At 42.3% G+C, this 72,089-nt stretch overlaps 2 long non-coding RNA genes across 3 annotated transcripts; one reads left to right on the forward strand and one right to left on the reverse strand.

The window, feature by feature from the left end:
* Positions 1-24,571: 24,571 nt before the first annotated feature.
* LOC310837054 lies at positions 24,572-36,268 on the reverse strand. Its single transcript, XR_014560384.1, has 3 exons — positions 36,038-36,268; positions 35,102-35,218; positions 24,572-24,881 (listed from the first exon to the last, which is right to left on the reverse strand). It is a non-coding gene; the product is annotated as an uncharacterized lncRNA (long non-coding RNA).
* A 12,401-nt stretch (positions 36,269-48,669) lies between these two features.
* Positions 48,670-51,508, forward strand: LOC310836142. Of its 2 annotated transcripts, none has more exons than XR_014559882.1 (3): positions 48,670-48,807; positions 49,587-49,699; positions 50,843-51,508. It is a non-coding gene; the product is annotated as an uncharacterized lncRNA (long non-coding RNA). The 2 variants fall into 2 exon arrangements; XR_014559883.1 differs by having other exon boundaries at positions 48,670-48,744.
* The last annotated feature ends 20,581 nt before the right edge of the window (positions 51,509-72,089 follow it).

A 72,089-nucleotide genomic window follows, 5' to 3' on the forward strand; every position in this document is an offset into this window, starting at 1 on the left:
TCTCTCTCTCTCTCTCTCCAGAAATTCAGAGTTAAAACTAAAAACTAGTGTACTGACTGTTCCTTGAGGTGTCTGATTTGGCCACAGTGGCACACGCCTTAGTTGCATCCTGTTTGGATTACTTTGAAAGGTGTTTAGAAACTCCAACTGGCTCAAAGAGCTGCAGCCAGATTTTTGCCAGGGGCTGGTTATAGGGAGCAGACGACCCCCTTGCTACAACTGCTTCACTGGCTGCCAGACTGTTTCCAGGCACAATTCAAACTGCTGCTTATGAGCTATGAAGCTCTAAATGACTTAGGTCCAAGCTATCTGAAAGCCCATATTCCCTCATATGGACCTGCCTTTGTTTTGGGATGTTTGGGAGAGGTCCTTCTCTTGGTCCTGCCACCCTCATAGCCATGCTTGGTGGGGTAAAGAGAGAGGGCCTTCTCAGTGGCTGCTCCCAAACTCTGGAACTCCCTCCCTAGAGAAGCTGGACTGGCTCTCTCTTCATTGTCCTTCTGCCCGCAGGTGAAGACTTCTTTGTTCCAACAAGCTTTTGTGAAATCTGCCCACCTTTCTCAGTGGGCAGTGTTGCGGCCAAGCATCCCGGCCCCCACTGTGATCCAGCTTGGGGGCAGGGGAGTTGATGCCCCCTCATGCTGACCCCAGCCACTGGCCCAGCATGGCCCCATTGGCCAATCAGTGCCAGCAGAGGGCGCGACTGTGGAAAATTTAACAGTGGTGCAGCTGGGACACTCTCCTCTTGCCCTTTTCATCAGACCTGAGTGCTTTTAATGAAGGGGCTGGTGCCATGCTGTTTTTACTGTAATTATTTGTAATATTTTAATAAACATTATATATGTACAATCATACCTTGGGTAACAGATGCTTCAGGTTGTGCACCACGCCGAACCCAGAAGTACCTGAACAGGTTACTTCAGGAACAAGTTACTTTGGCGCTTGCGCATGTGCAGAAGCACTAAATCGCACTTTGCAGAAGCGCCAAATCACTTTGCAGAAGCACTGAATCACGACCTGCGCGTGCACAAATGTGGTGCTGCAGGTTGCGAACGCTGTGGGTTGCGAACGTGCTTCCCGCATGGATCATGTTCGCAACCCAAGTGTCCACTTTTACTTCTGTCAATGTTTAATTGTTGTTGTTTTTAAAAATTGCTCTTTTTTCTATTTTCTTAGCAGTTCTCATTTTTTAATGTAAGCCACCTTGGGTCCCTTCGGGGGGAAAGGTGTGGATAAATAAACATATGATAATAATAATAATGATGATGATGATGATGATGATTTATACAGCACTAACCCATCAGTCCAGCTGTCTACTTCCACTGGTATCAGCTTCAAGCAATTCAGGCAGGAATCTTTTCTAGCCCTCCCACTTGCATCCTTCTGAGTAGAGGTGGTAGGAATCAAGACTGGGACCTTCAGCATGAAAACAGGGGTGTCAACAGGATGCTATGAGCCTTATACACTATATGCAGATTGGGCCCTCCAACCCACTCACAAAAAGAGGATATGTTTGCTTTGTGCCACATTCAAATTTGTATCCTCTTCTGCAGATTGGACTGAAGGGACCAAAAATAAAAGGTTAAGTACCTGCACATTTTGCTTCATAACGTTCTAGATGGACTAGACTTGAAAAAGAAAAAAACCAAGAAAGAAAGTTCAGAGACTAGTACCTTTGCTGGTTGTAGGCAGTGGCGTAGCGTGGGGGGTGCAAGGGGTGCCAGCCGCACCGGGCGCAACATTTTTGGGGGCGCACTCGGAGCTCTCTGCCCCTACCTGGTCCTGGCTCACTCTCTCTCTCACAGTGCTGGCTGTGCGAATCTGATCCGAGCTGCCGGGTCGCCGCCCACTGTGGAGGGGGAGGGTGCCAGGCGTGCGTTGCGGAGCGGAGAGAGAGCGAGGGAGGGACTATCTGGGGGAGGGAAAATGCAGCGGCCGCCCAGCGCAGAGCTGAGCGCGGGAGAGAACTACATCCGACCAGCCCAGTTTTGGAAGGAAGGTGTTAGTTGCGGCGGAGCCCTGGCGCCCCGGGAGGCTGGCCGGGCCGGTAATGGGGCTGGCCGGTGGCGCCGCTGCCATCCTGCGGACAAAAGGGCTGCCGCCCCCGGCCGAGCCCCCCCCGCCGCGAAACCAGGAGCAGCTCTCTGGTGCTCGAGGGCTTCGCCCTTCATCTCCCCTCCATTGGCGCCTCAGCCCCCAGCCCTGCCTGCGCGGCTCCTGCGTCTGGGGGCGCGCTCGCGCGGATGGGGTGCCGCTCCCCGCTTGCAAATGGTGCCCGTAAGGCCACATCAGAGACGCCCCCGGGACCCAGTTGCTGCCTTCTTCCCCGCCATGTGATTAAGCCTCGCACTACTTTGTGGCAGTGGTGTAGCGTGGGGGGTGCAGGGGGGGCCGGCCGCACCGGCCACAACATCTGGGGGTTAGGGTTAGGGGGCGCAAATCCACGGGTTAGGGGGCTCAAATTACTTGCCTTGCCCCGGGTGCTGACAACCCACGCTACGCCACTGGTTGTAGGTCCAATGCAACAGCAGCCCCTGAACCCACATCTTGGTCACTCTACATACAAAGCATGTATCCTACCTTTGAGCAATAGTCCCCATTCCATCAGTTTGCACTCTTCAGGCTCTTGCTTCTGAGAAAGGGTGTAGGCCTCTGGGATCCATGGGTAAAGCCTTCCTTCAAGTGTTTAGCCTGAACATGCAAGGGCATAAGGTGTGGAGAGTGCTGAAGGGTGCCTTGCTTCCTGGCTAGAAGCCCCCTTCAGACATTCCTCTTCAAAACAGGAAAGTCAGGGATGGAGCTAGCACACTCAGTTTGCATGAGGATGTTGGGTATGGGGCCAGTATGCATACTTCCGGGGACACAGGTGGCGCTGTGGTCTAAACCACTGATTGCTGATTGGAAGGTCGGCAGTTCGAATCCCCGCGATGGGGTGAGCTCCTGTTGCTCGGTCCCTGCTCCTGCCAACTTAGCAGTTCGAAAGTACATCAAAGTGCAAGTAGATAAATAGGTACTGCTCCAGCGGAAATGTAAACGGCATTTCCGTGCGTTGCTCTGGTTCACCAGAAGTGGCTTAGTCATGCTGGCCACATGACCTGGAAAAACTGTCTGTGGACAAACGTCGGCTCCCTCGACCAGGAAAGCGAGATGAGCGCCGCTACCCGAGAGTCATTCACGACTGGACTTAACTGTCAGGGATCCTTTACCTTTAATACATACTTCCAGTCCTTTGCCCACTTTGTCCCCCTCCTGTGGGATGCAGAATTAGAATAATAGCATCATGTGAACCATAAGAGATTCCTTGTGTTGCTTTGGAAGGAGATATCCCCAGCATTCTGACCCAAGTACAATATAGAGTATAGGAATCATCTCGTACCTCCAGTATCTAAACTCTGTAGCTCAGTGCTTTGCTGATGACAAGACTGTCCCTTCTATGGGATGATACACCCACACATGTATGCTGTATGTACATGACTGCATCTGTGAATAGAAACCAGAAGGAGCATCATGTGTAAATAAGTCATCACAGTCCCTGTCTATGTTTCTGTCACCACAAAGAAGAATTTAGTATCTTTAATGGGGTTAGTTCTCACATTCCACTGCTAATCTTAAATGACACATAGGTAATGAAGTGTAGGGAAATAAAATGAGAGACTTGCATATGTTAATCAGCCCTTGGTATTTAATACCTGCATGCCACCTGCAAAACTCAGATATAAATTAACAATATAGATTTGCACAAGTTTAATATGATTATTATTATTATTAAAAAAAACATTTTCCAGGGCACCCACTATAAAGCCCTCCTTTTAGAAAGACTAACAACTGCCCTCATTTGCTCTCAGTGGCATCATAATCATGTAGTCAAATCTCATTGGATGTTCAGAATGTGGCCACTTATCTCCCTGTGCAATCATTGAGTGGGTGAGTTCACCTGTGCAACTAATTTAAGAAAGGTGAAGATGAAGTATTATATATATGAGATACACACACACACACACATATATATAGACGTGATATATAGATAGATAGATAGATAGATAGATAGATAGATAGATAGATAGATAGATATATGACACACACACATACACAAAAATCACACACACATACACAAAAATAAGTCTCAAGAAGTGGCCACAGTATATAGTAGTATGGAACAAGGATGGGAAATATTCCACACCATTCCGATTTCTGGGTTCCATAAAAACACGGTGCAATGTATTATATAAAGGACAGCACAATTCTGCAAATTCATCGAGAGTGCTAGAGTAAAGCCTGACAGGTGTGCAGCCAAAATAGAAGTTAAGCCTCAACACTCCTGCTGTCTAAATGCAATATTTCTGTTTCATGTCCTGTTTGTTTGACTAGACCCTTCCTTTGATAAATTATTTTAATTCAGAGCATATGCTGCTTGAGCATTGGGTCGTTGCACAGGTGCGTGTCACCTGCTGATGAGATGCCAAACCTCTGTAGTATGAAGATATTTCATGATAGCTTTGAGGGTGGGGGTGGGATGATGTTTTGACAGTTTTGTTTCTTGTCCCTTGCACTCACTTTGTCAAGTAGCACATAGTTAATGACGTCAACTGGCTAATCACAACCATTTTGTTTAAAGGTGAAAATACATTAAAGCACAAGAGCAACAATCGCAACGGATGTGGGCAATACTTCATCTTTAGCACACCATCAGTGTCTAAACTAGAGACAGTACTGAACTTTGGAACTTGGGAGTTTGGAAACAAACAGCCCCACTTTTAATGAGCATTTTAATGATGAGCAATTGTGAACAAGCCCTCCTCCCTCTCCTGATTTTTGGCTCAACTAGAAGCTCACACTTTTAGCAGCCTTTCACAATACCTGCCCACCTCTTTTCCAACCAAATCTTATCCTAAGAGAGGAGAGGGAAGGCACTGGCAAGGATGGGTGGCAGGCTTGTAGAAGCACCCAGGCTCATTTATAGTCCCTAGATGCTATTGTTTTATTCTGACAAGAAGGCTGATGTTCCTGATCCCCAGGACAGCGTTGGGGCTCAGACACAGTGGCAGTGAGTTCACCTTGCAACACCACTGCTCTGTAGGGCCACCCCAAGACATTTTGACACTTGAAGAAAACCACAAAGCCTTCCAGCCAGGAAACATGTGTGAGTGAAGATCACAGGAACAAGGGGTGGGGATAAAGATCTACATTGAGAACAAAGGTGGAGGGAGACCAGCAGTGCCTCCTGTTCTCCAAGAAGTTGCTGTAGAAGGAGCATGGGGGGGGGGGTTTGCTGCTGCCAAGAATACAGTAGACTAAGCTTCCCAGGAATGTGCCATAGCTGTCACTGCCACCTTGGCAGCAGCAGTGGTTGATGCATTCTTTGGAAGCTGGATCTGCTGGCTCTGCAGATTCTGCCGCCTGAGGCATTCCCTCACCTTGCCTCATGGGTGGGCCAGCCCTGCTACTCTGCCCCATTCTGGTATGTAGTAGTGATCCTGGTGCTGGGAGGATGTGTCAACACTGTCCACTTCTGTGCCATTTCCTGCAAACCTGATGAAAATGTGGCTCTGTGTACAGACCCTTCCCCCAGCATTCCCTGTTCCCATAGGCACCAATGGCCTGCAAGGCAGTTCACTAAGTAGAATCAGTAGGTACTGCTGCTTTAGCAAAAGAAATGGAAGGACCTTCCTACACACCCTTCTGAAACAATGGAGGCAGCAGTAGAGATGAAGAAGGTTAGGCTTGTGTCTAGCCACTGGCGGAAGAATGTGGGGGCAGAGGAGCGGGCCGCACTGGGTACCATCCAGGGGGGTGCCATTGCGGTTGCCCTCACCCTAGGACGCTCTGCGCACCCCTGGGACACTCAGCGCTCATTGCACATGCCCTGAGATGTGCGCCATGTCTCCTGCAGGTGGCGCGCCATGCCCCCTGGGACACACATACGCCACACCCCCGGATGTGCGCCGCTCCCAGTGCCGGAGCACGTAGCTCCATCACTCTGTCCAGCTCAAATCCCACCTCATCAACTCAGTTCAGATTCATTAGGTTAACTTTAATCAAGCAACATTCTGTTAGCTCAGCCTCAGGCCCCTTTTGAAAATGACAGCATAAATAAGAAGGCTGGCCTACCTTACAGACAGAGTTGTAGAGAAAGACCATAGCTCTCTGACTTCTTTCAGAGCATGAAAAATGACATCATCTGCTGGAGCCCCAAGATAGCTTACAGACCCCCAGTGCTTTGGCAAGAGATTGATGTGATAAAAGGCTTTTATGATTGTGTCAGATTAGCACAGAGGAAGTAAAAGAATAGGAACAATGATCACACAGAGGCTGGATACCTGTTTCCTTTGATGGGGTTCCTACTTCATGTTAGTAGTTGAAGTGATAACATCTCTTTGCAATATATTTTGCATTTTAATTATAAGTGAAAATTCGCATTACAGGTGAGTAAATATCCTTTTCTTTTTTATGCTAAAGCTCAAACTGACTTCAAGTTGTTGTGGTTGCTGAATCTATGCTGTTCAGTTTTGCTTGTAATTGTTTTATTTGTTTTTCTAAGCACAAGTGTTTTAGATGTGGAGAGCAGGTAAGAAACTGACATGCCCAAAATGGATGCCTTCAGGGGCTAGGGTTCCAGTTACAGGAGATATAAGCCTTCATCAAAGTACAGATGCTCCAAGTGTCCCCATTTTCCAAGGACATGCCTGGAGTTACAGAAGCCATCTCAGTTTCTAATTTGATCCCAGAATGTCCCATTTTCCTTTTTCCTCCACGTCTTGGAGAACAATTAAAAGTGGTGTGTGTAGGTGTAAAAAGAGAGTTCTGTTTATCCTGAAAATAAAATACCTGCACCAGGTGAAAGAAACAGTGAAACTGGCATACAAAGCCCTTCGTATAATTTTGAAGGGAAAGGTCACCGATTCTTTTATTCCAATGTTTCAGCAGCCGAGCATTTCTTAGGAAACATGCGGAGCATTTATTCCTTTATTGTAAATGGAGGCCATCCCTGCTTGCTTCTCTTGTCAACACTGCCTACCCCCTTGCCCTTCCCCCATATCTGGCCAACGTCCTCCCTTTAAACCTCCACCATCCCCTCTATTCCTCTAAAGTTCATACTCTGTCATGCCTGTGCTTCAAAATCTACTGCTGCATCACTGCTTGCAGACATGATGTAATGATATCACTGACGTCAGCAGGATCTGAGACAGAGCAATGGGAGCTCACTCTGTTGCGCAGATTCGAACCGCAGACCTCCTAATCGACAAGCCCAAGAAACCCAGTGTTTTAGACCACAGCACCACCTGCATCCCTGTAGCAGTGGTCTAAACCACTGAGCCTCTTGGGCTTGTTGATTGTAAGGTTGGCAGTTCGAATCCCTATGATAGGCTGAGCTCCTGTTGCACTGTCCTAGCTCCTGCCAACCTAGCAGTTCGAAAGCACACCAGTACAAGTAGATAAATAGATACTCCTGTGGTGGGAAGGTAAATGGCATTTTTGTGCACTCTGGCACTCGTCATGGTCCTCTGTGTGCCACTAGCGATTTAGTCATACTGGCCACATGACCTGGAAAGCTGTCTGTGGACAAATGCCAGCTCCTTTGGCCTGAAGCAAGATGAGTGCTGCAACCCCACAGTCACCTTTGACTGGACTTAACCCTCTAGGGGGTCCTTTGCCTTTACCTTTATCACTGGTATAATGAAAACGATGCTCATAAATTATTACTTTATTATTATTTATTGCATTTATATCCCCCCTTTGTTTTCACCAAGGAGCACAGTGCCCCTGCTCATTTAGTCCACAACACAACACAACACAACACAACACAACACTGAGAGGTAGTGACTGGTCCAAGGTCACCCAGGTCCTAGTCCAACACTCTAACCACTACACTACACTACACTACACTACACTACACTACACTACACTACACTATACCAGCTGTCTAAATGCTGTGATTTATGTATAAATATATAGAAACATACTTGAAGAGTTGTTTCCATGCCTACCTCCCCATTTGCTGTATCTCTGACATCACTGCCACATGGGTTATAAATAATCAGGGAGGCTCAAGAGGGAAAGGGAAAGGAGGTGGAAGAGAAATTAGTCATGAATGCCAGATAGAATTTTCCATCTGAAATCTTGATTCATACAGCAGTTCTGGATAAATCTGACAATGCCGCCTCTGAAAAGGGCAAGGACTGAATCAGTGATGAGATAAAATGTCTATCACATGGAGCTCAGGTGGCTATTTAAGATTACAGGAGGCGATGCAGCTACATGACAGCAGGAGGAAGTCTCGTGTGGTGCGTTGTGCCTGTACAGCAATGATTGAAGCGACGGGGTGCCGAAAGCGATTCATGCACACATGCATTAAGACACATTGGCTCAATCGAAACCCGTATGCATTGGCACTGTGAAAACAAAGGCTGTCTGTTCTGGGCACGATTTTGCTAATCCTCCTTAACCATCAGCGCAACTGGCCTCCACAATTAAGACACGAGGAAAATCTTCCCTGTCATTTCGGCTAACCGCTGGGTTTCAAGTTCACCTCAGTTAATGACATAACTGAAACAAAATGGTTTCTTGCAAAATAAATAAATAAAATGAGTGTGGTGTGATTTGTCTGTAATGCTGCTGACCATTTTGCGGCTGGCCTGGGCTGTGACAATACTGAGAGGGAGGGAGAGAAAAACCTTTTCAATTTTGTTAAGCATTAAAGTTTCTTGATTATATAATTTGAATGAAGTAACTATCAACTTGCCAGTGTGTCAACTAATAGATTCCATGTAATGTATCTTAATGATCTGCTCTTCTTTGAAAAAAGACATAGGAAGACACTGTGATCTGGTGAGGAATGTGGAAGGAAATGCAGTACTGGGGCAGAGGTGCAGAATTATTTGGTCCAATCAACTGTCCCCAGGCTCCATTCCCTCTCTCTAGGTCACATTCCACATTGGCCATGCTTCACAGCTCAGGTGCTTTTGCCTGCCTTGATTGTGTTGCTTAATTGTGATTGGGTTTCTTTCCTGTCTGGATGGAGGCTAGAAACAGATTGCATGAATGTGGGACATAAAATGAAACTCAATACTCCCCAGAAGACACTTTGCAAACCACAGTTCTTGTTTGGGATGTAAGGTCAAGCATGGTTTGCTGCACAGCCCTCTTATCCAGGAGATTCTTCAATCTATGCCAGTCCACACAGTTGACACATATATTTTTCAATAAGTTGCTTTAAACGGTGGTTCTGATGACACAGGGAAAAATTAAATTCTGACTATAAAACAAATGCAGAAAGACTTTTAAAAGGCAGGGAAAAAGAAAGAAAGTTACTTCCCAAATGCTGGTTTTTCCTATCTCTTCTAGCAATTTTATTAGCTTGCAGCACATTGCTGCTGCAGTAGCACCAGATGGGTCTGAAGAAATGATAGCTTTTTAACAATATTATGTCATCTCTGACTGCTCCTCTAAGTGTTCTTCCCTTCATTCAAAAGTTAAATGGACTCTCAAAGCATGAACAAGAATAAATATGTAACATTTGTTACAAGGACATTAACAAGAAAGAACATGATAACAGTCAAATATATTCCAATATATAGAAACTGTATGAAATGTCTCCTTAAGTCCTCTCAGGTGGGAGCTGGGATGCTGAAAATATACCCACCTTTCTTGATGCATTAGAGAGACATTAGACATTTTCTTCTTGCAAATGACAGGTCTTTTTCCCCGGTATGTTTCTGTCACTCATAATATGTTAACTGGTATGGGGTGAGAAAATGTATAATCACAGTAGCAGTTTAAGTTTGCCTTCAAACCAGACCAGAGAGACACCAAACTGAACAAAGCCCACAAGCCATACATGAGATTCTTTGCAAGATTTCATATTTTGAGAATGAATGAAAAAGAAACAGCCCCTGGTGGGCTGTGATGCATAGCTGGTGGGACTGGGTTTTGATAAGTGAGTCACAAATTGCATACAGTAGGTCTACATCAGAAAATCACAGGAACATAGGAAACAGCCTTGCTGGATCAGACCAAAGGCCCCACTAGTCTCAAATCCTGATTTAACAATGGTTAATTGGATGGTCATTGGAAGTCCATTAGCAGGACTCGAGTCCTTTGTGATTCCGAACAATTATTACTCAGAGGCATGTTGCCTCTGGCAGTTGAGATAGAACATAGCCATTGAAAGCCTTATGTCCAGAGATCTGTCACAACTTCTTAAAGCTATCCAAGCTGGTATCCATCACTACCCTGTGGGACCGAATTCCATAGTTTTAACTTTGCATTATACAAAGCAGTACTGTAGCAAATGTGGTGTAGTGGTTCAAATTCTGCTGGGCCACAATGCCTTTGAGCCAGATGCTTTCTCTTAGGCTAATTACCCAACAGAGCAGTTGTGATGACAACATGTAGATTCTGAAACTCATATTGATGTTTGAAACCATAATATGTGTTATGTGGGGCAGATGAGGGGATGCAGGAACAGGTAATGAGAGGATCAGATGGAGGGGCTTGGGGTGGTCTATGGGATGTGGTAGGTGAGGAATTATTCTTCAGCTTGGAGTAACATCTGGGTCAGGGATATATTTTCATGTATGGAAATCTTGGGTTCAGTTATAAAGGTAAAGGAATTCCTGACCATTAGGTCCAGTCACGGATGACTCTGGGGTTGCGGCGCTCATCTCGCTTTACTGGCCGAGGGAGCTGGCGTTTGTCCACAGACAGCTTCCAGGTCATGTGGCCAGCATGACTAAGCCACTTCTGGCGAACCAAAGCAGCACATGGAAACACCGTTTACCTTCCTGCCAGAGCGGTACCTATTTATCTACTTTGCACTCGAACTGCTAGGTGGGCAGAAGCTGGGACCGAACAACGGGAGCTCACCCCGTCGCGGGGATTTGAACCGCCAACCTTCTGATTGGCAAGCCCTAGGCTCAGTGGTTTAGACCACAGCGCCATCCACTTCCATAGTTTCAGCTATATCACTAGCCAAAAATTATGTTTGTGTAGTGGTTAGGGACCAATGGAATGGCTCACGTTTGGTTTGTAATTGTACCAGAACCCAGCTGGTTCTTCTCTGCCAGTGTACTTGGCAGGTTTTTGCAGGTGTGATGTTTGTGTGTGATTTAAAAAAAATAAAAATAGTTAAATTGTGTAAAAACTAGTCTTTCTGTTGTTTGGCTCATCATTTTCACATCATTCTTTCCTGGGATGGGTGGGTGAGGCTTAGCTGATGATCTTAGCTTTTGGTGAAATCTGATATAAGGAGAATTTTGAAATAATGGCCTATTTTTATTTCCCACCATGTTTTGTTTTGTTTTTAATTGCAAGAAATTCTGACATTTCATAATTTTACTATTGCACCATGCAATAACAAGAATCCCAAACGCTCCTGCACAATCCAATGACAATCTGTCCCATCAAGTTACCACCCAAAAGCTATTCCAGAAGTCCAGGGCTGCAAAATTGCAAAAAAATATTGTTCTTATTTTGAATTGCACATTGGGAGTGGGCAGCAACATAATCTTTCCAATGCTTGGGTTCTCTAAAGCTCTTAATCCAGCCCGGCCCATAATCCTATCTTTAATGCACTTAAACACTACCTGTTCCTCTCTATGCACAAATGAGGATGTTTGCTTTCTCTTGCTAAATAGTGGTTGCTAACACAGTGCCATTCTTCTCCATTAGTCTTTAAATTCTTGCTGCTTTTGCTCAACCACAATGATTCGTCCCCTTTTATTTTCTCATTTTAAGGACATTTGCAGGGCTCTCTTTCAAATCTTCTCTTTCATCTGCCAAAGAACTTTGTTAAACCGATTTTGAAGCTTCTTGGCTGACACGGCCTGAGCTTGGCTACCAAACTGGTCTGTTATCACCGCAGGTGATACCTACATTGCTATTTTAATTATTTGTGCTTTTTCTTTATTGTACAGTTTCCTTTCATCTTCTCCTGGGCTGCTGCATTTGGAGATACGCCTCTTATGAATAAAGGCTTTGTCAGAGTGTCAATTGCATACCCTTTGCACAGCTGCAGTATAAAATAATTTGAAATCTTTCTGCTGAATACGCTGCCACTACACAATCCTGTGCATCTTGCCCTTTCCTCAAGGTTCAGGACAAGGTATAGATATAGTATAATATAGTGAATACCAAAGAACCTGCTTCTCATCTCCAAGGCCAGATCTCAAAATATATTTGGAATATATGTTCAAAGGCCACATTCCCACCTAGGCAACTTTTGGAAGACAGCATACCTGGCAGGCAGTGTTGTAGGTGATGCAGTAGATATGACTCCTACTTTTAGAGAGGAGACTACATTCCAGGTGATTTCAAATTTATGTCATATGATTGGCAGGTGGGTAGAATTTGCTAGAAATGGCCTGGTGGTCCAAATTAGACTCACAAGGGCAGAGTTTTCAGGGCTATCACACTCTTTAGATTTGTCTGTTCTTATCTATCTGCTCTCTATATGTGTAAGTAGGAATTAGAATTCCTCATATTAATATATGGCTTTTCTCCAGCCGAATCAGCATATTAAAGTCGTTTCTTATAGCTCCCTGAGGGCCGATCTGACATTGAGTTTCATTTCCTGCATGGACAACTAGTGACAGCTTGATTGCTAAATGGGTATTTTGCTTGAAAATCAAATCTCTCAAACCCATTTATGCAATCAATGAAAACTGTGAAAAGTTGGTTCGGGGTCAACTTGTATTTGCTATTGTGTTTACCCTAATAAATTTGCCACTTTGACAGCTCTACAATAGCCATGTTTGGGTGGAACAACCAAGTTATAGAAACAGGTGTGCCCCTCCCCCCCACTGCCAAAAGCTTTCTTTCCCTCTTCTCTTTGAAATTCCATTTAGAATAAAACAATTCATCTCCTTGAGGTGATACTTTAAGAAAGAAGTCCCCTCACTGTGTAATAAAAACAAACTGAAGAAAGACTCCACCTTCAAAAAGTAATCATAAAATCTTCACATTCATCTTCTAGTTTTTACTTCATTACCAACAAAATAACCTGTGCTGCTTCCAGGGAATAACGGACATTTGGGGGGGGGGCTGTTTCATAGGTGCAACCTTTCCAATTCCTTAGCACAATATGTCTCTCAACTTTCCTATAGTGCCTCTTGTGCTCACCATTCCAAAGTAGATGAGGAGGAGAAGGTGAAAAGTTAAACATACAATCACAATCTATAGTAGTTTCTGGAATTCCATAGATAGTGGACTTCTTCATTATCAGTTTCCCTTTCATTCCCATTTTCATAAAACTCCATTATTGTCATCAATGTTCATGATTTCTGTCACCTCTTTTAATGTACAATGTCCTTGGCCATTATAACTTTTCATGTGATTGTGGTTTTTTCCAGAAGAAAGAGAACTCAGAAGTGGCATATAAATGAAAACAGCAACACAGAAACTTTATTTTAATAAGCCTGCCAAGGAGATGTGAAACTGGCTAGGGATGAGGGAGACATTTGTGTGGTTCATATTTTAATGGGGACTTCTTACAGATTTGCACTAAGCAAATTAACTGGCAAACCGAAGCATAGCCTCTTTCACAATTCACATCTCTCTGAATTCTGCAATGCAGTCTCCAATTAAAGAATGCACATCAAAATGTGTATATTAATGAAAAGTGTGTGCAGAAACTTGTAGATTAGTTACACAACTCATGCTACAATCCAATGTATTCATGGAAATTTCTTGCAAATATTAATTTTCTAAGCAAAATTGCATAAATTTTCATAACTCCATTGTATCACCACTATTTCAATCGCTTTATAAGACAATCACATAGCCAAAATGATCATATCCTTCGTACATCCCTCACCAAGACTGCAGGGGATTTCTTCACTGCTATTTTTAAAAATAAACTTCAAGTCTCAAGGGATTTCTGCACAACCAAATCTTGAATGAACTTCAGCATGGTGTACAGCCTGTATCCAATTCCTCATCCTATCATAGACAGTATCCCACTTCAGAGAAATGTAGTAGTAGTAGTAGCTCTGTATCTCATGCTAGTAGAAGCTTTGTATCTCATGGCACCTGAACCCTCAGTAGCTGACCCTCATGAGCAGTGTAAGTAGGTCAGCTCTTAAAGGGAGAGGACTCAAGGTTGACCAAAGAAGTGTACAGAAAAAAGATCAGCCAAATCCTGTCCTGAGCACACCCAGCCCAATGAGGACAGGCCTTTGGAAGTTTAGTTCTTTATTGGCAAAGCATTTGGTTATATCAGCTCCTAAGGTGCAAGGTTTATACGTACCACCCCTGCTGACTAAATGCATAGGCGATCTGCGTCTACAGCTCTGTGCTCCAACCCAGACAGTTGGAGGAGCAGCAGCATGAACACTCCCTTTTCAGCTTTCTCAAACTGCCTCTTCTGACACAGTATGCACAAGCAACCAGCAACTTCTCCTGTGCAGCAGCTCCCGTTGCTCCCATCTGTTTAAGTCCCTCCTTGTGCATGGAGACTGGAGAGGGGTGGGGAGGGGATATTCCCTGCATTTCTTATCGCATCTTCTCCCCGCCCGAATCTCTGACTGCCTGGTCTCTTCCTTGTGACTCCCTTGTATCACCAGCTTCAGCACCTGCCTCACAGGTGGCACAGAAACCCACAAATCTCTGGCCCCTTCCCTTGGACCATCCTCCTGCCCACACATCCCCCTCTTCCTCAGACTCCTGCCTGTCCCTGACATCTCAGCTGGGAAGGCTCTCAATTGCAATCATCTGGAGCAGGTCACATGGTTTTCTCTGGGCCTCGCAGATTGCTCCAGATGAGGCTTCCTCAATGGACTGAGCAACTGGAAGACCTGCTCCTGCTGTGCTATTCACAGCTCACTCTATCTTTGTCCCATTCTGCGAGTTGGCTCTCACAATGCCTAAATTATGGGCAAGGGACCCCTTTTTCACTCTAGGAAGGGTCATTGACCTTTGGAGGGAAATCTATTGGGAAACCAGTTGAACAGGGATCCAAAAGTAAGTAGACTAGAGCCATATTTGAAATTGGTTGAGCACTACAGTGCCCAAGCAAGGAACATGTTGAAAACTAGGACATGGTAGGAGGCCAGGATTCGGCTCACCCCTCAGCCATGAAGTTCACTGGGTGACTTCTAACCTAGGCTACGTACGCTTGTGGTGAACGCTCAGATGAGAAGGGAGACAACAAGGTATATCACATTGAGCTCCCTGGAGGGAAGATGGGCTGTAAATGAAATAACAATAGCCCTGACCAACAATGGGCAAATCTGTCAATTTCAGTTTTTCTCAGTTTCTCATTTTTCCAGTTCCCCACATTTCCATATCAATGTGCATCTAAAAGAATAAATAAATGTCATCATGAAAATTCATCAATATTTTCTGCAAATTTCTCCCATTGTACAAATTCTTATAGAAAAATTTCCTCAATGTGTACACGTTTGCAAAATCATTACCACAACATAATGCATTTATGTACATTATTTTCACTAATATATGCATTTATATGTGCACTTTACGCTTGTATGTGCATTTTTACACATTACTCAACTGGAAAACTGCATTGCAAAATTCAGAGAACTTCATATTTTGAAGGATGGCTGTGTTTTGGTTTGCATTTCATTTAGGAAATGGGTAAATTAAATATATCAATATTTAAATGCAAACTGAAGCAAATTTCTTCCCCATCCAAATTCCTGACCCACATAATTTTGCACTGCCCCACTACCATATATGTGCCTACTAAAGTTTTGCCATGGAGTCAGTTGCCACAGCTCATCAATATACGGGTGTCCTCTGCTAAACTCAAAACTGGCAGTCAATCAACCTGAAGATTCCACAAATTAATCCCACAGACTCAATCCATCTCAGCAGTTGTTTACATCATCAGGTTTCTTTCTTTTTCCCTCCTCCACCTCCCGTAGTCAATAAATTATCTCAACTGCACCCGTGGTATTTCCTCTGTGCCGCCTTCAGGTATTTGGCCATATATTTCCTTCTGCTTTATTGTTTTCGTGTCTTGACATTGATCAAAGCTACCTATGGCTGGCACGTAAACAAGAACTTGAAGAGTAAAAGGGATTTGGCAAAGCCCACTGGACTTTGCTGCAAGTTTGTTGATTATTGTACAGCGTCCACAATTCAGCAACGGGAAGTCCCCATCAAATGAAAACAAATTCTCATTCCTGCCTGTTGTCATTTTTCACTGACGGGCTTTAAAAGGGGTGTGCGCACAAGGGGGTGGAAAGAGCTTTCCTGTCAGGAAAAGAAAAAAAAAATCAGATAGCTGCTATGAAGGAGCCAAGTTTGCTGCTTATTACAGTAACATTTTTTAAGTGTGCTTTAAAAAAAAGCATGAAGAAAGGGAGAATTCTTCCCCCACCCCCTTCATATTATGCGATGTCAGCCTGAACTAAAAATTAATCGGTATGAGATAATGCTGATAATTGAATCCTAGTATAATGAGGAGCTTAGTCATAGTTAATACTGGAAGAGGAAACAGAGAAAATCCTAGGCAATGAGACACAGACAACTTTTGTGCAGTCATCTCCTCCATATGGACAAGGGACAAGACAGTTTGAGCATATTACACCTATCCTGGTCCCTACTACACTGGCTAATAGCTAGTTTCCAGGCCCAACTCAAAGTGCAGGTTTTTACCTATAGAGCCATAAAACAGCTCAGGACCACAATATTTCATGGACCACCTCTTTCCATAGGAAGCTACCCACACCCTGAGATCATTTTTTCTAATGCACTTTATCATGTGCTTCTTCCATGAGAGGTCTGGAGTGTGGCAACACAAGAACAGGCCTTTTTTGCAGTGGCTCCCTGTTTGCAGAATGCTTTCCCCTTCATTGTACACCTTTAGGCACCAGGCAAATACATTCCTCTTTAACTAGGCCTTTGTCTGATTGACATCCAATCCCCTTTTACAATGTGTTGGTGGGGATTATTGTGTTGTTTTTGTTTATATTTTTATTATGTATTTTTATGTTGTGAACAACCTTGAGACATGTGGGTATAGGGTGGTATACAAATTCAATAATAATAATAATAATAATAATAATAATAATAATAATAATAATAATAATAGTGACATTAGAAGAGCTCTGCTGGATTGGATTGGTCACTTGATTTACCAAGCCAGCAGAACATCAATGAAAATATTGTATACCTCAATTTCCCCCAATTACTCATGAATAGTGAGAATCATTTTATTTTATATTTTAATTCTCTTTTAACATTTGTTTGATTGTTTACTGGTATTTTAAATGAATATGCTATATTTTTATATATGCTGGAAGCCACCCAGAGTGGCTGGGACAACCGAGTCAGATGGGCAGGATACAAATAATAAATTATTATTATAATTAGACAATATTTCAAATCACTTGGAGGTCTTTTGTTCTAGTAAACAGCATGTAAATTCTGATCATGTATTTAAAAGCATTTGTAAAAAACTTAATATTTTTATTCTAAGAAGTATATGGCATAAAAACAAACACTATCATAAAAATAAAAAATACTACTTTTGCTGCGAGGATTGGGGTTACAGAAGCAGTTTCAGGAGTAATAATATGGTGCAGTTTTCTCCCAAACTTAGCTCTCCAGATGTTGTTGGATTACTACTTCCATCATCCCTGTCACAAGTCATGCAAACTGTGTAAATCTGGTTCATTTTGAAATGATACATTTCCTATGAATAAATGAGGACAAATCTGCCCTGTTTAGGGTTGCCATACATCTGGGACCTCCTGGATATTACAAAAAATTGTGGGGTTTCTTGTGAAAAATAAAAATAGAATAAAGTTCAACAACTTTGTGGTCTTCCTAAAAAAAGCTTTTTGAAATATGGAAATCCTAATTGTGACCTATCAACGATCAATAGGGATAGTGGAGAATTTCATAATAATCAAATACAGATGCCAGGTCTGAAGCAATTCTCTTATTCGCCTATCAGCTGCTTGGTTTCCATACAAGTGCTAGAGATCTTAAAAAATATGGAATTAAAAGGGGAAGGTATCTGACAAAATCAATTGCACTGTTTTCAAACCCAGGACATATTTAACTATTACTTCTTATACAAATATTACCTTGTTGGTTGTCATTGTTTTAGAGTTACCTTCAGATCAGTTGTGCTGAAATGTGTATTCCACTGAACTCTAGTTACAGATAGGTAGCCGTGTTGGTCTGCCATAGTCAAAACAAAAAAAAATTTCCTTCCAGTAGCACCTTAAAGACCAACTAAGTAAAAAAAATCCTGTGCAAGTTTCTTGGTGAGGTTGATGGACTTCCATTTCATGCGGCTCAATGTGGTGCCTTCCATAGTTCCAGTTACAGATAGGTAGCCGTGTTGGTCTGCCATACTCAAAACAAAACAAAATCCTTCCAGTAGCACCTTAAAGACCAACTAAGAGTTGGTCTTTAGTTGGTCTTTAAGGTGCTACTGGAAGGAATTTTTTTTGTTTCCACTGAACTCTGTTTTCCTGAGGTGATTGTGGTAACTCTTAACATTCATTGCTATGCTTCTTATCCTCCCTCTCTTTGTACATAGCTCTTCATTACATGATTTGTGCTTGATGGATGTTAAAGTAGCAATGTTTAATGCCAGCGGTTAATATATACATAGGCAAGTAATTTTTAAACAAAAGAACAATTCTCTGAGGTTCTCAGAGTCGCAATCTCATACATCGTTGTACAAAAGCTTTGTCAGCTTCACTTTTGCAAAATACTAAGGAGAAATACAGCCAGATCTGTTCACCAAGCCTCTACATCATTTCATTGTTTGGACAGCTGAAATATAATCACAACCATGTACTTCATGTATTTCCTTTTGTCATCATCGGCGAGCATCATCTTGTTCCAGACTCACACACATGCTATAATCCAAAAATATTGGTCAATTTTTAAAAAATAATAATTCTGATGTTCTCTCTGTATTTTGCAGCAATTGACTTTGCCAACTGTTCTTCTGCAGCTTTGCAAGAAGAAGGGGAAGGGAGGGTGAGTAAGATGACTGAATTTTTTGTTGTGTTGCAATGGGATTTTTTTTCCCCCATTGGGAATGTCTTGTTGATTATCAGTGTCACACACAGGCAATGATTTTACTTTGTTTGTTTGTTTGTTTCCTACCCCAAGTAAATAAGGCTTTGGGGTGAAACTGCCTGGGGGCAATGGCTACTTGATGGTAGATAATCAATAACAGCAGCCATATTATAAATGGTGAAATACACACAGGCACACGAAAAGCCATTATGTAGGAAGTGATCACTCCACCATCAGCAGAATTGAAAACAACAATGTTGTTTTCGCAAACTGCCATAGTGGGCGAGATCATGCAAATTTAACAACAGTGGTCTGAGTTTGAGCACACAATCTAAAGATGAACAGGTACGGAATGGTGAACTAAATACCTAGCAATCACTACCCAACTGGAATGTTCACAAATGAAAACCATGGAAGGGGATAGCTAATAAAGACTTCTGATGTGTTTATTGTGCTCAGTCGTCAATGTTTCACAAAGACACCAACTTTCCTCCCCTCTTCCAGCCAATATACTTGGCCTCATTCGTGCGTGTTCTCAGAAAACCTGTCTTCCAATTAAGCTATTTAATGACCCAGCAGACTATCTGGAAGTCCTAAATATTAGCTGTGCCCTTGAGTTAACTTAATTACCAAAAAAAAAAAAAAAAAGGACTCAAGGAAATTACTTTTGCTCAAAATCTCTTCCCTTGTTTTGAAGTTTGACTTTAAATGCAACTTTTTAAAGGTGGTTCAGGGGGAAGGGGAGAAGAAGAATGCAAAAAAGTAAGATCTGGTACATCTGGCTGCCTTCCAACTCTGGAGTTCAGAACTAAATATTACTAATCAGTGGCATATTTTGGGGGGGGGCAGTTTAAAAGGCATTTTAAGCACATGAACTTGGCTTAACTATAGCTAGATTGGATTGTGAGTAGGCATTGGTGTTGAAAAAGCACAAATATTAGAATTAAAAATGGCTGTGTTTGCAGAGGCGGCATAATATATATTTATAAAATTTTGCATGGCATGGAGAAAATAGAGAAAAAGCATTTCTTCCTCTCTCATAACACTGTAACTTGTGGCCATTCAATGAAGATGACTGCTGGAAGATTCAGTACAGTCAAAAGAAAGTACTTCTTTGCACAGTGCATAGTTAAAGTATGGAACCATTGGAGAACTATGGGAGTCCACAGGAGGCAGCAATAGTCATCAACTTGGATGGTTTTATAAGAGGATTAGACAAATTCATGGAGGAGAAGGCTATCAATAGCTACTGGCAATGTATTACTGGCTCAAAAATGGAAACAAGAAGAATTACCTATGATTGAAGAATGGAGAATGAAATTAATGGACTATGCAGAACTTGACAAATTAACAGGAAGGATCCGAAACCGGCAGGACCAGAGGTTTACCGAGGACTGGAGCAAATTTACAGATTATTTGAAAAGTATATGCGATAATCAAACAACGTTTGTAGGTTTACAAGAAGCTCTGTGAAGAATGAATTGTAGAAATATTGTAAAAATGAAAAATGAGATAAGATAGGTTATTAATGCAAGGCAATATTAATTAAGAAATGCATAAGAAGTGATTAAGATGGAGGATTATCAGAGGTGCTGATGGAAGTCCAACAAGAATGTATTTGGGATAAACAGTGTGGTATGTTTAATAATTTTGTATTTTAAAACAATAAAAATATTTATTAAAAAAATAAATAGCTACTGGCAATGATGGCCTCTGAATACCAGTTTCTTGAAACTGCAATGTTCTTGTGCTTGGGTCCTGCTTGTGGGCTTCCCACAGACATCTGGTTGGTCACTGTGAGAACAGGATGCTGGATGAGTCTTGTCTTTCGTTCTTAGTTATACTGTGTGCTTGCCATGTCCATAGGACAATGCACAGCTCTCTGTGTTTCTGGAGAAGCTGTGGTGCCTCAGTGTCAGATTGCAATTTCTCCATATATTAGGGATGCAAAAACTTTTTCATTCCAAGGGCCGCATTCCCTCCTGGACAGCCTTCTTCTGAGGGCCACATGGCAGCAGTAGGTGGGACAAGGGTGGGTAACAATGGGTGCAAATTTTACCTTTGAGAAGTAGGCTAGTTTGAACACAAACACACACTCTCAGATGCCAAGGGCACATTGCAACTAGAAAAAAAACAAAAACATTTGGAATTTAAATCAGGGCCAATGAAGGGTGGGGGAAGGGAGTGTGGCTTGGATAGAGTACTGAAGGCCAGATAGAGGGGTCTGGAAGGCACTGTTTAAGTCTGAAGTTCCCAACACCTGCCATAGTGCACCGCATATGAAACTTAATAAGAACATACCACTGAACAAGTTGCTGTACTTATATGTTGTTCTTGTATTTACATGAAAACCAAAACAACAACAAAAAGGGGGAGGAAAGAAGAAAAGTTCCAAAGATTAGCTTTCTGGAATTTTGACACATAAACCCCTTCATTCTATTACAATATTTGTTCTTATTTATAATATCACGGAGATAGATCTCGGACCATCAGTAAGAAAATGAAAGTAAATGGTTTTGTGACTAGGCCAATTAAGTGCAATTTGCATAGCGAAACATGCTTCGCAATTTGTGACGATAATTAGACCTCCCGGTGTTCTCAGGTTCCCTCCAGATGTGCCCCATCTGTACTAAATGAGGAAAAGAAAGGGGGGAAGTGCAGAACTTCTTCAGCTTGTTTTGAAGTTTCAAATAGCTAATGCTTTCCCAGCAAATTTATAGCAGCACCACTGCTATGTAATTTGGATAGTGTCATTAGAAACTTTATTAGTCGCAAGTCATTATTGCTACTTGGGACTATAAGAAGGGCTATTAAGAATGAATGACCACCCAGGATAGGAAGCAATCTAATAAGTGTAACATTTCTGATTACGTTATTCCCCACTGACAAAAAATGGTATTTTCTCAATGGCTCACAACAGGTTTAATAGATACAGAGGAAAGACAGTTAGTGGGCAATAAAGTGTGAAGCAAAACATTAGCTTCAAATAAATAGCAGAATTTCTCATTCAGTTGTAATCGTCTTGGGTTTTTAAACAGCCAAGGATCCCCAGTCTATATTGTCATAACAGAGAAAGGTGTGATCAAGCCCTAGGATCGGAGGCTCCCCTCCCCCCCTCACTTCTTCTCCAAACAAGTTGTTTATATAGCTAAAGTAGCTTTTTTAAAAAAGGCTTTCTTCCCCCTACAAAGAACATTTGTTTAAAAAGCAACAGACCTTGGAGAACATCCAGAAGGCAACCCATCTGCTTCTCCAGTATCAGAGGAGTTGCAGCTGCGAAACAGGATTCGTGAAGCTGGAGAAACCATATAGTAGACTGATACTGAACAACCATGTTGGAACTGAAGGTAAGAACTGAACCAAAGACTGGAAAAATGAGAAACTGAGAGGAGTGTAATTGACAGATTTATTCCTTCCCTAAGAGTGGGCGACCTTTTTTTCCAGGCCAAGAACCACATGACCTTTCGGGCAACCTTCTAGAAGCCCGAAGTCAGAAGTGGGCACTGCTAGAGGCAAAAAAGTGGACATGGTGAGAGGCAGAGCAACAACAGTAAGCTAGTTACCACACACGTTTATGCATCCATCTCTGCCCTCCATCCAGTACACCAGGCTTCCTCAAACTCGGCCCTCCAGATGTTTTTGGCCTACAACTCCCACAATCCCTAGCTAGCAAGACCAGTGTTCAGGGATGACGAGATTGGAGTCTCAAAACATTTGGAGGGCCAAGTTTGAGGAAGCCTGCAGTACACCAAGAAGCAATATAGTGGTACCTTGGGTTAAGATTTCTTCTGGAGGTCCGTACTTAACCTGAAACAGTTCATAACCTGAGATACCACTTTAGCTAATGGGGCCTCCCGCTGTTGCCCCACCACCGCCGCACAATTTCTGTTATAATCCTGAAGCAAAGTTCTTAACCCGAGGTACTGTTTCTGGGTTAGCAGAGTCTGTAACCTGAAGCGTCTGTAACCTGAAGTGTTTGTAACCCAAGGTACCACTGTATTAGCATTCAAGTACATTTTCCAGCAAGGCAAAAACACTCAAGGAGGGTGCAAATCATGGGTGTGGTTCAATTGTGTGTGTGGATTGGGAAGACTTGCAAAAGCTATAGAGAGAGACCTGGAGATTCTTATTTGCTCCCCAGCCCTGAGGTTCCCTATCCTCGGCTATGTGCGGCCTCTAGTAGGAGAGTAGTGTCTCTGAATGCCAGTAGCTGTGGATCAGAAAAGGAGAGAGCTGTTGTGTTCATGTCCTACTTGTTGGCTGTCTCGTTGGCCACTGTGAGGGCAGAATCAGGACTAGATGTGTCTTTGATCAAATCCAGCAGGGTTTTTCTTTTGTTGTTAAATTAATAATAATAATAATAATATCTTTATTGTCATTGCCCCCTCTCAGGGACAACGAAATTACTTAGGGGTGTAGCCTTCTCCAAACACCACATTTATGCAGGAATGTGCGATGTATATATATTTTTAACTCTTGTGAAGATTTGTCTGCACATACACGTAGCACTGTTCTGTATGCAACTTTGACCAATCAGCACCGTTTTGCAAAGCATTTTTTTCCTAATACAATTTATTTTTGTTTGGTGTTTTCATTAATGCATGCATTTTTAATGCACACATCCCCCTAATATATGCATTTGTGTACACCTTGTTTGGTTGGGGAACTTCATTGCAAAGTTTAGAGAAGTGCAAATTCTGAAGGACAATTTTGTTTCACTTCACATTTTTGTTTGAGGTGTAAAGATTAGAAATGGGTTTTTAAATTAAAAATTACAATTAAATGAAATTCCTTTGTAGCTCCATTCCCAGAAAGATCCCTATTCTTAGCAAAGGCTTGAGAACCAAAACCACATGGCACCTCCTAGAAGGGAAACATGAGCTGTGAGCCAGTGTGCCCAAGTGTCAGACTGCGAGCAGAAAGTTTTGGGTTTAAAGCTACACTGAGACATAGTAATCGGCCACAGATAAAGTCAGGCAGTTTTCCAACCTAGCCCAGTATTGTCTGCACTGACTGGCAGGGGCTATCCAGGGTTTTAAAGAGGTGTCTCTCCCAGCCCTACCTGGAGATGCCACAGATTTACTCTTGGACTTTCTGCATGGAAAGCGGATGCTGTACTACTGAGCCATGGCCATTCTCCTTCCTCCATCATAAAGAGCAGTTCCCATCACCTTCTACCTGAGCTCCTTCAAACAGGAGATGCCACCAGGAATTGAACTTGGCACATTCAGCATACAAAACATGTGCATTGTTATAGGGGTGTTGACATTGTCACAATAATCCCAACTTGCTTTGCAGGGCTGTTGTAGGAGCATAGTGCCCATGAGGGGCAGAAACCTTGTACCGTTGCCCTGAGCTCCTTGGAGGAAAGGCAATATCTTTTTCTATCATCTTGAAAATCAGGCTTGAAGTTGTGCATCTCTGATAGGGATCAATGGGGCAGTGTTGTGCATCTCTGATAGGGATCAATGGGGCAGTCTACTGCCTGCCTGTGTTACTGCTGCATTCATTCATTCATAAATCTGCTCCATTCCATTTCCCCATCTATCTATTTTCCACTTGGAAATTCATATTTAAATGAGTATTTAAGTACATATTTTAATGCACTTTAAAAATCATGTCTAAATGTATTTTATTCTAAAATACACATTTGTAAACAGATTTGGATATTTATTTGTTATTTGAGGACTGGACCCCCAAAAGCGAGAGAATGCATTTTTCTGGGTGGTAATACAAATCTGATCAGCTCCAAGCCATTATTCCTTCTTGTTTTTAACTGTTTTTCTTTGGTTTGAAGTGAGTTCTTCATTGTTTCTTGCTTCTTGTTTTCTTATTTGCTTCATGTTTTGTAGCATGTCATGGTATCTGTTGCAAATGATCTGCAGACCATACATATAATCAATAACATACAAATAAAATTATAATCCATGTGGGCTTGAATTCCTCAAAAATAAGAACATATTTTGCATTCTTTTATGTTGTGAACTGTTCTGTGATCTTTAGACGAAGGGCAGTATACAAACTTAATAAATAAATAAATCCCTCATAAACTTAATAAATAAATAAATCCCCCATGAACCCCAAACCGGCCAGAAACAGAAATGATTAAGGATGGAAGATTCCTTCCCCCGCTAACTGACTTTGCCAGCGTAAGTTGAAGTTGCTACAGGTGGAATTAGGTAAATTGGCAATCTTCTCTGGGCCAGAATAACCTCTTGGAAAGTGGTCTCGATTTGCTTCATTACAACACCTGCTTGCAATACGATGGGATCTTATCTATTTCTGTAATAAAATGCCATGGTAGAACTGTGTCCTTAATTATCCTACTAAATAATGGGACGCATTTAAAGCCTTTCCACTCCATCTCCCACCACTCATTAGTGTCCTTTATGAGTTATTTGTCTCAACGTTATTGCATTTTCATTTAATTTTTTTTTCCTAAGGAAAAAAAAATTAGGTTCAAATGCAAATTCATTCTGGTACACATATAAAATGAATACATAATTAATGGTTCTGTTTCAGACATTTTAATCACCCAAAATATGCTAAGTGCTTCTCAGAACAATCGTAAGGCAAGTAAGCTAAATATCTGTGTTGAGATTCAGTTTATATTGTGAGTTTACAGGGGGTCAGATGCCAAGTTATGATCAACGGCAGTCTAACCTGGGGAAATATATCATGTAACAATGCAGTATGCTTCTGGACACTAGTAAGCACTCTTACTAGTGAGTAATCTCATTTAACTCAGTAGGGCGTACTTTGGAGAAAATGCTGAGGGTCACAAGGCTCTGACATATGGAGGATAAGCTTGGAATGTAGGTTTTGGGTGTTGACACCACAGTGTCTTAAGAGGCAACTGGCTAATTCAAACAGGGGCAAGTGATGTAACACTGATAAAGGCTCTTTGAGGTATATGATGTTGGGCATGCCCTGTAGTGGCATCCTTTCTGATCAGAAATTATTGTTCATATTAATTTATTTAGGAAAATCCTTGCTATTTGTAGATGTTCACACTTTTTAATGTCATATTCCTTTGCGGAGGGACTATTGGTTTCCTGTGTTTTGGGTCTTGTTTTTATTATGTACTTAGTAGTTTTATTCTGTATTTTATATTGCGAACTGCCCTGGGATATTCGGATGAAGGGCGGTATACAAAATTAACAAAAACATCATCAACAACAATGGATCCCGCAAGCCCTTCTGGTTGCAAGCATAAAAACCCATCATCCATTACTCAATGGTCTGAAGATCGTACTGCAGTTTCTACATCTGAGTACTTTATCAGTGCCATAAGACTTTTGAGTCAATGAGACACATGCAAATAATAATGGGAGAGGATTAGGTAACAACTATTTCAAAGCCCTCTGTCTCCAAGCCTGTGCTAAACTGCAAACCAATGAGCTAAATTCTAATGCCGATCATAAGCCCTTCTGGGTAGTAATTGTATCTGTCTGATTTGGGGTAAGGAACTAACACTCTACTAACATGAAATCAATGTTGCATAATTGGTGTGGTGATTAATGATGTCATGGTAAATATGCTGTCATGCAGAGTGAAGAGATGACCTTCTATTTGGGTTTTTATATATCTCCATAGCTGAAGAGACTTGCTGAATAGCATTACAAAGGCATTTCAAAGAGCTCACCAGTGAAAGAGAAAGAAGGGTCACTTGCCCAGGCAGGTACATTATGTGACCCATGAGAGCAACAAAATAACCAGACTGTATAACTGAGATGGGATAAAACCAGGCCAAATCTTTATTGAGAGCAGCAGACAGGGCAAGGGTTAGCATGGCATTGGGTCCCAGGATCAAGTCATCATTCCACAAGCCCCATCTGGATGGAATGCATCATTTCCGCCCTCATACAAACAATGTTCTTCTGCCTAACCACAGAAAGACATAATTTTACTGAGGGAAAGGCGAAAAAGAACCCAACAAAGTGCCAATCAGGTTGAGAGGTGGGGAGGAGGGAATCATTTCTGGCCCTGTCAACCAGTGACCTAAAATTGCTCAGTTAAGGCTCTAGCCCAAGGGCAGGTGGGAAGCTCTCAAAGCAAAATGGCTGTGAGCCCAAGTGGGAGCAGCCTTATACAGGCTTCCCTTCTCCTTTTCAGCAAGGGCTCATGGGACAGCTTTTTCCCATCACACAGAAGATACAGTCATACCTTGGGATAAATATGCTTCAGGTTGAGCGCTTTTGGGTTGTGCTCCATGGCGACCCAGAAGTAACGGAGCGTGTTACTTCCAGGTTTCGCCGCGTGCGCATGTGCAGACAGTCAAAATGTGTGGAAGCGGCGAAACGCAACCCACACATGCGCAGACGTGCTGTCGCGTTTTACGTTCTGTTGGGGATGTGAACAGGGCTCCAGAATGGATCCCATTCACATCCCGAGGTACCACTATACTGGGCAAAACCTTGCCGAGTATTTTGCTGCAATCTATGGGTCACAGTGTTGTCGGGCAAAGGCATCCTGTGCTTATTGGACATGAAACGGGGCTTCTATGCAAGCTGTTTTTTGAACATTCATCCTGATGTGTTTTCACAACTTTGATGAGCAATTGCTATCCCACACATTCCAGGGCATCTGGATGAGCAATTGAAACAAAGTGCAATTTGGGGGAGAGGTGGAAGCAGGTTAGTTGTTGAAGAGTACTGACAGACCCTCCAAGTGTCCCAATTTTCCAAGGACAGGCCTGGAATTACAGAAGCCATCCTGGCTTCTGATTTGATCCCAGAATGTCCTGCTTTCCCCTTTTCCTCTATGCCTCAGAGAACAAACAAATGATCTGTGTTTAGGTGCAAAAACAGATTCCTGTTTATCCTGAAAATAAAATACCTTCAGTAAATGAAGGAAATGGTGAAGCTGGCATATGAAGCCATTCCTATAATTTTGAAGCAAAAGGTCACCAATCCACTTTAAATTATTTCATCACAATGCTTCAGCAATCAGCCATTTCTTAGGAAAAGCAGGGAGTGTTGATTCCTTTATTGTAAATGGAACCTTACACTGTCTCCTCAGAAGTAAGTCCCACTGTATTCAATGGAGCTTACTCCCAGGTAACTGGGTAAAGACAAGACAGCCTTTCACTGTAATGCTAAGTATTTTTACTCAGAACTAAGTCCCACTGAGTTCAGCAGGATTTACTCTCTCATATGTTCCTGATCTGGGACGTGGGTGGTGCTGTGGGTTAAACCACAGAGCCTAGGACTTGCCAATTAGAAGGTCAGCGGTTCGAATCCCCATGACGGGATGAGCTCCCGTTGCTCGGTCCCTGCTCCTGCCAACCTTGCAGTTTGAAAGCACGTCAAAGTGCAAGTAGATAAATAGGTACCGCTCCAGTGGGAAGGTAAACGGCATTTCCGTGCGCTGCTCTGGTTCGCCAGAAGCGACTGTCATGCTGGCCACATGACCCAGAAGCTCCCTTGGCCAATAAAGCGAGATGAGCACCGCAACCCCAGAGTCAGTCACGACTGGACCTAATGATCAGGAATCCCTTTACCTTTACCTTTTATGTTCCTGATCATTCTCACATTTTCTATTATTATTATTATTATTATTATTAATTTCGCATTTTCCCAATAGGGACTCAAAGCAGCTTATAGTGGTACCTCGGGTTAAGTACTTAATTTGTTCTGGAGGTCCATACTTAACCTGAAACTGTTCTTAACCTGAAGCACCACTTTAGCTAATGGGGCCTCCTGCTGCCGCCGCACCGCCAGAGCACAATTTCTGTTCTCATCCTGAAGCAAAGTCCTTAACCTGAAACACTATTTCTGAGTTAGCAGAGTCTGTAACCTGAAGCGTATGTAACCTGAGGTACCACTGTATTGCTAAATTTTTATTTCATTCTATTTATCTGTGGAAGGTGTACATGATCGCTGCCCTCACACATTTTTTTTCTTTACAACAATCTTGTGAGATTGTTAAGATGGAGAGGTTGTCATTGGCTCAAGGTGACCAATGTTGATGTGTATATGACTTCTATGTGTGCAGTGAGATCAAGCACGGGAGAAACTTCCTGATGCTGAAGAGGATGTCCCTGTTTTCATGTTGGAAGGAAATGTTGGAGGGAATGCACTGAATCAGCATTAATTGTGCAATCTGAATTTGCAGGTATGTGATTGAATCCCTGAGATTGGGGTCAGGTCGGGTTACTACACAACTCTGCCACTGCTCAATATATTGCAATTGAAAAGAGGACAAAATCTCAAGAGCCAATAATTTATAACCTTTATTTATTTATTTATTTATTTATTGTTTGTTTGTTTGTTTGTTTGTTTGTTTGTTAAATTTAAATCTTTGTCCCCAAAGGAGCAAAAAGTGGCTAACAATAAGTGATGAAGCAACAAGAACTTTAAAAAAAAAATCCTAATACACTTTCAGACTGGGAAAGATCTCAATTTAAAAGGCTAGTTGGAAGAGGAAGGTCTCCAGTAGGCATTGAAAAGAAAACAGAAGCTGCATATAAGGTGTGAGATGATCTTTCAGGTATATTTCAAGTTTAACCCAGATTGGATCTTGGAAACTCTCTGGAGATAGATGACTCTCCAACTGGGGGGGGGGGGGAGCCAGTTGTTAGAGCCAGCAAGCAGGGAAGGAAGTTTAGATTTCACTGGTAAGCATGCTTGAGAGCACATAGTGATGCCACTGCAACAGCCTTAGGATCTACAGTTGTAGACTACTTCTAGAAGCACTGCTTAGTTACAGTGTTATTAGATGATGCATAGAGATGTTGGAGAATTCTGATAAAAGCCTCAATTGGCAGGTTCATGTACACACGGGTTCAGACTGGCAGAAAGGGGAAATGGAAAATGGAGTCTGAAGTCTGCAAAATTCAAGAGCTACAGCTTGTGACCTTTTTATTATGCAAAACTCAAATGTATGTAAGCTAAGAGTTTACAGTGCAGCAGCATTGAGCACATTTGTAGACCTGAATCTATCACAAAGATCACTGTGTTTCCTATATTATTATGATTTATTAAATTTCTGTAACACCTGAGGATCACAGGATGCTCTACAATATAAAAACTAAAACACACATAACATGAACCCTGGAACTGTTTTGGAAAGTGGTTTGTTAAAGCAGGTGATGGATGATGTATCTCCATGTATATACAGTTGGGAGCAGAAAATGATCTGAGTCAGGTTTTGCATTCATTCATCCAACAAGGAAGTTATTTGTTCCTTGCAAACTTTCATTATCACAGTAGAACAAAGGAGGGGGGCAGAAAGAGACAATAATTAAAGCCCTCAAAGAGCCATATACTAAGGCTTAATGTCAAATGTGCAGTATCCTAAAGTACAAGATACCCAAGCTAAAGCAATAAAACGAGTTCTGCATTTCTAATAGTTTTATTTATTTTGTTTATATTTAATACAAAGCAGGAAAGGAATCCTGGTCTCCGTACATCAAAAAGATGCGACATGTTAGCAAAACCGTGGTGCAAAAAAAGAGCCATAAACAATGCTTTTAATTCCAGGAGCGCTATATTATGGATAAACAAAAGCACAAAAATGAGGTGATAAAAATAAAGGGGAATCCAGTCCATCAAAGCAAATGTGCTAAGAGTATGGCACTGTAAAATCATCCTGATGAAGGACCCATTTCAAACGCTCGCTAACTGAATCAATGGCTCCATATTTATTTTATGTAATGAGCGGTCTTCCACTAAAGGAAGCTTCACATTTCATTTAGCCAAGGGCTGATTCTCACAATGCAGGATTCTGCCTCCTCCTCTCCAGCACTTAGCATAAGAGGAGACCCTGCTGTTTCAGGCCAAAAGTCTATCTAGCCCTATCATCCTACCCACATTGGCTAGCCACACGTCTGTGGGAAGATCGCAAGCAGAAATGGAGGGGGATAGCTCTGTCCCACATTTATGCCCCGTTGGTCCACAAAAGTCTACTTCATCTGAAAAATTCAGGTTGCATACAGTTACCACAGCTAATTTTGTATATGGCTTTGTGATTATTATTTTTTTTTAAAAAAAAATACAAGTTAAAAAGAGCAGAACATTGACTGCTGCATTGTTCTCAAGTCTCCACCTACTTGAGAGAGGAAAAAAGCAAGAACTAGGAACCTACTTTAGGTAATAGGAAGGGGCAGAGGATGATTAATGAAGGATAAGGCTAGCAAAGGCTACTAGTCACAATGGCTATGTTCTACCTCCACTGTCAGAGGAATTTCCACTTTCTGGAAATCTCAAGTTCAGAGAGCTGCTCTTCTGCTTGATTCCTTCTTGTGAGCTTCCCATATGCATCTGGTTGGTCACTGTGAGAACAGGATGCTGGACTAGATTGGCCATTGGCCTGATCCACCAGGACTTCTTGTGTTTTTATGGTCTTATGAAGCATTTCTGATGCTTCCTGCCATCCCAGGATCTGATTTTAGGAGTGGGATGGAGACAGTGCTTAAGAAGGGAATAGCAGGTGTTAAGTCCAGAAGAAAGAACAGTCTGAACTGGAGAAAAAAACAGAAAGGAAATGTGCCCCTTTAGGTATCACTGGGGAGGGGGCACAGATTTGCATAAAGTTTGCACTTGCCAATTTATACACAGCAGTGGAAATAAACAGGGTAAATAAAAGTCATTTCTCTCATTTAAATATAAATAACAGAAACACACTATAACTCACCATAGTGAAGATGGCTGTGACTAGGTGTCTTGTGTGCCTACAGAGTCTATTACTCAGGTGGCAACTATTGATGGGCCACTTCAAGACCCTCCCTTGTTCCCCCTTCTTAGGGTTCTATATCTCTGGACCAGACAGTCTTTCAACTAGAGGACACTTTCAAATGAAGAACTGTCCTCTGTAAAGTCAGACACTTGGCCTCAAGCAAGATGTGTGATGGAGGAAGGAGCGCCCCCCTCCCCATTGTTACGAGCTGCACTACCTAGCCCTGTGTACACACAGAAATAAGTCCCATTTTGTTCAATAAGGCCTGCTCCTAAGGAAGTGACAAGAAGATTGCAGCCCAAACTTCTGTGGTATAAAACACTGCAAATCTGAGCACATCTCTTCATCACTGCTATTATATTCAAATTAATGAAAACCACTCTTGGATGACAAAAACGCAGGCAATCTCAACTTGGGGATTTGTTCCAAGCATTCAGAAACTTGATTTCTATTGTGACACAGGTCGAGCAGTCAGGCAAATTCAGGATGAATGAGGCTTGTTGCTATGTTGATGAGGAGGAGACGGAATGATTCACAATGTACTATGACCTTCCAACCACCACTCTCCTACTCCCTGTGAAAGCTAGAATGTTAAGCCATCATCATTGTATTCACATTCTCTCAAGATTCGCTGAAGAGATTTTTATACCCATACACTTCAGAGCTCAGTCACGCAGCTAACACTTGAAGTAACCACGATGCGCTGGTACAAAGGCAAGTGTCGAAACATACTGGCATGAACACTGATTTACTGAGAATTAAAAATCTAGAGCTCTGCAGACAGATAAGGATGAGTGGAGCTGTTTGGTTCCACTTCTGAAAGCTTTGCTGGAGCCAGGAATGTATACTTTCCACTCTGACAGTACTTCAGAATAGCTTGCAGAATTAAAGTGGTTTCCACAACCCACCATTACAGATATGAGGAGATGAGGATGGATGAATCTGTCAATTTCAGATTCTCTTAGTTAAGCATTTATGCCATCTTATATTCAGCTGGCCACATTTCTGCATCAGTGTGTGACTTTAAAAAAGAAAACTTCTGAAAATTCTTGAGTATCTTAGTGGGTGCTTATTATACATAATTTTGCATGCAACTGTCTCCCTCATAGTTTCTCATATGAAACTCTCATATGGGTATCTCCCTCATATATAATCTCCCTCATTATATAATGTTTTGGATGTTTGTCGTAATTAATATGTACATTGTTATGCACACTTTTTCCTAATATGCACACTTTTTTAAGTGAAAGAACTGCATCACCAAATTAAGAAAAGTGTGAATTTTGAAGAACAGCTGAATTTCAGTTTCCATATTATTTTAAGAGACAACCAGTTATGTCAATCTGCATTATAACTAAAGCCAAACCAAATTTCTCTTACTTGTTCTCCCACTCTCCCATGTGGGGAGAGGCTAAGGATGACCTGCAAACATGGGGGGCCTGTGGTGTGGTTTATTTGTTTATGTGGTTTATTTGATAAAATTATTTGTTCATGTGGTTTATTTGTTTTTTAAAAAGCAATAATTGTCATGTTCCTGTCCCAAGACACTTACACTTGAGAGTAAGGAAGAGACCTCTATACGGGCTGAACAAAAAGCACAGATCCAAGTGTGATTCCAAGGCGCACACACAAGACAAGAGACTCAGAATTGAACAAAAGCAATGAAGATGTCCCAACAGTTGTCACGTCCGTCCCATCAAGCTGTTTAAAGATGGGGTGGGGTGGCCTCACTCACAAGACTCTCTCACCTTATGAGACTGCCACTCATGCAAACACAATCTCTGCCTAGGTTGGTGCATTTGATCAGAGGCAGAATTTGGTCTTTCAAATTTCAGCAGTGCCCTGTGCGAGGCCAAAATTTGGCACTCCATTGCTTCTCACCTTCTCTTCCGCTCAATTCACTACATCATAGCTGTGATGCCCTGCAGCACTCCCTAGGCCCAACAGCTAGTGTGGCAGAACTGGTTGCACTGCCCTAAATGCACCACTTACAGAGGTGATGCCTGGTTCTCAACAACAGCCACCTGTCTTGCCTTCATGATTCCAGCTCTGCCCAACTTCCTTTTTCCCAGCCCCTCTCACTGGCTGCTGAAAGCCCTCTCCACACTCCAAGAGGCTCTGAAGTCCACAGGAGTGGCAGTACAGCAAGCCAAAAGATCTATAATCTCAAGGGGGAGAACATCCTTCTCCACAGCTGCCAGCCCTCAAGGCCTCTCAACTTCTGTCTCGCTCTTCTGTCTGGGGCTAATATACTACTATGTGAGATGCTGATGGAACTGAGGAGCCCATTACTTTTCAGCCTTAACAAAGGCCCCCAATCACGAAGAATTCTGGAAACTGTGGTTTGCTAATGGTGGGATAGGCTACCAGGATTCTCCATGACTGTTAAAGAGGTATAATAGTGCTTTAAACATATGGTGTGGGTGTGACCTAAGAATGCATGGGAAGCTATGAACTGGGCTGGCCTATTTTAGACAGACCTTAATAAAACAGGTTTTTAGTGTTATGAAAAGGAAGCAAATGTTTAGGCATTTCCATTGTTGCAGTTTTATTTTTTACAGTCTGTGAGGGGAAGGTGTGTTTGTAGGGTTTTCTGCCTCAGCTGCCCAAATAAATTGGCCAGCTTTGATTTCTGGAAGTGGTGGTGTCATTTGCTGCATAACTGTGGGGATTTTCATTGCAATTTCATGTGAGAAAATTTGGGGTGGTATGCAGCTCTTTTCCACCATTTTAAATCAGCATGATATTTAAAATTTAGAATGATACACATGGTATTTGGATCAAAAGGCCACTGTTTCATAACAGATAATGCAGTGTAAAAGGAACGTTAAGCTCCAGGGTAGAAGTACTAGTATTATAATCACAAAAAAAACTAATACAAAAATTCTCACGTCTGAATAGACTCTTCCACTTGCCCAAAGTGTCTAGTTGTGGAAACATTACAGCAAGTATGGCCTATGTTCTGGAATTCTTTCTGGCTCAACAAGGTCAATAGGTTTGCAGCCTGGATTATTTTAGAGACAGAATCTTCCCCATCCCTTTCCACAACTAGGAGAGAGACCTTGTGCATGACTAGAGTTAGTAAAGAAACAGAACAAGGGGGAATTACTTAGCAGCAGAGAAGAGGTGGATTCTACACACATATAAAAATGTTCTGAAAATGCTGTTTTAAAAAGTGTTCTCTCTCTCTCTCTCTCTCTCTCTATATATATATATAACAATTTCCATAAGGTTCACCATCGTCATCTAGTGTCACATTGTATATTGCACTTTAAACACACTTAAAACATTTTATTTGCAGCTGTACAGCTGAGTCCAGAGACTAATTACGTCTCTGATAACCCAGGAAAGAAGTTTCATGGGTTGGGGAAAACACATGAACAGCTCTCACTGCAAAGATGTCTGCTTTCTTAAAACTTACGACAGCTGAACCAATAGCCTTCACTTCACCTTTCCAGTTTTGCTGAGCTGGACGATGCTTTATTGGCCATTGCATTTGAGATAAAGCATTTCCTCCTCTCCTCTCTGGTTGTTAATCCTGTCAAACCATCATGGTCATTAATTTCCATCATCTGGGCAAACTGTTTGTTTCTCCAACATGGCAATAGACTACAGGGTCTCTTCTGACACCATTAATTGTTTATAGTGCATATGGCAAGACACGGTGCCTCTGAACTATATTGTTGCATGCCTCCCCCAAAATCTCTGAGTGGTGCAAGATCCCAGGGGTTCCAGGTGCTTGTTCAGGGTTCTTATTTCCTTTGGAAATGAGACACAGAAGAGGCTGTGGTGTCTTTATGATAGATGGTTTATCTACACATATATACAACCTTAGCCTATGAAGGAGCAATTCAGAGCATTAACACCCAAGAGGGCCTTCCTTCCTTCATAGCCGCAATCTTTGATTCAAATGGGAATCAAACAGCGCTCTGACTCTGTCTTCTAAGTTTGCTGCTTGATTCTAGTTCACATCACTCCAACTCTCACTCCTGCCATTTTGTCTTTCTAACTACCTGTGAGTTGAGGTAGGAGCCCCAATCCATTTATGGTCTTGCCCAGAATCCCTTCCTTTGTTCCCTTAATGACCTATCACCCAGACTCTCAGCTGAGCGGGAAGCTAGCCTAGTTTGTATTTTAACACTTGCTGGATCCTGGGGTTATTAGGGTCCCAACATATAGCCAACTCCTCACCCCAAAAATACATTATAACAATATTAACTGCCTGTATAAAAGCAGCAGCAGCAGCAACCACATTGATATAGATCAGAGATTTTTCAACCTGGAAAACTGAGTATCACATGCCAGTGTGGATGGAGCCAAAGGCAAAAGTGGGTTGAACAACCAACATAAATTTTACCTTTGTACACCAGGGCAGTTTCTACACAGCCAGCCAGCCACCCTTTTCTATCCTCCATCAGGCAAGGAAGAGTTCGAGATGAAAAGACTAAAACATGCTCAGTATTTTTCCTCATCACCTTCTTGCAAAAATACAAATATGAAAACAGACCAGATTAAGAAACAATTCAACGTCATAGTATTAGTGGGCATGAAATTGGAAATTTTGAAATTAACTACATTGCTCTTTTTTACATGGATATATATATATATATATATATATATATATATTAGATTAGCTTAGATTGCCATGCTTCTTTCCCTTCCAAATGGCTTCTAGATTTTCTCTGCCCCCCAGTTCACTCAAGTTTCAGGAAGGGGAAAAAAAATTGGAATTTAGAATGCAAAGATTTGACAAAAGGGGTCTGACATGTTATTCCCACCAGCAGGGGCACCAAGTTGCCTCCCCCACATTGAGGGGGCATGGTCATGTGACTCATCATGTAATGTGCCACATGACACCACTCAGTGAGTGCTGGGCAGGGGTGGCAAGCGTACTTGTTTGGCCCCACCCCCACCTGGTTTCTAGGCTGCCAGGCAGAGGCTGGGAAGAGCAAAAGTGAGATCACCTTCCCTATTCACAGCCCCTGCCTGGCTCCCAGGCTCCCACATGGCCAGGATTGGTGTGTGTATGTGTGTGTGATTAGTTCAGAATCTTATTTCCTTGTATTGCTCTTACTGGCTGCTAGCCTGCCCTTTACTGTTCAGTCCCAGGGCAGGTTATATACAACTCAATATAATATGTAGATTGTTCTTTACCTACCTATCTAATGATTTGCCAACCTGATGCCCTTCAGACATTCTAGACTCTTGGGCTAATAGGAGCTGCATCCCAAAAAGAATCTGGAGAGTGCTGGGTTGTTGAAGACAGCTTTACAATAAACAAAAGGATAACAGGGAATGGATCTGCAGACTGTGCTGCTTCATATCTTTGGGTTTCATTTTAATATAAAAAATTGACATGGAAGGAATGTGGGTTGCAGGCAGAGAGAAAGGTTGAAGGACACCTGGATTTTTGGAAGATGTTCCCAGCATAAGGGGCTGCAAGGGAGAATGGGTCTTGGAGTCTTAGAGTCTTAGCGCTTACATAGCAGGGAATAATAGATGGATGTAGCAGTATTTTAGCCTAGTGCCTCTGTTGATTAGGCTCTGTCATATCAAGGAAACTGGGCAGTAGTAAGTAGCCAGTCACAGTTGTTCTTGGCAGCCCTCCTGACTATCTAAGGAACAGAAGTCTGATGTTGTGACACATTCAAGTGACCAGGGAAAGCAACAGCTACAACAGCAGCCTTTGTACTATCCTATCTAATGCTGAAGGTAATGATACCTGAGCATAGTTACTAGATCACAGCTCTGTCCTCTGAGGCTAGAAGATAAACTCAAATCACGGTTGAGCTCATATCGTTGAAAACTGCTTAGATATATAAGAGAAGACAGAGGCGCACAAGAACATTGTCATATGCATTGCCACCACAGTGCAGAATCCATAAGTAGTCTAAGGTACACTTTTAAAAAGTTGATCTGCATTAGATGTAAGCGAAAAGACTGTCGCATACATTATAGATAGAAAAGTGACAAAATCCGATAGGGCTCATTTTTACACCTGTCTCATGTAGCAAAATGCCTGATTTGCAGACACCCTCATTACTTCAGTATGACAAAATAGCACAGATCAAACACTTCAAAGCATCACAGAAATAACACACTTGAAGGAAAGTTACCTACTTTTTATCTCTTTTGCTAGAACTTTGCAAAAAGGAAAGAAAAAAAAAACCACGAAAAAAGCCCACCCTGCTCATTTGCGATGGAATTATTTGTGCCTGTTGCTGCGTGTGACAGATTTCTGCAAATATAAGTTGAAACAGGTGGGGAGAAAGCAACCATTGGCAAATAGAAAATTCTAGAAAACATTAAATGAAATGGCCCCCCAAATTTCATCATCCACTAGTTTTTTGAAGAACACACGGGAGCAGAGGCCCCAAAGCTTGCTTTACTTTGCACTTCCCAGTTTTGTTTTGTATCACATTAGATTGTGAGTATTTGAGCATGGACTCTATTATAGTTTAGTCTATGTACAATCCTTTTAAAAAATGCAGGTGCTTTGTAAGTGTTAAATAACAACAAAAGCAGCAGTCATAATAGTGTCCTGATCCAAAGTCAATTCATTCTGATATAAGCCTATGCTGTTTGATGTGATCTATTCCCAGGTCCACACAGGCCTGAATGGCAAGTTTCACTCAAAGCCCCAAGATCCCAGGCCAGCTGAAGTGTCAAACCAAATACTGTGCTCTAGTGCATATCATTTCCATATATTCCATCCTCACTCACAAAGCAAAATAAGTAAATGTAGGTTTTTGTTTTGTTTTGTTTAAAAAAATCAAATGAACAAATAGATCAATAAAATACTAGTGTGCTGTTATGACCTGGTCTCTGAACTGCAATTTATCTCTTAAATTCCTGCTTCTGCTCTACCTTGAAGTTAAGGGGGGCCTTTATCCAGCTCCATCCTCTATGCATTAGCTTCACAACTGTAATACCAGAAGAGCAAAACTGACCTACTTTATGGGGTAGTTGGAAAGTCCAAGGATCAATGATGGATTGTGATGTGGGACAGAGGTGGTGGTGTCCTCCTGGCTGTGCAAAAATCATCAGGATGGGGACAGAAAGAGGTGGGGAAGCTCCAGGCTGCAGTGGCAGGCTTGCAAGTGTGTGTGTGTATGTGTGTGTGTGTGTGTGCACCTGTGGGGCTCTAGACACTAGATCACATTCAGCTTTACAACTGATGTCTTGCCCTTGCTCATACCCATGCTAATGAGCGCAGTGCTACTGGGAGAAAGCCACTTCCGAGCTGGAGAGGAGGTGGTGTTGCGGGCCCCACACCCTCTCCACGTGCGCTGGGGCCTCCGCGAGACTGAGGGAATCCTCAGGCACGTCATCTCCTTGGCCAGCCAATCAACTGGCCAGGGAGGCGTGGCCCAGGCTATTTAGGGCCGGCGCGGCTGAGGCTTTCCCTCTCTTCTTTGCACCAGCTGCTCTGGTTTCCCACCCCGCCCGCCCTTAGGTTTGGCTCTCTGACATTGCTATGGACTTTGGTTGGTCACTGTCAAGGGGCCTGGTAGGAATTTTTCCATTTGGCAAACTGGCACCAGCCATTTGGTTTTTTCACCTACCTCATAACAAATCGTCACAACTTCTTCAGCATTGGTGGTTAGGCATTGGTAAGGGTATTGTTATGCAGATGGGGGGGGAGGAAGCACCATCACCTTCCCCTAAATCGAAGGGTAGTTCGGTAAAGGATTCCGGGGGGCGTTGCCCTGTCTGAAGCCTATGGAGGTGTGGGCCTAAGGCATGCCCCCGAGCGGTGACCCCGGGGGAGCTCCTAGTTGATGTACATAAGCAGGACTCCCCCCCACTGGTGGTTAACCCTTGCCGGCCTTCATGCAATCAGGCTGAAGGCGGTTAGTCGGTAGGACCAATGCCTAAGCCAATACCGCTCAATTCCTGCAATCAATAAAGTTGTGGCCTTTTTTGCCCATTAACCTTAAATGCTGTGTCTTGTGTCTTTATTTTCCAAGGGGGGAGGCGGGACTCGCCATGCAAAACCACTGTCCTCTCCATCTAATCCATCCATGTCAAACAGATAAAACTCTTAACAGCACAGTCCTATGTGTTTTTACTTGGGTGTAAGTCCCATTGTGCTTAACAGAACCTTTCCCCTTAAGTGTGGTTAGGTACTATCTAAACTGCTAAGCGTAATTGTTTATATTTCCTGTTTGGGTTAAATTGTTAAATTGTTATAACTTCAATAAGATCTCTTTTTAAAAAGTTTAATTTACCAGATGTATGAAGAATTATAAGTGAATTTTGTATTTGTACCTGCAATCCCATCAGATTCAACAGGATGGTTCAAGAAAGCAGCACCGGGATGTGGGGGTGTGGAGATGACTTTATAATAAATTATAATAGAATAGAGATGTGTGAATAAGTAACCTTGAAAGTGTCCCTTTACAAACAGTAAATCTCTGCACTTAAAAAAAAAAAAGAATGCTACAATTTGACCTGTAATTCCAATAATGAATACACAACCAAGATACAATCTACACTGAGATAAAGAAACACAGCTTAGTCTCGACACAACAGGGCATGCCAATCAATTGCTATTGATTGTTCATGATCCTACAAAGGATAAAGACGTCATCTCTAGTATTTCCAAATTTGTCATGGCACAAAAAAATATACCGGATCTAAAATGAATTATACATTTAAATTATGAGAAACTAAGGCTGTGCAAATACTTCTTACCTGGTCTGGCTTTTGAGTGGGTGGAGGGCGGGGAGGAATCCTGAAGCCTTTCCAATTTCTTTAAGAACAAAAGAAGAGCTGTGTTGCATCTGGTTAAAGGGCCATCCAGCCACCATTCTGTTCTCACATCAGCCAGCCAGATGCCTTTGGGAAGCCCCACAAATAGGACCTGAGTGCAACAGCACTCTGATTCCCAGTGACTAATAGTCAAGGGCATACTGCCTCAATGGTGGAGGTAAAAGGTAAAGGACCCCTGGACAGTTAAGTCCAGTCAAAGGTGACTATGGGGTTGCAGCGCTCATCTAGCTTTCAGTGTTTGTCCACAGACAGGTTTCCAAGTCATGTGGCCAAATGACTAAACCACTTCTGGTGCAACTGAACACTGTGATGGAAACCAGAGCGCACGGAAATGCCGTTTACCTTCCCGCCGCAGCGGTACCTACAGTATTTATCTACTTGTACTGACATGCTTTCAAACTGCTAGGTTGGCAAGAGCTGGGACAGAGCAACAGGAGCTCACCCCATTGCTGGGATTTGAACCTTCCAATCAGCAAGCCCAAGAGGCTCAGTGGTTTAGACCACAGCGCCACCCACGTCCCATAGGACATAACAATCATTGCCAGTAGTCACTAATAGTCTTAACCTCCATGAATTTGTCTAATCACCTTTTAAACAATCTGAGTTTGTAGCCATCCTGATGTCTTGTGATTCCATAGTTTGCACTGTGTGGAGAACTTTCTGTCTGCCCTGAATGTCCCACCTTTTGGCCTCGTTGGATTACCCTGGCTTTTAGTATTATGAAAGAGGAAGAAAACTTTTATCTGTCCACTTCTTCCACACCACGCTTAGTCCCCCACCCTCCCAAGAAACCCATTGATCATTTTGGTTTCCCCATCTCTAGTTTCCATTTTGTGGTGAGGCAACCAGAACTGTACTTCAATATAGATAAAATATGTAAAAGTCATGCATCTGCATATAATTGTTCCAGGTGGTAAAATGTGGTAATTCTATCTGCTCTCTCTACAATTTTCAGTTAGGGGCCCTGAAGCTTAGATCCATCGTTGCTTCTGCTATTTTAGATAAGTGATGTGGTTCTTCTGGACTGATTGTAAAGAAAGGATAATTTGCACTGAATACATTTCTGTTGCTTAGTCTCTTGGGTGTTGGACATGCCTACTATACACCATACATGGGCAGTTTTGTATATCTTTATCATTTCCCCTTAATGTTTTTAAAATCCCTAAGAGCAGCTTATTTCTTTCTTTGCTTTAAATAATAATAATAATAATAATAATAATAATAATAATAATAATATCTGGTTTCATTACTTAATATGAATTTGATGAGGGAACTGAATTCTTCTTTTCAAGATGGGCAATGCCAAGTTTTGCCATCGGTCCAGTTCTGCCCCTGATACCAAGACTAAAACCTAGATCTGATTCCCACCAATAAAAAGCACCAAACATTCCACAGCACAGGAAATATCAACTCCCACCAACTCTACCCCAAATAACAAAGCAAAACAAAAACTCCACCAAATACATTTTGAAAGATCAGTGACTTGATATGTCTAAACAGGTGTGTGAAAAAGATACTCTGGCTTCCCATTTCTGTTTAATGAGAATGTACACCAGTGACACCTGCAGACTCTTCATCAGATCCTCGAAAAAGTAATTGGATCAAGTTTCTTTAAAAAGAAGAAGAAAGAAAAATCAGATCGCAGAAGTTATATGGAGACCCAGATGAGTTTGGGATTGTGCTGAATGAACTGAGCCAAACTTTGTGATGAAACAAACAACATTCTAATAAATCGGGTCCTCCCTTAAAGATTAGGACGGTGAGACCTGGAAAACCGACACTCTGTGTTGTGGGTGGGTACGATTGGTCAGCCATAGCACCCAATTGGTAGGTCCCTCGTAGCTGGGTGCAATTTGGCCAATGAGACGCAGTCCAAATGGTTCGAGGGACCTATTTATACCCATGCACGTGACCCAGAGCTTCCTCTTTCGGCACATGCATTCAGAACACTAACAGCGTGTTCTCTGCGAGCCGAGAGAGAGAGCGATTTACCTTTGATGGATCACCCTAGTGATATCTTTCCGTTATCCCTTCTTTTAATTCCTTTCACCCTCTTCCTTTTCCCTTGTTTTCATTTTAAGTTAATCTTCCCCGTCCTTGCCCTTCCCTTACTAAGTGGGGCTTTTGCCCCATGGGGCTACGGCCCCTTAGCGCTCCATTTTAGAGCTTTTCGTTAATTTCCTTCGGGTTCTAGAGTGCTCCCTTTTGCGGGGCTTGCCGTGGATTCCGATTTTATATTTGTGGCTTTGTGTAGCGTTTGCTATTCCCTCGAAGGGCCTTAGCTTATGAGCTGGTTGATCTGGGGGCTCCCGGAGTGCTGCATCACTGCGGCCCAGAAAAAACCTCTGCTCAGCGGCCCCTCTTATTATTTGCAGAGGAGATTTCACCCACGGGGCTTTTGCCTTTGGTGCTTTTGGCTGTGGAGTTTCCTCTGTTTTCCTGAGTTCTGGGAGCAGCAATTTTGAGCAGTTATATTTAAAGAGCCTTGAATTAAGTTTAGTGGGGGCAAAAATATTTTGAGTTATAATGATTGTTTTGTTTGCTGTTTCGGCTTTTGAGAGTTCCCTCTCTGTAAGCCTGGTGAATTCTATAACCCCACCTCCCAATTTTAAGGCTGGTTGGGGGAAACTACTGGGGCGGGTGGACATTTTCCCTGGCTTATTTTGGTGGGAGCGCCATCTTGTTGTTGGTTTCTGCTTCCTTCACTGAGCAGCGAAGTGCTTGTCACAAGACAATGTTTACATTCCACAGTCAAGTGCTGTTGGGTTTTCTCACGGGAAAGGAGACTGGATGTGACGTACACTGGTTTCCTGTTTTCTCACTGTTCTTTGCAGTTCAGTGTGATTCTCTCCGTGCTTTAGAGGAGAGAGGATGCCTTTCTCTGCTCCGGCAGAGGGAAAATGTTTTTCTGTAAATTACCAGCTTTGAAGTGTAAATAAAGTAATATAGAGCATGTTGGCACGTACTTTTCATCATTCCGCTGTGCACTGGACACTGCTTATCTCCAACACTTGTTTTGGGGGGAGTGCCATTTTAACAGTTAAAAGTTAATTTATTTATTTTGTAGTGTGGGAGAGCTTATTGAGATGCCTGTTAAAAGGAACCCTAGTCCTTTAGGACCCATTTCAGTCTCTGCGTTCAGTGCAAGCCCCAGCAGTTCCTCAGCAAAACGCTGGATCGTCTGGGTTCTATTGTTGCCAATATTGGCTCGGACCCTGCAGCCTTGACAAGGTTGAATTCAGAGCTTGAGTCATTGGCTCAGCAGTTTGGGAGGCAGCTTGATCTCCAGCCTGGCCCATCCTCTTCTTCTATTGTTTATGAAGCCCATGGTCCCTCCAATGCAAGTGAAGGGAGTGAGGCTTTTGATTCCTCTGGGGCTTTGTTTTCCCAATTACAGTTTTCCAGGATTCCAGTCCCAGCTAGTTCCAGGGGTCATCCCAGGAGTATGGGTGTCACGGTTCAGCAGGCCTTTTGGTTGGGACTGCCACGTTCACAGTCAGCACCCCCAGGTTCTGGGAGTTCAGGGCTTCCAGCAGCGCAGCTTATGGAGAGAGGAACTTCTTCTCAGCCAAGCACCTCACATGCTTTTAGTTCTGTTCAGGTGTAGTCGGTTACAGGCTTGATGGGGTTCATCTGTATGTGATTAGGAATGATTTGTGGCTGACCGCCGTGTCAGCAGGGTTAAAGGATTGGTTACAGGTGTGAGTGGTTGGCAGCGAGTGCGGCTGCTAGTGTGGCGGATAGGCTCTGGCTCAGGTGATAGGGATGGGAGAATGGTCTCGCCACCCCTATGTGAAGGCTATTCTATTAAAGGAATCCAGGGACTCGATGGTTTGGTCAACCCCTGAGAGGGGGTTGTGCCCATTCCTGAGTCCAGGGGGACATTTGGGTGGTGGAATTAGCCCGTCAGAGGAAAAACACATACATATCATGGTTAATGTGCACAACTCCCTCTACAAAGGGCCTGCCTAAGGCATTTTGGCTCTTGAGGTAAAGCACAAAATGGTGCACACAAACACACCCAGGGAAGAAGGGGCAAGTGAAGATCTACATCAGGAACAAGAGAGGAATAAAGATCAACATCAGGATCTGCTTCTCCTTGGGATCCTGCTGCCTGAGGCGGTCGCCTCACCTTGTCTCATGGGTTGGCTAGCCCTGCTTCTATATGGTCAGAAGATGTGCATATTCCCCATGAGGCATGGTGAATGTCTCCTTAACTGATGAACTAGCTTTACCCCAAACATGTCCATGTGTATGCATCTAATTAAAGCTTCAAAATTATTTAGTTAAAAGCTTCACAAAAATTTTCCATCATTGCTCTAAGTAATAAGCAGGTTGCCTACTTCTCTATAAATTCGTGAGAAAAAATGTCTAAGCTCACACTTCAGGAAAAGGCTGTATTTCATGTTGTGCTTCCTTGATAATGTCTCCATAATGAAACCTTCTGGGAAGCCTATCTACCGTTGTACCTGCATCTCTTGATATAAAAGGGAAGAGAAAGGTTTCTATAAAACATGCAACACTTAGTGTAGCTTGAAAAATCTGATGTATTTTTTGGTTCTCTTTCCAAAGATCCTGACCTTGTGATATATATAATTCATAAACACAAAGGTAAATATTAAATTGTAATTGAGCAAGGCAGAGTAATGAAATATCTGTGAATCCAAAATTTAAAAGAACTGTGCAATTGCTTTACAGATGCATACATATTATTTCTGAGGGGTTTGATATATTGCAGCAATACACACACACACACACATATACACAGTGGACCCTCCAGAAACGAATTAAATTCGTTCCGGGGGTCCGTCTGCAACCAGAAAAGTCCGTAGGCAGAGGCGTCTCTTCTGCGATTGAGCGCTTCTGCGCATGCGGCGAAACCCAGAAGTATACACTTCCGAGTTTGCCGCGTTCGTAACCTGAAAGTTACATATCCTGAGCGGTACGTAACTAGAGGATCCATTGTGTATGTATGTGTCTGTGCGTGTGCGCGCTGACATAAAGACTACATCAAGGTGAGTCAGGCATCTTTAGGGTTATCTCATTAGTTTTGTTTCATTGTATTGATCCAATTTTCTGCACAGTGAAAATTCTGGGTAAAGCTTGACAACCTCGTCATATTTCTGCTTTCCTTCCTATTCACATACTTTGGCACTGGCTGTATAAAGACAATTCTTTGGGAGCTAGGGATCTAAGATGGTAGTGATTTCCATTCCAACCTGTATTTGTCACAATCAACACTGTTTCCATTTTGCTGTAGTTCAGTTTCTGCCAAATATTAAGTTGTTGTTGTTGTTTTTCCTGTCTGCTATTTAAGGTACATTATGTAACAATTTTCATAACCGACATTCATTTCAGTGTAAAGGAAACATCAAAACAATGTTAGAGTCACCAACTGCATATTGTTTCTGGACTTAAAAACAGCAAAAATATCAATAAATACTGCTTGCATTTGCTTGACTGATTTTCATTCCTGACTAAAGACGAGCATACCAACTTCAGCAATTTCTGCTTCTTTTTCCACTGGAATACTTTGACATCGTTACTGTTTAAATGTTCTTCCTCTGGACAGCAACCCCACCACCACCAGAATCCGCACACATTGTGTATGTTGCTAGGAAACTGAAGTAGTCATAATTGTTACCTTCCAAATAAGCACACCTAATAGAGAGTTCACTAAATTACTGAAATTTATATTTATATCAAGACGAAACAAATATCAGCATTTGGGAGTGGTGAGATACATACCTATTAGGGAGCGACTACATTTTGATAGTTGTGATGTGCAAATATCTAGGAACAGTTTTCAAAGCAATTTCCTCATTTACTTTTCAACATTATTGAGTAATTCAAAGCAATGGTGATTGAAGTTGGGAGGCTGTGTATCAGCTGGAGACATTTTGCAAAAGAAATACATTGCATATACTATATTCTTTCCCTTAGTAGTTGTAGGGGAGGAGATATTGGTAGGTGTTTCGAGGCACTGGATCTCAGCATAGCCAGTTTTCCTATCACACTTACTTTTCTGAATGTGAAAGACAAGTGAAACCTTTGGGGACTAGTGGCTTGGGACAGTAGTTCCCCATGTTGCAGGCTTCACTAGACCCTGGTCTTTCTGACTGAGAAGGAAGAGAAATGCGGACAGTGGTAAAGTTGCAGCACTCGCTTGAGTCACCGCTACATATTGGGAGCTGAGTCACTGCTACTTATTAGGAAAGGAGTGAGGTGTCAGGGAGATCAGTGTGATGCAAGTATACCAGCAGGGATGCCAGATTGCCTTCACTTGTGCATTTGTACTATGCTAAACTTCCTGCCCTCTTGCCCTTCCCCTGTCCAATAGCAGCAAAGACCCAGATGTCCAGAGGCCAGGTGAGCACTGCCACCCCACCCCACTGTCCACTACTGCTTCAGAAAGTCCTTTTGGACTGCTGCTAAAGACAGGCTGGCAAACTAGTTGTGTGGGCCAGATTTGGCCCATAGGAAACCAGCTCCCCACCTTTGTTTGTTTGTTTGTTTGTTTGTTTGTTTGTTTGTTTGTTTCTTCTCAGAAAAAAATAAAAGTAATTCTCAGGTATTTTTAAACTCTCATAATTCAAAATCTTCATATGGAAAATTCAGTGATCTCAAATGTTGATGGCAGGATTAATTTTCAGCCATTTCCCTTAGGGGAATGCTGATTCTATCTAATTTTTCCTGAAGTCCTTTAGCCCATTACCATCTCTTGATAAGTCCCCCCCGAAGGTCTGCCTTTTAAACCATTTACCAAATCTGTCTTTCAATCACCACACTGCTGCAGCCGTTTTCTTATGGACATTTCATAAGACTGATCCCCAGGCACCTACCTGAATTCCAGCACTTTGTATTAGCATCAACCGTGCAACTCGACATTCCCTATCACAGGAACTGTGTTTGGTCTCAAGAAAGATGAACATATCATTTTTGACATGGAGCTCAAAAAGGCTTGTTTTGTGGGTTGAGGGATAAGCCATGATCCAGGGGATAGTTTTGTTCCCTGTCTTCTTTGCCAAGATAATTGCAGAACCTCTGCTTAACAACAAATTACATTCATAAATACAGGCTGGCAATGGCACTTGAAAGACAGCTTGCATACCACGACAAGACAGAAATATGTATGTGTGTGTGTGTATACATTTACATATATAGATATACACACACACACATGTACATATACAGTGGTACCTCGGGTTAAGAACTTAATTCATTCCGGAGGTCCATTCTTAACCTGAAACCGTTCTTAGCCTGAAGCACCACTTTAGCTAATGGGGCCTCCCGCTGCCACCGCGCGATTTATGTTCTCATTCTGAGGTAATGTTCTTAACCCCAGGTACTACTTCCGGGTTAGTGGAGTTTGCAACCCGAGGTACCACTGTGTGTGTGTGTATGTGTGTGTGTGTGTGTGTGTGTGTATCACAGAAACGATCCTCCCACTATACATTTTTTTCCAGTGTAATTACAGTATGGAATTTGAAAATGGGGTGGGGGAAGAGATGCTGGTTGAGGCAGTGAATGCCTTTATAGCAGCACAATGAGTAGGATTGAAGTGTTGCGCAACGGTAAATTAATCAACTCAGAGTTTTCTTCATAAACAGAATAAAACTTTTACATGAGAAAGTAAAATTGTTCAGAAACAGCATAGTTAAAGAGCATACACAGAGTGCTCATAGCACCTATCTGACTCTTCACAGAGGCACAGTCTTAGTTAGTGATTTGCTAGAGTCCTGGACCCACACTGCAACAACACAATATACACACTGGCTGAGACACACGCAGAGACACTGAGGCCCATAGAGAGGCTGGTTACTTTTATAGGGGGAATGAGTCATCACCCAAGATGAGACACAAGTCACAGTGACTTAGCAGTTTGCTGTTAACAGTTAGAAGGCTTAGGCTTGAATGATTTTGTAGGCCTTGTAGGCCTTACTGCTTCTGCTCTCAAGAACCTTTGTCTCATGACATGAAGTGTGTTATGTACTGAAGTTCTCACCCTGGGCCAGCAGGGGGATACTGTAGATAGTTATGCAAATAAGGGATCAAAAGTGACGTTCAGTGATTGGATAGTTTTAGAAAATTGTTACAGTTACATTGTACTGGAGCTCTATATAAGCAGGCTGACTGAACCCTTCAGTTCAGTTCAGTTCTGGCCTGTGAATAAACAAGAGCTGTTTGAAGAACCCACAACTTAACAAAGTGTGTGTGTGTGTGTGTGTGTGTGTGTGTGTGTAAATAATCTCTATCTGGGATGCAGCAGTAGGACTCCAGTAGCATCCAGTAAGGATCCTTGAACAATTCTCGTTTTGAAAAACAATTATCACCCCAAAGGCAGAGCCGAAGGTTTTACTTATTCATTTATTTATTCAATGCCTTTCCATTCTGCCCTTTTAAGGCAAAACCTTTCCAATGTGCTAACAAAACATCAATACAACACAGATATACAAGGATAGAACAAGGTAAATAAATTAACAGCTAAACAGCAGCAATTAAAACATAGAACTTAGCATGAATTCAGCAGTCAAATGCCAAGAAGAACAGCCATGAAAATATGCTTTAGTTATTCTTTTTCTTTGCAAAAAGAAATGCAAAGTGGCTTACAACAACAGCACATACATGAGTATGCCATCAATATATTTTTTCTCCAGGGAAGGTACTTCCAAAGAGGTGGGCTTCTCCTGCAAAGCCCCTATCTCTGTTACCTTTATTCCCCCAAGAACACTTGAGTCTTTTTAAAAGAGAAGAATCATTGCCTGGAGTACATCTAGAGTTACCTATCCCACTTTCACGCCCAATATGCAGGCATTGCAGGTTTGCATATTTTTTAAGCAAACTACAAAGCCTATTTCAACCACCACCAGCATTCAGACGAAAACAAGGGGGGAGGTACCATACCATGTGAAGCAATGTCTCTCCTGAGCTGCAGTTAGCTAGGGGGAGAGCTGTAGCTCAATGATAAAAACAACATGCATGACATGCACAAGGTCCTAGTTTCACTTCCTGGCATTGACGGCTGGGGCTGGGGAAGACTCCCATTTGAAACCCTGAAGAGCCACTGCTTGTGGCCTGTTGGAACCCATAATACCATATGCTGTTCTCTTGTCTGGTTTATTCATCCTTAGGTAACTGAAGGGTTATGGGGTCTTGGCATGCAAATGGATGAATTTACTTACAAATGGAAAGCAAGGTGCCTTAGAGGATGAAGCACTTGGCTGAATTGAAGGAACAAAGTTGGGTATGGCAAGGCAATCCATTTCCCCATAGAAGGCCCTTTCCTCCTTTGCTTTTTCGCCCCTTCCTGCTTCCACAACTGCTTGGCAATAAGGTCTCATTACTTTCATTATTCTTAGCCCAGAGATAGCCCAGAACATCACAATTTTGTTTAGTAATTCATTCTAGCCAGACCTCTGGCTCTACTCCTCATCTTCTGGTCTCAACAAACATGCCTTGATTCTCTGTGCCCAGAACAGCAGTCCATATATTGGTGAACTATTCCTCCCATAACCCCTGATCATTGGCCATGTTGTCTATTGTTGATGGAAGTTGTAATCCAACAGTATGTGGATGGCACCACATTGGAATCAGCTGCTCTAGAATATTGGCTGGTTTCACCAATAGGGCCTTGTCTGCACAGCTGATGCTGATGCCAGCTTGTGAAATAGCATTGATGAACTAGAGGAATGAACACAGCAGAGTACTGGGTTTTGTTCAAAGAAAGGAGAAGGGAAATGAAGATGACGGATGAACAAAGATATGCAGAGAGAGGATTTTATGTAAAGCTTAGCCCTAAACGGCCTCGGTCCAGTATACCTGAAGGAGCGTCTCCATCCCCATCGTTCAGCCTGGACACTGAGGTCCAGCGCCAAGGGCCTTCTGGCAGTTCCCTTGCTGTGAGAAGCCAAGTTACAGGGAACCAGGCAGAGGGCCTTCTCAGTAGTGGGTCCCGCCCTGTGGAATGCCCTCCCACCAGATGACAAAGAGAAAAACAACTACCAGACTTTTAGAAGACATCTGAAGGCAGCCCTGTTTAGGGAAGCTTTTAATGTTTAATAGACTATTGTATTTTAATATTCTGTTGGAAGCCTCCGAGAGTGGCTGGGGAAACCCAGCCAGATGGGTGGGATATAAATAAATTATTATTATTATTATTATTATTATTATTATTATTATTATTATTACCAATGTAGGCACTGTCTAAAACCCTGAAATCTCATGAGATGATCTTGGAAATATGAAATTCATATCCATACACACTACCTTGGTTTTCTTGTATGTTGTTATTCCTTCACAGTAAAATTACTTTTGTAGACCTTCAACATTGTTAGAAGTGTAATCAAACTTTGTTACATAAAGTTTTGTTGTTGTTTTTTTTACTTAGATGGATGTTTGGCTACTAAAATTAGATGCAACATTTTGGAACGTTTACTAATCAGCCATCTGCATAACGGAGGCCTGTTCTGCAATAGCAGGGGTAATTACAGCTTTAAAAGGCAAGCGGTCACTTTGTCACCTTTGTGTTAATTAGTTATTGTGCTCACTGCCACCAAATTTGTGGGAAGATTGTTGGACCTCTGATTTGCTGATGAAGTAATTAATTTACCTAATTATCAATATCAGTGGTGTAAGGAAGAGGGGTAAAGTGATACTATTGCCATATGTAGCACCCTTTCATAAGAAACATGAATATGCTCGTGGGCTAATAAAATAATTTTACAATGTTTATGTTTTGTTGACCTATCTGCTAGTCTAGGGATGTGGAACTTTGAAAATGAGTTATGTGTGGTTAAGGGGCATCAAATGTTCTCTCCAGTCCACACTTAATTTAAAATGGCATCTCAGCCTGAGAAGGAATGGAAATAAAATGCTAACAAAAGAGTGATTGCAGGTCTCGGTGTTTAACATGTAAGATCTCTCATCTTAAAAAATTAATTAGTCCATAACAGTCCATCCTATGAAAGGAAGTCAGGGAAAGTAATATTAGTTATTATGAGTTGGATGGTTCCTCATGCACCAAGGGGCTATCAAGACACATGAGGGCTTGGCAGAGATGGAAGAAAGGCTTTGATATACACAAGAGTCTTCTGGTCTGTAGCTCAAAACATATCAAGGGGGCAATTGTCAAGCCTAAACTTTTAGTAATGGTATTTCTGTGTTTGCCTTTGACAATGGCATAGTTGTCTTTGATCCCACATTTTAAGAGTGAATCTGGAACTGAGTATCTCCACCTTTGGTCACATGTCACTACCCAACAGGAAATGGGAAGGTGCTACTCCACCCACCCCATTCTGCCACTGCTGCCAAAGCCTCCTTTATCTGGGATGCATGATGGTGTCTGAAGCAGTGGCAGCTGGTTCTGCAAGCTATTCTGTTAAAGATATATTTGTTATTTATATTTCAGGAAAGCTAACATAGTGTACATCACAAGGCTCGGGTCTGTTTAAAGTGGCATTAGCTAACAAGGATGTTGGCTGCTACGGTTTATAAAACTAAACAAATTAGATGGCAACTATCAATAATTGAGCAACTTTCTCTTCCAGGAGGAACAACTTTGCTTTCTCAAGCTGCTGCTATAAAATGCAAAATAATGACTTTTTAAAATTGGGGTGGGTGGGTGATTCTTTTATCCTCAGTGCAGGCCTGGTAAACAGAGAATCTGATATAATGTTCCAATACATAAAGAGATATTACAGAGCTGAGAAGAAAATGTGGCCATTTCACCCCTCTTTACAATGACCGTGAAAAATTACAGCAGCTAATTAAATAGCCACTGCTTCTTCCCTCCCCACTTCACTGCTCAACCTCTATCATTTTAATAAGCCATTCTTCAGAACAAAATGCTGTATTCATAATGGATGATATTCAGTTATGATCAATACTCATGCAAGATTTAGCATCCGATTTTAAACAGACGGTTACAATGCTCAGAAATAAATAGTGCATGGAACAGACACTCCCTGCATGATTCAGAGCACAGAGGAAGGAAACACTATTCTTTTTAGGCGAAACACCTCTACTCCATAATGCCTTCTTCCTTTTCAGAGGTTGGGATCTGACTTCAGATTCACAGCAATTCTGCATTTCTTCCTTTGAATCTGTACACTAAAGTTTAAAAAGTTGATGCTGTGAATGTCTGCAGGAGGGGAGGAGACAAAGGACCTTTGGATATGTAAAGAGATCCGTCTCCACTACGCTATAAGAAGTAAACTATTCTATAAGCCTTCTTTGCTATGTTTATATCCAGCACAAGATCCCAGATCCACAGTCTCCCTCCCCCAGGGAACAAGCATGTGGGACAAGCGAAGCATTTTAATTTTTAAATTTTTTTGCTCTTGAAGTCCTTACTAGTTATTGCTGTTCCATAATTTTTCTGGGGAGGTGCAAGGGTTGCATTGAGATGTGTTCAACTGCCATCTATGGTCAGAGACCGAAAGGTCTACACACTTTGTTGGAAATATCACCTGATAGAAATAAATCTCGAAGAGGAAGAGCAAGAACTTCTTACATTACTAGCTACTATTTGGAGCAGATAGCACAAAAGGTAGATGTGCAAAAAGGCTGGCATAATAGAAAGAATTTCCTTGTACAGTGGTACCTCTGGTTGCGAACGGGATCCGTTCTGGAGGCCCGTTCACAACATGAAAAGCCCGCAACCTGAAGCGCTGTATCTGCACAGGTGCGTGGCGCAATTTGGCGCTTGTGCGCATGCGTAAAGCACGATTTAGCACTTGTGCACATGCGCGAGTGGAGAAACCGGAAGTAACACGTTCCGTTACTTCCGGGTCACCGCAGAGCACAACCCGAAAGTGCTCAACCTGAAGCAACTTCAACCTGATGTATGACTGTACTTTTTTTTTTTAATAGACTGCAGAGATAGGGGGGAGGCATGCACACAGCCCTAGTACTTTGTGACCAGCTGCAAAACTCAGTACTGCTCATACAGTTTCTCCTGAGCCCCCACCCTGAGCCAGTTTTCTGGGCCCAAGACCATCAAATACCATTAAAGACACATCACTAGCTATTAGCTAAGCAAAACTCTACCAACTGTTAACTTTCCACTTGACATTGCCCAACAACATTTAGCAGTCGAAGGAAACAGATTTAGAAATAGCGCTAATGATGCTCAAGAGATGGCTGACTAGAGAGCTATTGTTTTACAGAGTCTCTTTTGAGACTAAGGACACTCTTGACAAATTGGATATTGGCTTTTGGCAGCATTTCTAGCCTCAGCATGCACACGAGAAAGGCACGGAGGAAGAAATGTGCACAGCCCTTCAGGCTTGCTCATGGGGCATCTCTTCTGCTATTAAATATCAGAGTGTGTAACTCACAAAATCAATGAGTATGATCAGTCTTCCTTTGTACGAAAAGCTACCACCTGCCACCTTCAGGCCCCCATGGGCAAATTCTCCTTTTCTCTCCTAACTCGAGTTCTCATAACAGGGACAAAATCTTGCAGGGAAATGCCAGCAGATCATAATTAGGCATGCAAGTTCCACAATTGGTACAGCATTGGTTGAGGCATAAATGGTAATTGCACCATGGCTGCTACACAGGGAACTTACATGTGTGTGTTAGGGCTCAGCATTATCTATTTAATCAAATTCTGCTTACTTCCTGCATTTATATAAACCTTCCTGCCCAAGTACTTCATGCAGTTACAGTTTAAAATAATAGCCTTTAATATATTGGAAATGATACAAAGGGGGGGGGAGGAAAAGGGAAACCAGAAAATTTGGGTACCAGTTCCATCATTTTCATCCCAAATGATGCTACATAATGAACAGGCGGAATGACCACTGCAAAAGGTGATTCTGAGAAATGCATTCCCTTCATACCATACACAATGCATCCCCCTGGAAATTGTTCATTAGACAAGCATTTGCATAACGAGTCCAAAATTTTCACTTATTCCAATGGGAACATTTATAATTTGTAATTTGCCTGATCTCCCCCCTTCCCTACCCCCCATTGTTCATTTCTGGAATGGCTGCAGACAACCACCAAAAGAGAGACAAAGGAAAAACTGATTTGTCTGATGTCTCCTGCTCTTTGATTTGTCTTCTGTGTTTCAACATGGTCTCTGCCTGAAAAGGGATGCCACCAGCCAGCAGAGCACAAACAAGTAATGCAGTGAGGAAATAGACATATTCCAGCTGTTGCAATATTTGAATCTGTGGTGTGCATAGCAAGGTTTGGGCATCATTCTCTATGTTGGGATAACTGATTTTTTGTAGTTGGACCTGCATGTGGTCAAATGAGATATTGGTCCATTCAATGGGGAGGGGGTCTCACTGTCTAATTTCCTTCTCTCTCTCTCTCTCTCTCTCTCTCTCTCTCTCTCTCTCTCTCTCCCTCCCTCCCTCCCTCCCTCCCTCTGGACTCAGCTAGATGGGTAAATAAAAAGTGTTTTATATGCACTGTATATGCATTATAACTTTGTGATACCAGATGGCACTGTGGAGTTCCATTTTTACCAACACATTTTCTCATACAAAGTTTACAACACATTTTCCTGAAATGCTTCTTTGCTGTGTCTAGATCCAGCCTCTGTCTTTCTGGCAGCCAGGTGGAATGGATACTGATGACAAAGGTTCTTGGAGAGGAGAGGATTCTAGCCAAGCTGATGGAGAAGGCCACACTGTCTCATCTCTCCCTCTGCAGCAGCGAGAGATTTGACTCCTTGGCCCCATCTGCACTACTCATTTAAAGCAACATTATATGGTTATAATTACCCAGCATCCTGGGAATGATAGGGGAACTGAGAATTGTTAAGAGACCCCATTCCCCTCATAGAGTTACAAGTCCCCAAGTTCCTTCAGAAGAGGGATTGAATGTTAAACCCCTCAGAATTGTGACTCTGTGAATGGATTAGGGGTTTCCTGACAACTCTTAACACTACTAACAAACTCCAGTTCCCAGCATTCTTTGCAGGGAGTCATGACTGTTTAAAGTGGTATGATACTGCTTTAAATTTTATTTACAACCCACATCTTCTAAGTGCTTCAACCATCTCAATGATGTTTAAAAATTAAAGTATACACAATTTACATACTATATGCTCAGCACCAATTAGTGTGTTTTCAAACTATCATCTTGTATCAACTCAGCCTCCTTTTCATTTCTTCTGAACATCATTTATTCAACAGAAGAAGCTCACAGAACGATTTTGACTTGATCTTTTGAAGCTGACATGTCACTTTACTCTAGAATGCAACTTGAAATTCTCTTTATTAAAGTTTTAGCACCAAGCTCCCTGCTAATCGTTTCATGCAAAAAAATGTGAAGAACCTCACACTTTGTAAAACTCTTACCGCGATCACAAGAAAAGAGGAGAGATCAATGAAGGGTCTCAAAGATCTCTGCCTTATTGCTTCAAAGGAACAAAGGGTGTACAAATCAAGTCTGCAAAAATCGAATCGTCCCAAACCCTAGAGGATTTGTGTTAAACAAAACTAATCAGTTCTTCTAATGTTTTGGCACTGATTAACACATAAGTCTGCAGCTCGAAAGGTTCGTTTTACCTAAAGGACTTTTCTTTGATGGCCGACTACTGTAAAGACTTGAATCCCTACCATAGGTGAAAGCACTGGCAGAGGAAGGGGGTGCGGTAGGTGCAGTTTGCCCCAAGTGTCATCCCTGAGGGGGAGTGACATTGCTGCGCCGCCACCCCCCGGGACACTCGCTGTGGGCAACACCTATCTGGGACGCTCACTCTGCCCCCCGGGTGCACAGCATGTGCACTTCTCCGGGTGCTAGAGCAGCTAGCTCTGCCTCTGGGTGAAAGGTACTGAAATCACATTCATAGGCTCCATTGATCTCCATTCTCTATTCCATTACTATTCTCTCCCTGGACACGCACACATACAATTTTGTTCCTACTTTTGCCTTTTCAGGATGCCTAGATAAAATGCAGTTAGTGTGATCCACTGGCATTATCAGTCTTCAGGGTTCATCTCTCCTGCTAGAAGTTAAATTTCTGGGTGGGGACTCTAATGTGGGGGTGGTCCATGTAGTGCCCTTCAGATGTCGTGGGACTACATTGTCCCTGAACATTGGTTATGCTGGCTAAGACTTATGAGAGTTGCTGTGGCATCCTACAATATCTGGCACTCAGGATTTCCCTCCTGTCGACAAGCTTAGCAGCAGGAGTCTCTTTCAGGTGGTTCACAATTTAACGGAACCATTTTTGCCATCGGGGCCTGGTAAAGACCCCAAGATCTCCTGCAACAATTTTGCAGTTTTTTTGCAGATAAAGTCACTCAGATTCGGAAAGAGGTAGACTCCATCATGGAAGCAGGGCCGGGGCAAGAGAGTGCTAGAGTCCTGTCTAGTTGAGTTGCATGGTATCAATTCCAATCTCCAAGGATGTGGATAGGCTGCTTTCAAATTAGAATCAGTGAAGACAGTGAAGGTCATGTGTGAGTGCCTGGAGGCGGTTGGAGGATGGATGGTGACAAGCCAGAAGTACTGTCTGGTGGGTGGGGGGACAGGTGGGTGGGTGGGACTCCCTGGTCCTGAATGGGGCAACTGTGCCCCTGAAGGACCTGGGAGTCATTTTGGACTCACAGCTGTCCATGGAGGCGCAGGTCAATTCTGTGACTAGGGCAGCTGTCTACCAGCTCCATCTGGTACACAGGCTGAGACCCTACCTGCCCATGGACTGTCTTTCCAGAGTGGTGCATGCTCTAGTTATCTCGCTTGGACTACTGCAATGCGCTCTATGTGGGGCTACCTTTGAAGGTGACCTGGAAACTACAACTAATCCAGAATTCGGCAGCTAGACTGGTGACTGGGAGTGGCCACTGAGACCACATAACACCGGTCTTGAAAGACCTACATTGGCTCCCAGTATGTTTCCAAGCATAATTCAAAGTGTTGGTGCTGACCTTTAAAGCCGTAAATGGCCTCGGCCCAGTATACCTGAAGGAGTGTCTCCATCCCCGTCACTCAACCCGGACATTGAGGTCCAATGCCAAGGGCCTTCTGGTGGTTCCCTCACTGCGAAAAATGAAGTTACAGGGAACCAGGCAGAGGGTAGTGGCATCCACCTTGTTAAACACCCTCCCATTAGATGTCAAAGAAATAAACAACTATCTAACATTTAGAAGAGATCTGAAGGCACCCCTGTTTAGGAAAGTTTTTAATGACTGATGTTTTAATGTATTTTATTGGAAGCTGCCCAGAGTGGCTAGGAAAACCCAGCCAGATGGGCAGGGTAGAAATTTATTATTATTATTATTATTATTATTATTATTATTATTATTGATTTCTTTATCATTATCATTCATATTAATATTAGAGAAAACTTTATAGGTATTGTGCAAAACTTACTATATAAAAACAATGTAAAACAATCCCTGCATCCCTATAATAACAAATAAAATAAAAGTCAAAATTTCCAAATTTAGGGTATAGCTTAAACAACCAAAATGCACATCCCATCCACCAATTTTATTATAAGTAGCACCATAGCGAATAGCAATTCCATCTCATTAAAAAGTGAGAGAATAAATATGATTCAGATTTTCCACATGATTTCATTCGCATCCTTTCATGGTAATCCTGTAACAGACCATGTTGCACAGCTTTAGCAAGCTGTTGCAAGCTGTTATGACTTATATGAAGTTCAGCATCACATGTTCAAAATCATATGTATAAGAAAAATGAGATCACCCTGCACTCATACATGTAGGTGAGTGCAAATGAAGGCCTAAGTTCCATGCAGTTCCCACTGTCCTCAGCACTTAAGACCCCCAAGTTCTGCAGAGGGCTTATGCTGGCATTTACTTTGCCATTATTGAGATCCCCAATTGCACAGAAAGTTCTATTTACATTCAAGTGAATATAAGACCAAGCTCCCTACAAACCTAACACCCAGGGAAAGTCTGGGACTGATGCACTGGACTATTGGAGGTAGATCTTCTCATTCATGGATTTAACTTCACATCTTCAGGTGAAAATTTCCCCATTGTTTCCCCAGTGTTCTGGTATGTTCTTTGCTTTGGCCTTTGGTCTTTATTGTATCTTGCTCAAAGGCTTCTGCATCTCGGTTCACTTCAAATTCCTTCCCACAAGCCAGCCCTGACAAAGGATATATTTGAGCCCATGTTTGTTCTCAATTCATGCACCACTGAGATGCTTCTTCTATTCTCTAACATGAACATATCATGTATGTGTCCGTAAATTATCAATAATGGGGGGAGGGGATTATCAGCCTGGTATTAACAGCTAACAATGTTATTGCAACTATTTTTGGACAATGTTACACGCTCCAGTATTATATTTATTTTGAGAGCGGTTAAAAAGAAAACGGTCAATCAAAACTTTCTTCTACTCCGAACTAGTACGGTAGGGTGCCTCCAGGAGGTGTAAAAATATTGATGTAGTTCACACTATGGGGGGAAAGTACATTCACAATTAGCAGTATCCCTGAAGCCAATTTCCCGCACTGTTGGATGTCCTTTCTCCAATGCTACATGGGGTCTAATTTTAAGAACATACAAGAATTTATCAGAAGTTTTCTATGGGTCAAAAGAAAGAGAGTTGCTTTTAATAAGAACCAAAGCTTTTCTTCTTGGAGAGTAATGAGACCTTTTGATATTTGCATTTTCTTTAATTTGCCCTGAGCTTTGTTTCGGAAGCAGAAGGAGTGGGGGAATCCTTGCATTTCATGTATACCCCACTCCAAAGTTATGCATTTGTAGATACATTTTCTCTAATAATATTGATTCTACACACACACACACGCACGCACACAATTTTTCGAGGGTTCTTTTTTGGCAATCTGCATTGCAAAATTCAGAAAAGTGCAAATTTCAAAAGATAGGCATGTTTCTGTTCATGAATTATTCTGGGGGTGTTCTAGATAGGTTGTTTCATGCGAAAATGTGACCTAAACCAGATTTCCTTCCTATATCTGGCTTGCTGTGATCCATACGTGGGCTGCATTTAACTTTGTAGATGACAAGTTGTGTGGGCCCATTCCAAACAGCTGGACCACACAAGCAGTTTGATTGTACACAATAAAAGCAATACTTTTAAGAGAGCAGCAAAGCACACAGAACATTCCTCCCTAATCCCTCCAAGGCTTTCTAAACTTAGTGTCTAAAAAGTGTGATGCAAATAGGATAATTTTTGACATTTTGCTTCTGTCATTAGAAAGTATTGATTTTATGACATTTTCCGCCTCTTATTATGTGACAACAGGAACCCTGGCTTCAGAATGCTAATATCCAGTGATATCCAGGGATCACTTAAATTCATTTCAGCTGTGCTGAGTTGTGTGCAGCAATCATGCCAAGGAATCCCTATGGATAACACTGTAGTTAGCAGATAAACAGCAATTTGGTGAGCTCTTGATGAAAATAAACACACTCGCACATATGAACCATACAATATCTTAATCAAGTATTCAGAATAACATGTGAGTGCTTAAACTGGGGAGAAAGAGTAGGCGTCTCCTTGCCATAGCTGTCAACTTACAGATTTGAAAATAAGGGACCAACAGCCTTGAAAATAAGGGACCAGCAGCCAAAATAAGGGACCTGCAGCCTCACCTGTTCCAGGCACTCCAATCTTCCTGTCCTCCTGCAGTCTGGTCAAACTCATGCTGGTAGCTTCGAGAACACTGTCCAACCAACTTTGTAACCAGAGGTTCAACTGAATAGAATCTGAATCACATGCACCACAAGGCATATGCAGCCTCAACTTAAGACGGCTCCCCGGCGTGGCTTTGCACTGCAAAGTTTGCAGCAGCACATGCAACAAAATGGTGTCCAGCATTCAAAACCCCCCTCAGCTTGCATTAACTAGCCACACACAAGGCATGCAAGCTCCACCCCCAGTCATTCTTAGACTTCTTATTGGGTGAGCAACACAGCCAAGCAACACAGTTGGAGCCTCCCTCCTCCCTGGCCGGCAGGGAGGGAGGGAGAGGAGCTGCTTCCTTTGAAATTTAAGGGACATCATTTAAGGGACATTTAAGGGACATCTATCAATAAGGGACAGTAGTGGGACATGACGCTAGAATAAGGGACTGTCCCTTCAAATAAGGGACACTTGACAGCTATGCTCCTTGCACACCGTGGGCACACCTGCTTCCTATCCAACCTTCCTACAATGTTTGAAGGGACCTTGTAAACACAATCATTTGCATGTGCTTAAAAGCCGCCTCCTCATGGTAAGTAAGAGTTCCTGTTCACAGAGAGACTTTAAATATACTCAGATATGATTGCAAGGCCCATCGGTACCTTCCTTGTGGGGAGGCTGCCTCTTGTGCTCCTGACAATTACCGTATTTTTCCGTGTATAAAACGATATTTTCCCCCAAATTTTTTAAGTTTAAAATTGGGGGTCGTCTTAGACACGGAATGTTGCAATTAAATATATAAATAAATGCATGCTGCCAATCACATACTTTCCCCCCAGCCTCCCCTCACTATTGGCCTCACGACAAACCCTGGTCAGGTACTCCCCACCCACCCAGCAGCCCCCACTCCAGACATTGTCCTCCCTTCCACCTAGTTCCCTCAGTTCTGTTTGGTGTTTAAAATATTTATTTCTTAATGTTGGGCTAAAAAAAATAGGGGTCGCCTTATACATGGGGGCATCTTATACACAGAAAAATGCAGTTTTCATTCTTTTTTTTTTTTGAAGTGAAGTATTTATGCTGTTGAAGAAATCAGTGAGTAAATGTATTTTTGAAAAAGGTAGAAGAAGAAGAAGAGTTTGGATTTGATATCCTGCCTTTCACTCCCTTTAAGGAGTCTCAAAGCGGCTAACATTCTCCTTTCCCTTCCTCCCCCACAAGAAACACTCTGTGAGGTGAGTGGGGCTGAGAGACTTCAGAGAAGTGTGACTGGCCCAAGGTCACCCAGCAGCTGCATGTGGAGGAGCGGGGAAGTGAACCCGGTTCCCCAGATTACAAGTCCACCGCTCTTAACCACTAAACCACACTGGTAAAAGGAATGATGCCCCTTAACAACAAAACCAGCAAGCATGCCATCCTCAGCTGCTTGGTAGCCAGCCTCTTCACTTGCCCCTGCTTCAATTAAAACTTAAGGTAAGATGTCATGAAGTAAAGCTCTACATGGGCCTTTTTTGGGATCAGGAAGCACAGGCAGCCAGGGAGGCTGCAGAGGGCAGAAAAAAATGTTTCATGATCAAATCAAAGGCAATTCTAATGCACCCTGAGGAGGCTGGGAAGTCACTTTCACAAGGGAGGAAACTGGAAAAAATTGGGCGACAGAATTAATCACAGAATTAGCTACTCCTCACCTGCAGTCTGGCACTTGTCCATTCCAGCTCTCTAATGCTCTGGTTTTATCTCATTACAACATATGTGTAGATACAACCCCATAGATCACTAATTTTTGCCTTTATAGCATATGGCTTTGACAGAATTTTTACAGGAACATATTTGCCTTACCACATATAGTAGGCAGAAAAATCTTATCAGACTTCCATTGCCCGGGGATGGGAGGTAAGATGTGTGGTGGCTGATGCTGGCCGGTCAGCAGAGACCTTGCGTCACCCTATAAAAGGATGGTGCCACCCAAAATTGGCTTCTTTGCTTCAGTGTGGCAGCTCACCCATCCCCCCTTGAGTAACATTCAATTAACTAGTGTCCCTACAAGGGCAGTTGAATTTGATTTTAACTGACTGTTGGAGTACCTTCTTCTCATGAAGAAGCTGATCTGCATGGATCTCTTTTTAAATGCCAATCTTGTCCTTTGATCTCAGGGCGAAGGAAGCTATTCCCCTCCCCCATCCCAATTCTCAAATTTATGTACAATCTCAAATATATACAGTGTTCTGTGTATTGTATATGTTCTGCTTTCTACTGGTAAACACAGAACTTTGACTCTCAGCTCAATTATTCCCAAAGGCACTACTCAAAAAAAAAATCACTACATGGCTTAAGCATAGATCGGGTTACAGGTTACACAGTTAAGGAATCAAACTAGAGCTCTAAAGTTACATAGCTGGGCATAAGCAAATATGTTGTCTTAAATACCTGATATGCCACCTTTCCCCCTCATTTAGAAGAGTGGGGCAGTCATTCATGCATTTCATGAGTGACAGGGCTAGGAAAGCAAGCATGTAGGTTGGGTCTGCTTGCACCTGTACCATCCATGCCTGAAGGTGGACGTGGGGTCTGCTTAGGCTGTTTATCTGATGCAGGCTGAAAGATCATGCTAGTAAAAGATGGGGTGGGAGTTGATTCAGGTGACTTTCCTGCCAGGACATCTTGCATGGGCAGAGGGGGAGAATGTTTCCTAGGGAACTACTCAGCCCCTCCCCAACATCAGCCTCAGTGATCTTAGTAGTATAGTGGTATCTCTGGATATGCACACCTCCAGTTGCATATCAATCAGGATGAGAACATGGCAAACTCAGAAGTATTTTTCTGGGTTTCGCCATGCGCGCATGCTCAGAAGCTGTCCCTCTGGTTCCAGAAACCTTGGGAGCTCCAGAACGGATCCCGTCTGCAACTGGAGGTACCACTGTACCTGCCTGCTCCCCAGCATTCAACTCAGCACTCTCCTCCCATCCCTGCTTGCAGAGGGCTCATGCCAAAAATCATTATAAACATTTAGGGCTAGCCCAAGACATTTTGGCATCTGAAGTGAACCACAAAATGGTATATCCCCTGGCAAGGCAACAAGGGGGTGAATGAAGATCTACATCAGAACACGTTTGGGGGGCGTAAAATCAACCCTACCCACTGGTTGAAGTGGGAATCAAAGGTCATTGTGGGAGGGAAGGGCTCCACTCTGAATCATGCCAGGTTGGTGCATAGGTTAGGAGACTCCAGAGGGCACCAACCACTATTTCCTCCCTAGGGGTAGGAGCAGACCAACATCACCTTCTATTTGCCAGGAGGCCACTGTAGAGGCATTATTTGGAGGGTGGGGGCAGCAGATCCAGCCTCCAAGGAGTGTGTTACAACTGATGTTGCTTCTGCAGAAGTAGCAGCAGTAGACAATGCATTCCCTGGAGGCCAGATTTTATAACTGTGGATCTTTCCTAGTCTGCATCTGCACTTGCCTTGATTGTAGTTGTTCATAGAAGGGTAGGGTATAAATCAATAATAATACTGATAACATTCCCATGAGTATCAGTATATAAATGTTGGTCTTCAGCTAGTGAGTTGAGTCCCATCATGACCTGATCTAAGGAGGGCCTCAAGAGAAGTACATAGATGGTAAAAAATACATAGATGGTAAAAATAATAGCAATATTAATGAGAAATACGTGCCCAAATACATGTCTGGGTTAAAGGTGAGTCTTGGTCTGCAGGATTTGAAGACTCCTGTCCCAAAGCAACCAACACATGAAGGGATACAGGTAGCAATGCATATGCCTGTATAAAATATTTGTATGAATAGAAAACTGTGCTACAGAAATATGCCTCATGGGCTTTGGCTTTCATATGCATTATACATGTTATATATGTATTTCTTGCTTGTAATTTTACACACTATCACTTGGACAATCAATCAATCAATCATTCAATCAATGAGTCACTCTAACATAACCAGGCACTTGATGTGAGCAAAACTCAGCTGGTCAAAGTCACAAAATTCTGTGTGGAAATTATTTAAAAATTGATTCCTACCTTACACACTTCATCCACTGTTTCTAAGGGTTAAGCTTTCCTTAGTTTGGAAAAACACACACAGGGGAAATACTTGCTAAACTTTGAAAAGTATTTTTTACAACCTGTCAAGAGTGTTAAATTCTACCATAATCTGATTTTTTAAATTAAAAAAATATATAAAAAAACCAGCAACCAACAACAAATAAATAAGCATAACTCTCAAAAACTAACTTTAAGGACACACTTCTCATGAGAAGAAATAGCATCTTTATGATGAGTTGGCAGGAGTATGATTAATTTATATAATATATGCAGTTTGTCAACATACACTTGTATCAAAAATACACGAGATGCACTTGCAAAGCTGCAAGTCAGGACTTAACCATGCATTTATAATGAATGTTTCTGCAGTCTAATGAGCAAGGGGTTTTTTTAATTTGAAAGAAAAACAGTGGGTTCTTTTTAAATGTTAAAACTATGCATGAGCTAAATACGGTTGTTAAGTTACAGTGCATAGCTGTACTCGTCTTAGCTTCTTGGACTAATATTGGCACTCAGTTACCACCTGCACCAAATGCGCATTGAAATGCAAGTGTCTTGGCCTGCTCGAGGGAGCCAACTGGAACAGGCCAAATGGATATTCCATTGCACAAAGAAACTAAGCCCATATGTTCCGTGGTCTTCTGGCTAATGGAGGAGGCCAGTGGGTGCTGCTTTTCAGTTCTGTGACCCAGAATAATTAGCAAAAATTAACTTCACAGCTCCAACTGAATCCCTCATGAGTGATAAGGCTCAGGACTGGCTCCATGATTGACCCCTCCTCCGCCTCCCCACAAAGTGCTGTCTGATGGAACCCTGATGTCTGGTAGGCCTCCTGACATCAAAAAAGATTCTGTGGACAGGGAGGACTTGGGTCTTTCAGGTTTCAGCAGCTCCCTGTGCAGGCCAAAATTCATGTCTCCCGCCTCTCGCCTTCCGTTCTGCTCAGTCCACTACATCATAGTTGCAACACCATGTGGTGCCCCTTAGCCTTAGCACCCAGTATGACTGAACCAGTAATGCTGCCCTAAAGCTGCCTCTGCTGTGGAGTGCTTACTGACAGTGGTGGGAAGCAGCAGCACTATCTGCAGTGGGCGATTGCAAGGCACATGCCATTTTCTACACCTCCCAGTGCTCTCGTGTGGAACATTGGACCATGGAGGAAGGGAAATAAATGGCTGGAGGCTCACAACAGCCTGCTGGTGGATAAGAATAGAGATGAGAGAAGCAGGTGGGTTGGTCAGTCAAGTCCGAGCAGACATCAGCAACAATGCACCCTTAGCAGCTGCCTAAGTTTTCCAGCTGCAGATGTTCCATAATAAACAAATGTAGCAATAAGTGTTCCTCTACTTTGTAGAAGAGGAATTCAAGGTTAAGAGGTGCGGTACACAGATCTCTAAATAGAAATGTAATATTAAAACACGAACTCTTGGTTTCCCTATCATTACTTAAACACTATTTTCTTCCCCTTATAAGTAAAACTGTCAGGTGGAAATGGGGGAGAAATGCATTCAATTCACATTTCATTTCAATGCAAATCAATTAATTCACACTTTTCAGAACAAAGTGTTAACTGAAACACTACTATCCTACTAAATCTGCAGAATTTAGGGATGCAGGTATCCAAGCAAAAAATGTGTATACTGGGGAAACAAGTACCATATATGCTACAGTAAAGAACATACAGAAATGTGTTATTTTGGAGGAAGGGACTTGCTTGCAAAGCAGTGTATAATTAGGCAGAATACCATACAGAAATATGTATATTAGAAGAAATCTGCCGAAGAAATAACAGAATTTTTTATGTATGCTCTTAAAAAAGAAAAGAAAAATAATTTATGGCATAATCAAATCTGATCCAGCAGCTGTTGCTGGAAAATTAACTCAAGAATTAAGGTATACTAGAGGACAAACAAACAAAAAAGATTCATTTTCAACTACATGGCAAAAAAAGATTTTATATAATAGTGATGGTAATAATGTTCAAATGCCTCCTGTGAAATATGCTGCTATCTGGAATTCTTAGTACTGTATCTTTAAAGCTTTAAATGAGAATACCATAAGATCTTGAGGGCAATACCCTAATATTTATAAATAAAACATGTTACTACCTACTCCCAACACTACAAACGGTGCTAATTATTTCCTGGGCTTCTGAATCATATGACCCAAATTTATAATTTGTCTGTATGCATGCTTCATTTTCATTCATTTTCATTGTTTTTCCTTATGTCTTTGTTCTCATATGCTATTGAAGTATATGTTATTGTTAATATATATATATATATGAAAGCAACCTAATGCAGACATGGGGTGAACTGAACTTACGATAGGACACATGAGAAAATGAAGTTGGCAGATTTGCCAATCCCTAGTTGGCATTTTGGTTGGACAGTGTTCTCGAAGCCACAAACATGAGTCTGACCAAACTGCAGGAGGGAGTGGAAGACAGGAGTGCCTGGCGTGCTCTGGCCCATGGGGTCACGAAGAGTCGGACACGACTAAACGACTAAACAACAACAACAAACAACAGTTGGCATTTTGTTACTGTCTTCTTTAACAATGCTCTAGAAGGTACTGATAGCATATCTGCTGAGCCTTCTGGTTTGGTAGTGCTGCAGTGGAAAGCCAGCTTTGATTGTGGATGAATGGGCTGATTTGCCTTACATTAGCAAGACTTGGGAGAATGAGCTGAGTAGGCCTTAGCTTAACCAGCTACACCCATCTGGGTCCTTGGTACATCACCAGTCTAGACTGGGGGGGGGGGGAGGGTTCTGCTATTGTTCATAAAAGCATTATCTTCTTGGCCAGAAAACCTCTTTATGTTGGAACAGGCTTAGAATGTCTACACCTGGTGTTAGACCAGAGAGACTACCAGCATCCCTGATAGGGCTGGCTGAGATACTCTCTGGGGTCATGTTGACTTCGGTATCCTTGCAGAGGCTGCCACTGGGCTGGCTTGAGATTTCAGGGCTTCCATGGTAACCAGGGATTTCTCTCAACTGTTCATTGGTTCAACAAACCAGGCAGGGCATATCATTGTGGTAGTATGTGACCCAAGGGACACTACAGTGCATTCCCTTGTCATGATCAGAGCGGGTGGCAGTGAGGCAGCTGCAAGCATTCTTGGATGATACATATTATTTTAGCTCTATTCCAGTCTAGATTCAGGACTGGCCATGGGACTGAGTTGGCCTTGGTTGCCCTGATGGATGACCTTTACAGAGAATGAGACAGTGGGAGTGTGGCCTTGCTTCTGCTTACTGAGCTCTTTTTGGCTTTTGATACCATTGACCATGATATCCCCCCCCCCCCAGACTTGATCCAGGGAATGGGAATGTGGGAAGGCGGGCAACTTGAGGCACAGACCAAGCAGTTGGTGCAATTTTGCACGTATTCCAAAATTGCACCAACACTGTGTGCCCCTTACCTGGCCTGCCCCACCTCCCACACTCTACCTCTCCCTACCCTGAATCACTGTGGTTGAACCCCCACCCCATCCCTCTTCTATTATAAGCTGTGAAGTTTGGGGGCAAGGTTTCATTAGTATGCGAATAAGTCTCAGCTGAGGTTGTGAAGTTCCGGGGCCAGAGCTTGGATGCTGTGGTGAGACAGATGAGTTTAAATCCTGGCAAGATGGAGGCACTATGGGTGAGTAGTTCTTGTGTCCAATAAATTGGTACATTGTCTATCTTGAATGGCATTGCACTTACCCTGTAGGAATAGGTTTCCAGTCTGTGGATTCTTCTCGATCCACCTTTGCCACTGGAGGCCCAGGAAGCCTCGCCGGCTAGAAGTGTTTTTTACCAACTGCAGCTGATACAACAGCCATGACATTTCCTGGCCCCGGAAAATTTTAGCCATTAGTAGCATTAGTGGAATGTGTTCTATATGGGGCTTCCCTCGTGCTTGATCCAGAAGCTGCAGATAGTGCAGAATGTTGCAGAATGGTTATTTACAGGAGTGAGACCTTGTCAGCATATAACACATGTGCTCAGAGCCCTGCAGTGGTTGCCAATTTCTTTTCGGGCCAGGTTTGAGATGTTGCCTTGAGCAACTTGGAACTGGCTTACCTGTGACATCACCTCACCCCAATATGCCTACTCGACCACTTTGATCTGTGGAACCAGTGCTGCTACAGGTGCCACATAATATTTGTTAAGCATTCATAAGAAATCTTTCTTTTTGTGTGGCAGCACCTGCACTTGGGAACCCTCTGCCTATTGACATCAGGCAGGTACCTTCACTGTATACTTTTTCAGCACCTGCAAAGAACTTTTTTTTTTAAAAAAAAAAGACAATTATGTGTGTGTGTGTTTTAATCTGTTTTAAGATTATCACTGACTTTAATTTTTTGAATGTTTTTAATAGTGTTTTTTGTGGTAATCATACTGTTTTATTTTTTGTGCCTTGAGGGGTTTTTTTTTAATCAAGTGGGGGTGTGTGTACTAACTAACAAAATAAAACAGAACTTGAGTGTGCGTTAGCAAAGGTTGCCAAGGCCCTATGCAGCTTTCAAAAATATGCTTGTAGTACATACAAGTGGTACTCCAGAATCATCAAAATAAGTACAATATTACAACTAATGATATATTTTCATTATCTCCAATGCAAGAAAGCTCTTGGAAGCGGTGGAGCATCTGTAGCAAACAGACAAGGCATATAGTACATATAAGCAGTACTCCAGAATCATCGAAACAAATATAATACAGGTGCCTCGACTTGTACCTAATGTGGGCCCTTGTTAACCTCACAGGCTGAAGGAGTTTTTATTTGAAACTGGGATCACCATGTTCCAGTCCTGTTTGCTGCAGCTGCTCCACCGCTTCCAAGAATTTTCTTGCATCAGAGATAATGAAAATATATCATTAAATGTCATATTGTACTTATTTTAATTATTCTGGGGAACTGCTTGTACGTACTACATGCCTTCTCTATTTGCTACAACTGTTCCACCGCTTCCAAGAATTTTCTTGCGTCAGAGATAATGAAAATGTATCATTTAATTGTAATATTGTACTTATTTTGATGATTCTGGGGTACTGCTTGTATGTACTTCATGCCTTGTAATAGTGGGTACCTTGTGCTGAGTACAATTTGTTTTTTATTTTGATTGCCATATATTGCGTCTTTGTATGTTGGCTTGAACCGCTGCTTTTCTTTTCCTCTATTTGTGCTTGTTTTTATACAGCGGGTTCCTTATTTTTGTGCGTCAAGAATATGCTGTTGGCTATCCATGCTGTAATAATTTGGGAACATATAAAATCAAAGACTTTTAAAAACTTTTCTCCATAAAAAGAAGGTGGATCTCTCTCTCTCTCTCTCCTTATCACCAGGAATGTGATTTATAGGCAAAATGTCCTTTTTCTCATTAAAATTCAAACACAAATGAGATTTGTTGGCATGACCAACAGGCATGCTACCCTGGGTTGTGATCTTGTCAGATCTCATAAGCCAAGCAAGAGTGGGTCAGGCCGACACTTGGATGGGAGACCTCTAGGGGGAAACCAGGTGTTGTGAAAAGTGGCAGTGCTGATTCATTAGATGTCATTTTTTCCCTTGGAATCAGTGTTTGAGTCAATGCACCAGCTTGGCACAAGATGATTCCCCTCCTCCCCCCTTCCCGGCAAAGTGCCACCTCCTAGATGAAATGTATAGCCAAGGTCCTGACCAGCTGTCATTAGAAGTCCAGTGGCACTCTTCATGAGAGCAAGGATGTTAACCTGGTGTCATGGCCAACTTCCAATCTCATTACATTCAGAAGGTCTATGTCTTTCCCTCTCACATTGGTATGAAAAAGTAATCGTCCCCTATGCAGTTCATAACTATTTAACAACAGCTGTGTTCAGCATTGCTACAGCTTGCATCGTCCTTTATTATATTAATTTAAGGCCACCTATTAGCATTATACCCCTACTGGGTATTCAATCATACACCACAATCCATTTAGGAAGTAAAGATTTGTATGTCATTCCAAAAATTACCATAGGTGTATTAAAAATTACTATAATGTACTATTGGTGGTAAAAAAAAAAATTACTACCAATTTTTAATTTAACTTCTTTTTTATTTCTTTATTCTCATCTAAACTAAGCTAACATCTGTTTATATGCTTAGGACTTCACAGGAAAAGCTACTGATTCAAAATAAAACATTCTGAAACCTCCAGTGGCTGCAATTCCTGTGCTTGCTTACCTAGAAGTACGGCTCTTTGGAATCAAAATGACTTATTCTGAGTAGACTTGCATAGTCTTGAGTTGATGAAATATATAAATGTGGAGACTGAGTGCAAAGGATTATCAAAGTGGTGCAAGGACATAAATATTGGTTTCATAACCTTAGTGATAATTGTTCCATGACCTTGCTCTTATAAATCAATGTAGGTAAATTTCTCTTTTCTGTCAACAGCTGCTGCCACTGAGCTCAGATTTTCCACAAAGCCTTTTCAGATCCAGTGGATGTGTGGAGGGGTTGTTATTTTCCCAGTTCATTCCTGTCCTTCCCAGGTTCATCTGATCTTCTGAACAGCCCATGTGTGTGTACAACTTGTACAAACATAGGCACATAGGAAGGTGTGTTATGCAATGTCAAGCCAGGGGTCTACATGGTTCAGTATTGTCTCCACAAGATGGGGGGATCTTAAGCCTAATTAGGCCTTGTATGGGTTCCATTTCACCCATGCATCCGTCATCCCCCAAACCACACCCACATCCACTACACCTGATGTCACATGTGAAGCCAGACATATGAATGTCATGCACATGGCTTCAAATGAACAATGGGAATTTAAACTGAGCTTCCTGTTGTTTCTTTGTAAAGTGGGGCTCAATGACAGTGCTGATCAGCTGAGCCCTCAAAGGTAATCAGCAGCCCTTGTGGGTTCCTCATTTGATAAGGTCCCTCAGTGTCAGTGAGCACCGTTGAAGGGATGCTTTGTCCACTTGCGTGTTCAAATTGAGACTTTGCCTCTTCTTTGTTTGCTAGAAACAAAGAAATACAAGAAGCTGGCTTAGACTGAGTCAGTCCAATGGTCCATCAAGCTCAGTATTGTCTAATACCCTGTCTACAGGGTTTCAGATAGGGAATATTCCCAGTCCTACCTGGAGATGCTGGGGATTTTAACCTTCTGCATGCAAAGCAGATTACCTCTGAACCACAGCTCTTTCCCAAGGAACAATGCTAGTCTAACACAGCAAATCTGTACATGTCTACTTAGAAATAGGTTCCATTGATTTCAGTGGAAGTTACTCCCAGGTGAGCACAAATAGGACTACAACCTTAAAGTCTCTTGTGGACATATTCCTAAAACATAATAGCTACCAATAGTAATCTCTCATATTACAAAATATAACAGAAACATTATCATTTTATCCAAGGAAAGTCAAATAGAGTTAGAGCAATTTCTGAGGAGTGTTTAAAAACAGCAAGAACAACAAATAAATAAAATATTTTTTATTTTATTTTTGTTTTGGTTCTTCAGATGTGAGTTTTATTATTTAAAGACTGGAGTGCAGGTAGCTGCTGCATGGTAATGAGGTCAAAGGTTCAGAAAATAGCTGCATTGCATGAAGATGAAAAGCACTTTGGAATCTCATAAGCCTGAATATTGTTCCTTCAGGTAATCAGAAGCATTCAAGATTTATCAGTCCCAAGCGAGAGGTCTTTGAAATGAAGCTTACTCGGTTTGTCAAAATGCTCCTTATATGGAAAATACTACAGTCGATGAGAAAACTATCCTTTTATACTGGGATGACAAAGCAACAGCATATAATGCAAAAGTCTTCACATGCACACACATACTGGAGAATTTCCCCCCACCCGTACTTCTCTTTTCCTTCCAAAAACAGGTTTCCTGGGTCTTATCTGATTTGTGGAGCATAATTGTATTGATACCTTTTTTCTCCCATGTCGTAACAATAATCCTATAAATATTTCATATGTACATCCTTTCCCCCCCTTTACACCCCTTTCCCCCTCAACATAAA

The sequence above is a fragment of the Podarcis gaigeae genome (assembly GCF_964106915.1).
Source record: "Podarcis gaigeae genome assembly, chromosome: Z".
Classification (NCBI taxonomy): domain Eukaryota; kingdom Metazoa; phylum Chordata; class Lepidosauria; order Squamata; family Lacertidae; genus Podarcis; species Podarcis gaigeae.